At 37.0% G+C, this 72,089-nt stretch overlaps 1 protein-coding gene across 2 annotated transcripts; it reads left to right on the top strand.

The window, feature by feature from the left end:
- Positions 1 to 17,689: 17,689 nt before the first annotated feature.
- AKR1D1 (aldo-keto reductase family 1 member D1) lies at positions 17,690 to 60,648 on the top strand. 2 transcript variants are annotated; one of them, XM_032401165.1, is made up of 9 exons: positions 17,690 to 17,872; positions 29,936 to 30,103; positions 33,682 to 33,798; positions 39,608 to 39,685; positions 43,215 to 43,337; positions 48,596 to 48,705; positions 49,700 to 49,865; positions 57,653 to 57,735; positions 59,703 to 60,648. In XM_032401165.1, exons 1-9 carry the CDS (start codon positions 17,780 to 17,782, stop codon positions 59,743 to 59,745), a joined length of 981 nt encoding a protein of 326 aa, XP_032257056.1. In that variant the 5' UTR covers positions 17,690 to 17,779; the 3' UTR covers positions 59,746 to 60,648. The 2 variants fall into 2 exon arrangements, with proteins under 2 accessions (XP_032257056.1, XP_032257057.1); XM_032401166.1 differs by lacking the exon at positions 43,215 to 43,337 and having other exon boundaries at positions 17,780 to 17,872.
- The last annotated feature ends 11,441 nt before the right edge of the window (positions 60,649 to 72,089 follow it).

Here is a 72,089-nt window from a genome sequence, read left to right as displayed (position 1 = left end):
ATTTTAATCCTTTTTCACTCTATTCAATTTTATATATATATGTATATGTATATGCATATACATATATATATAAGTTTTTACTTTCCTTGCAATTTTGGGATGTAGTGTCTTCTAACATACAGACCAAAATTCACCCAGGAACAAGTGGATCACCCTACTTTGTCCACACTGCAAGATTATATTCTCTCTTCCCCTCCTCCCCCACTTTTTAAAATTTTATTCCTGTGTTTCATTTTAGCTTTGCTTGTTTTTCTGTGGTGACTTCCAACCACTCTGGATTTTTCTAGGGTGCATCTTGCTTGGATCGTGGTTGATATTTTGGACTCTGTTCATTCGCCCACCCATGTTCTCTGGGCAGAATGACTAGAAGAAGGAACTCACACACAAAAAAGAACCAGAGGCAGTGTTCTCTGCCACAGAGCTAATTGATATGAATATAAGATGTCGAAGATAGAATTCAGGATAACAATCATAAAGTTAATAGCTAGGCTTGAGAAAAGCGTAAGTGACAATATGGAATCTCTAAGGGTGGAAATGAGATCTAATCAGGCCAATCTTAAAAATGCTATGAATGAGATGCAGTCTAAACTGGATACTCTAACAGCTAGGGTCAATGAGGCAGAAGAGAGAATAAGTGATCTAGAGGATAAGCTGATAGAAAGGAAGGAAGTTGAGGAAAACAGAGTTAAACAACTAATAGCCCATGAAAAAAGGCCTGGAGAGATTAATGATGCCATGAAACGTTCCAATGTCAGAATTATTGGGATCCCCGAGGGGGTGGAAAGAGTGAGAGGGCTAGAAAGGATATTTGAGCAAATCATAGCTGAGAACTTCCCTAATATGGGGAAGGAAATAAGCATTCATGTCCAAGAGGCAGAGAGGACGCCTCCCAAGATCAATAAAAATAGACCCCGACATACAATAGTGAAGCTTGCAAATCATGAAGACAAAGAAACTATCCTGAGAGCAGCTAGGGAGAGGAGGTTCCTTACGTATGAAGGGAGGAACATCAGAGTAACATCAGACCTATCCACAGAAAACTGCCAAGCCAAAAAGGGCTGGCAAGACATATTAGGATACTAAATGAGAAGAACATGCAGCCAAGAATACTTTATTCAACAAAGCTGTCATTCAGAATGGATGGAGAGATAAAGAGCTTCCAGGAAAGGCAGAAACTGAAAGAATATGTGACTCCCAAGCCAGCCCTGCAAGAAATATTAAGGGGGATTCTGTAAGTGAAAAGAGACCCCAAGAGTAATATAGACTAGAAAGTAACAGAGACAATCTACAGAAACAGGGGCTTTACAGACAATACAATGGCACTAAATTCATCTTTCAGTAGTTACTCTGAATTTAAATGGGCTAAATGCTCCAATCAAAAGACATAGGGTAACAGATTGGATAAAAAAGCAGGACCCATCCATATGCTGTCTATAAGAGACTCATTTTGAACCTAAAGACACCTCCAGATTGAAAGTGAGGGGATGGAGAATAATTTACCACACAAATGGACCTCAAAAGAAAGCTAGGGTAGCAATTCTCATATCAGACAAATTAGATTTTAAACCAAAGACTGTAGTAAGAGATGTAGAGGGATATTATATCATACTTAAAGGGTCTATCCAACAAGAAGATCTAACAATTGTAAATATCTATGCCCCCAACATGGGAGCAGCCAATTATATAAACCAATTAATAACCAAAATAAAGAAACATATTGATAATAATACAATAATAGTAGGAGACTTCAACACTCCACTCACAGCAATGGACAAATCATCTAAGCAGAAGATCAGCAAATCAACAAGAGCTGTGAATGACACATTGGACCAAATGGACTTAGTAGATATAGAACATTCCATCCTAAATCAACAGAATACTCATTCTTCTCGAGTGCACATGGAACTTTCTTGAGCATAGATCACATACTGGATCATAAATCAGGTCTCAATCAATACCAAAAGATTGAGATTATTTCCTGCATATTTTCAGACCACAATGCTTTGAAACTGGAATTCAGTCACAAGAAGAAATTTGGAAGGAACTCAAACACCTGGAGGTTAAAGAGCATCCTGCTAAAGAATGAATGGGTCAACCAGGAAATTAAAGAACTTAAACAATTCATTAAAACCAATGAAAATGAAAACACATCGGTTCAAAACCTATGGGACACTGCAAAGGCAGTCCTAAGAGGGAAGTACATAGCCATCCAAGCCTCTCTCAAAAAATTAGAAAAATCTCAAATGCACAAGCTAAACTTACACCTAAAGGACCTGGAGAAAGAACAAAAAATAAAGCCTAAACCAAGCAGGAGAAGAGAAATAATAAAGATTAGAGCAGAAATAAATGAAATAGAAACTAGAACAGTAGAACGGATCAACAAAACTAGAAGCTGGTTCTTCGAAAGAATTAATAAGATCGATAAACCTCTGGCCAGACTTAACCAAAAGAAAAGAGAAAGGACCCAAATTAATAAAATCATTAATGAAAGGGGAAAGATCATGACTAATACCAAGGAAATAGAGACAACTGTTAGAACTTATTATCAGCAGCTATATGCCAACAAATTAGGCAGCCTGGAAGAAATGGATGTATTTCTGGAAACTTATAAACTACCAAGACTAAAACAGGAAGAAATAGACAATCTGAATAGACCAATAACCAGTAATGAAATTGAAGCATTAATCAAAAACCTCCCAAAAAATAAGAGTCCAGGGCCAGATGGCTTCCCAGGGGAATTCTACCAAACATTTAAAGAAGAAATTATACCTATTCTACTGAAGCTGTTTCAAAAAATAGAAACAGAAGGAAAACTTCCAAGTTCATTCTTTGAGATCAACATTACCCTGATCCCCAAACCAGACAAAGACCCCATCCAAAAGGAGAATTACAGACCAATATCCCTGTTGAACATGGATGCCAAAATACTCAACAAGATCCTAGCCAATAGGATCCAACAATACATTAAAAGGATTATTACCACGACCAGGTGGGATTTATTCCTGGGCTATAAGGGTGGTTCAACATTTGCAGATCAATCAATGTGATAGAGCACATTAATAAAAGAAAAGACAAGAACCATATGATCCTCTCAATTGATGCAGAAAAAGCATTGGACAAAATACAGCATCCTTTCTTGATTAAAACTCTTTAAAGTATAGGGATAGAGGGAACATAACTCAAAATCATAAAAGCCATGTATGAAAAGCCCACAGTGAATATCATTCTCAATGGGGAAAAACTGAAAGCGTTTCCTTTAAGGTTAGGAACACGACAGGGATGCCCACTCTCACCACTATTGTTCAACATAGTACTAGAAGTCCTAGACTTAGCAATCAGACAACAAAATAAATAAAAGACATTCAAATTGGCAAAGAAGTAGTCAAACTCTCTCTCTTCACAGATGACATGATACTTGATATAGAAAACCCAAAAGACTCCACCCCCAAATTACTAGAAGTCATACAACAATTCAGCAATGTGGCAGGATACAAAATCAATGCACAGAAATCAGTTGCATTTCTGTACACTAACAATGTGACTGAAGAAAGAGAAATTAAGGAATTGATTCCTTTTACAATAGCACCAAAAATCATTAGATACCTAGGAATAAACCTAACCAAAGAGGTAAAGGACCTATACTCTAGAAACTACAGAACACTTATGAAAGAAATTGAGGAAGACACAAAGAGATGGAAAAACATTCCATGCTCATGGATTGGAAGAATAAACATTGTTAAAATGTCTATGCTACCCAGAGCAATCTACACATTCAATACAATCCCTACCAAAATACCATCGACATTTTTCACAGAGCTGGAACAAACAATCCTAAAATTTGTTTGGAACCATAAAAGACCCTGAATCGCTGGGGGAATGTTGAAAAAGAAAACCAAAGTTGGTGGCATCACAATGCCTGACTTCAAGCTATATTTTAAAGCTGTAATCATCAAGACAGAATGGTATTGGCACAAAAAGAGACAAATAGATCATTGGAACAGAATAGAGAGCCCAGAAATGGACCCTCAACTCTATGGTCAACTAATCTTTGACAAAGGAAAGAATATCCAATGGAAAAAAGACAGTCTCTTCAATAAATGGTGCTGGGAAAATTGGACAGCCACATGCAGAAGAATGAAACTGGACTACTCTCTTACAGCATACACAAAGATAAACTCAAAATGAATGAAAGACCTAAATGTGAGACAGGAATCCATCAAAATCCTAGAGGAGAACGTAGGCAGTACCCTCTTCAACATCGGCCAAGCAACTTTTTGCAAGACACATCTTTAAAGGCAAGTGAAACAAAAGCAAAAATTAATTGGGACTTCTTCAAGATAAAAAGCTTCTGCATGGCAAGGGAAACAGTCAACAAAACTAAAAGGTGACCCACGGAATGGGAGAAGATATTTACAAATGACATATTAGATAAAGGGCTCGTATCCAAGTTCTAGAAAGAACTTCTCAAACTCAACACCCAAAAAACAAATAATCTAGTTAAGCAATGGGCAGAAGACATGAAAACACACTTTTCCAAAGAAGACATACAAATGGCTAACAGACATGAAAAAATGCTTCACATCAGTAGCCATCAGGGAAATACAAATCAAAACTACAATGAGATACCACCTTACACCAGTTAAAATGGCTAAAATTATCAAGACAGCGAACAACAAATGTTAGTGAGGATGTGGAGAAAGGGGAACTCTCTTACACTGTTGGTGGGATTGCAAGCTGGCACAGCCACTCTGGAAGATAGTATGGAGGTTCCTCAAGACATTAAAAATAGAGCTACCCTACAACCCAGCAATTGCACTACTAGGTATTTACCCCAAAGATACAGATGTAGTGAAGAGAAGGGGCACATGCACCCCAATGTTCATAGCAGCAATGTCCACAATAGCCAAACTGTGGAAGGAGCCAAGATGTCCTTAAACAAATGAATGGATAAAGGAGATGTGGTTCATATATACAATGGAATATTACTCAGCCATCAGAAAGGATGAATACCTACCATTTGCATTGACATGGATGGAACTAGAGGCTATTATGCTAAGTGAAGTAAGTCAAGCAGAGACAGACAATTATCATATGGTTTCACTCATATGTGGAATATAAGGAATAGCACAGAGGACCATAGGGGAAGGGAGGAAAAACTGAATGGGAAGATACCAGAGAAGGAGAAAAACCATGAGAGACTCTCGACTTTGGAAAACAAACTGAGGGTTATAGACAGGAAGGGGGTGGGGGATGGTATAACTGGGTGATGGATATTAAGGAAGGCACATGATGTGATGAGCACTGGGTGTTATACGCAACTAATGAATCATTGAACACTACATTAAAAACTAGTGGTGTTGGGCGCCTGGGTGGCTCAGTCGTTAAGCATCTGCCTTCGGCTCAGGTCATGATCCCGGGGTCCTGGGATCGAGCCCTGCATTGGGCTCCTTGCTCGGCGGAAAGCCTGCTTCTCCCTCTCTCACTCCCCCTACTTGTGTTCCCTCTTTCGCTGTGTCTCTCTCTGTCAAATAAATAAATAAAATCTTAAAAAAAAAAAAAAACTAGTGGTGTTTAGCCAACTATATGTTGGCTAATTAAACATAATAAAAAAATAATAAAATAAAAAATAAAGAGCAAATTAAATTCAAAATAAATAGAATAAAAAATAATAAAAAAATTAGAGTAGAAATCAATGAAATTGAAGATAAGAAATCAGTAGAGAAAATCAACAATTTTGAAATCAATGATTCTTTAAAAAAAAATCAATGAAAGTGATAAAACTCTGACCAGGTTTACTCAGACAAAAAAGAGAGAAGACACAAATTACCAATATCGGAAATGAAAGAGGGGGCCATCACTACTGATGCTATGGGAATAGATGCACTAGACCCAGATGATTTCAGTGGCGAATTCTATCAAACATTTAATGAACAAATTGTACCAATTCTCTACAATCTCTTACAGAAAATAGAAGCAGAGTGAATACTTCCTAACATATTCTATGAGGTCAGAATTACCTTAATACCAAAACCAAAGACATTACAAGAAAGGAAAACCACAGAGTAATATATCTCACAAATTTTAATGCAAAAATCCTCAACAAAATATTAGCAGTTTGAATCCAACAATGTGTAAGAAATTATATACCATGACCAAGTGGGATTTATTCCAGGTATGCAAGACCTGTTCAACCTTCAAAAATCAATTAATGTAATTTATCACATAAACAGGCTAAAAAGGAAAAAGTATAATAGATACAGAAATAGATACAAAATAAGTTTGCTTAAAACTAAGCAAAATAGGGGCGCCTGGGTGGCTCAGTTGGTTAAGCGACTGCCTTCGGCTCAGGTCATGATCCTGGAGTCCCTGGATCGAGTCCCGCATCGGGCTCCCTGCTTGGCAGGGAGCCTGCTTCTCCCTCTGACCCTCCCCCCTCTCATGTGCTCTCTCTCTCTCTCATTCTGTCTCAAATAAATAAATAAAATCTTAAAAAAATATATTTGAAAAAAAAAGAAAAAAAAAACTAAGCAAAATATCTGAACAGACACCTCACCAAAGAAGGTACACAGATGGCACAAAAACATACAAAAAGATGCCCAACATCATGTCATTAGGGAATTTTAAATTAAAACAACAATGAGATACCATTACACATCTATTTTACCACCCATTCATGGCAAAAAAAAAAAAAAAAAAAAACCCTCAACAAACTAATAGAGGAAACTCAAGTTGGTAAATAAGGTCTTCAAAAGCGTATAGCTAACAAATACTTAATAGTAAGAAATAGATGCTTTCCTATTTAAATCTAGAACAAGGCAAGGATGTCTTCTCTTATTACTCCTATTCAACATCTTACTGGAAGTCCTATGTAATACAATAAGACAAGAAAAGGAAATAAAAGATATACACATTGTGAAGGAAGAAATAAAACTTTCTTTGTTTGCAAATAATATAACTGTCTATGTTGAAAATCCCAAAGAATCAAATAAAAATCTCCTGGAACTAATAAGCAATTATGGCAAGGTGTAGGATAGAAGGTTAATACACAGAAGTGAAATGCTTTCTTATATACCAGCAATGAACACTTGGAATTTGATTTTTAAAACATGGTAATGTTTACATTAGCACATAAAAAATGAAATACTTAAATATATATATGTACAAGAATAAATAATAAACAAATAATATGCACAAGATCTATGTGAAGAAAATTATAAAACTGATGAATGAAATTAAAGAGCTAAATAAATGAAGAGTATTCCATGTACATACCCAGGAAAACTCAATATTATCAAGATGTCAGTTCTTCCCAACTTGATCTCTAGATTCAACACAATCCCAATCAAAATCCCAGCAAGTTATTTTGTGGATATGAACAAACTAATTCTAAAGTTTATATGGAAAGGCAAAAGACCCAGAAAAGCCAACACAATATTGAAGAAGAACAAAGTCAGGGGAAAGACCCCGAATAGCGAACATAATATTAAAGGAGAACAAAGTCAGAGGACTGATGCTATCTGACCTCAAAAGTTATTCTAAAGCTACTGTAATCATGATAGTGAGGTGTTCACAACAGAATAAACAAATATATCAGTGGATCTCTGACCTTTGACAAAGGAGCAAAGGCAAATCAATAAAGGATATATTTGTCAACAAATGGTGCTGGAACCACTAGACAGCTATTGTATAAACAAATAAATATAAACATAGATTCTACACCATTCACAAAAATGAACTCAAATGGGTCATAGACCTAAATGTAACTGCAAGACTAAAATTTCTCAGTTATTGCATAGGAGAAAACCTAGGTGGCCCAGGGTTTAGCAATGAGTTTTTTCATACAATGCCAGAAGTGCGACCCACAAATGAAAAAATGGATTAAAGGGGACTTCATGAAAATTTAAGAACTTCTGCTGCAAGAAAGAGATACAGTTAAGAGAAAGAAAAGACAAGCTATAGACTGGGAGAAAACTTTTGCACAATGCATATCAGATAAAGAACTGGTATCCAATCCAAAATAATACAAAGAACTCAAACTCATCAATAAGAAAACAAATAACCCAATTTAAAACTAAGCAAAATATCTGAACAGACACCTCACCAAAGAAGGTACACAGATGGCGCAAAAACATACAAAAAGATCCCAACATCATATGTCATTAGGGAATTTTAAATTAAAACAAGATACCATTACACATGTTAGAAGGCTAAAACACAAAACACCAACACTAAAGGCTGACAAGGCTTATAGCCACACAAAACTGCACAAGAATGTTTATAATAGCTTTATTCTTAATTACTAAAACTTAGAAGCAACCAAGATGTCCTTCACTAAGGGAATGGATAAACAAACCAATATCCATACAGTGGAATATTGTCCAATGATAAAAAGAAAAAAACTATCAAGCCACAAAAAGATGTGCACATTGCTGAAGAAGTCAATTGGAAAAGCCTACATTCTGTATGATTCCAACAATATGAAACTTTGGAAATGGAAAAACCACAGCGATAGTAAAAAAAATTAGTGAAAGATCAGTGGTTACCAGGAGTTCATGCAGAGGGTGGAAGAAGGAATGAATACAGTTGGAGCACAGAGGATTTTTAGGGCAGTGAAGCTAATCTGTGGGATACTGCAATGGTGGATACATGTCATCATGCACTTCTCAAAATCCATAGACTATACAACTCACAGTGAACCTTAACATAAACTATGGACTTTAGTTAATAATAATGTATCAATATTGGATCTGTTATAACAATTGCATTGGGAAAACTGGGGGCAGAGGCTTAACGTGGGAAATCCGTACTTCATGCTTACTTTTCTGTAAACATAAAACTGCTCTAAAAATAAAGTCTGTTAATTGAAAAAAGTTGTAGCCACTTAACCTTCATATTTCCAAATGTTTATAAAATTTATTAATTCACATTACAATTTTTTAAATTGTATTATGTTATGTTAATCACCATACATTACATCATTAGTTTTTGGTGTAGTGTTCCATGATTCATTGTTTGCGTTTTTGTCTGATCTTATAAACTACCTATATATTATAAAAATCAAAGGCAGAGTTAATCTAGGTTTATTCTGATGATTGATTCTTTCCTGAGTTATTGTTAATAAAATCCATGCTTGCAAACAAGAATAAAAATCCTTTGGTTCCACCACTACATAAACCACAAATGAAAAGATTGCTACATATAAAAAATCCATAGGTAATTAATTAATCTATGGGTAATTAAACAGTGTGATATTGATGAAACAACAGATCAGCAGAACAGAATCAAGAGCCCAGAAATACACCTGCACAGACATGGTCAGCTGATCCTTGACAAAGCAGCAAAGGTAAATCAATGGCCAAAGTCTTTTCAACAAATGATACTAAAAAACCTAGACACCACATGCATATGGAATTGGAAGGGACAATGAATAGTCACCAAAACAATCTTGGAAAAGAACAAATTAGGAAGACTCATACTTCCAGATATCAAAACTGACCATGAAATTGACATAGGACACAGGTTTGCCTTCCTTGCTCACAGCACTTCTTTCAGAAAGTGGAAATTTACAGAATACTTTATCTATTGCAATCATTTACCAAACAACAATGCCTCTGTCCAGAGATCACATTTATTGGCAAAGATAGAATGGCAGTGGGCTCATGTCCACACAAATCATGGTCTAACCTTCGAGCAGAAGCAACTGTCAAATGGGGGCACCTGGGTGGCTCAGTCGCTAAGCATCTGCCTTCGACTCAGGTCATGATCCCAGGGTCCTGGGATCGAGCCCCACATCAGGCTCCCTGCTCAATGGAGAACCTGCTTCTCCCTCTCTCACTCCCCCTGCCTGTCTTCCCTCTCTCGCTGTCTCTCTGTCAAATAAATAAATAAAATCTTAAAAATAATAAAAATAAAACATGGAATGGACTACTGAAGACTCAGCTCTAAGGCCAGCAATATAGTCTTTGTCAAGTGGTTCTTTTGCATTTTTCCTAGTATTTTGCAAATATGAATAATTTATACAGTGAATACTTGTGCACACATAATTTTATGCTTTTGCCAATGTAACTATGGATAGATTCCTAGAGCAGGGATTTCTGGATCAATGAGTAAATGCATATTTTATTTTACTAGGTGATGCCAAATTTCCCTCCATAGGGGTGTACCATCTAGCATTCCCATCATCAAAGCATGAAAATCCCTGCTTCCTCATATCTCCATAGAGCAATTTTTTTTACAGTCTAATATGTGAAAAATAATGTCTCAGTTTAGTTTTAATTTTCATCTCCCTTATTATGAGAGAGGCTAAACAACTTTTAACGTTTAAGGGTCATTTTAATTTCTTTTAATCTGAACGTTCAATTTTTTAAGTAACTGTGTTGTTACTCTTCTCCAGTTTTTAAACACTGTTCATTAATTAGAAATACTCATCCAATTTAAACGTCTTAAATGTGTGTGTGTACACATATTTTTATTATTACTGTCTTTGGATTTTGAATATAGGAGAGTTTTCTTCTATATTTGTAAGGTCACCAACTTTTTTTTAACCTTTTAAGACTAGCTCCCCTCATTCCTGTTCTTAAAGTGTTTTCTTAGCTACTCAGATATTTTCTACATGGCTTTTATAATCAATTTGTCTGGCTACAGGAAAAAAAACATACATTTTTGTTATGAGTATATTAAACATATAAAATAACTTAGGGTAAACAAGATGTAGTTGTAATTATTAGCACATTTTGTAATATTAGTTTGCAGTTTAAAAATGTTGATCACATTTTTTTTTCCGGTGTGATTTTTGTATATGCTGATATTAGGCACTTCATTTTCATCATGTTTTCCTTTTGACATCTCTCTATGTGGTTTGATTACAATCCTTTTCTGTTGTGCATATTTAAATAAGATGTTTTCTTGTACTTTTTGTCTGAGAAGGATTCTGTATTCAGTATTTTTGCAGAGGGTGGGAGTAAACCAGAATAGTTTTCCTATCTTCACTACTGGGGGAAGCCTCTGTTGTTACCATCAAGAATCCAAAAGTATGATCTCCCCATGAAGCCACTTCTCCAATTCTGAGATCTGCTTTCTCTTGATCGATCCCACCAGTAGCTGGAACACTTTTCTCCCTTGTTCTCAGTGTTTTACTCTACTCCCAGCAGTCTTTTCCTCAAAATATATTTCTGTTTTTATTGAGGTGAGTTTTTCCTAGATATTGCTGAGGTCTTTAAAGAATTACACTATCTCAAGACTTGCTGATCTTCCTGCAGCCCTTAGGGAGTATTCATGGGCTTTTTGTGTTTACCCACATACCGGATGCTCCATTTCTCAGTTTCAGTGATTATCTTTAGATTTGCTTTCTGAGGCTTCCACTCAGATGTAGGTGCTCTCTTTGATGACTCAAGAGTTTTGGGGGAATTTCTGCATTCTGGGGACACTCTCTGGACATCAGAACTTCTCTATCTTCTCCATCAACAACTTCTACATAGACTAAATCTGAGTTACACAGGATCCTACATTTTTAGGGCATAAAGCCCCACCCACTAGTGTTCTAGGTTTCATGGAGTTTACTTTGTCACCAATTTTGTTGACGTTGTCTGTTGTCTTTTTTTCTTTTTCCATCCTAATTGCTCTCTCTCTAGTCTGAGGACATTTGGAAAGATTCAAACACTATACTGCCATCATCATTTTCTCTTTCTAGAAGTCTCTCATAAAATCTCAAGCAAAATGGTGTCAACCAAGAAAGAATTCACTAAGAATTGAAGTGGGCAGGGTTTTATTTGGGCAATTAGAATTGCAATTCAGGAAACATGGATTCAGATAGAAACCTAAATTTTGTTACAAAGAAGACAAGAGAGGGCAGAGTATAAAAGTGAAAGGTTACAAGAGAAGTTCTCAGTCAGGTCCATTATACAAAATAGGAATTGAAACTAGGTTAACTGGGATGGTTGAGTTAATATGTGAATAGACTGAAATTTGTCAAATTGTGTTGGCTTCTTTCAATGGGAAGCATGGGGACAATTCAGGTGTCACGGTGAGGAGGGAGTTAAGTCCAGGCTGAGGGCTTGCAGTTGGCAAACAGTTCATGGTTCCTCTGATAAGACCATGAATAAGTTCTTTCTCCCTTATGATCTCCTGACCCTATTTTAAAAGAGATTCTTTTAACTAGGCTTGCTTATTCCATTGTGAAATCTCCTTTTAGATTTCCTCCCTCTGATCAAGATCTTTCTTGACAAGAAAGCATCAATGATCAATCTTTTGGTTTTGGTCCCATTGTGTTGCCAGAGTGGTTAGTACCTGCTCTGGGTCCATCATGTCCCTCAGAGTGGGGAGTCTCATATTCTTACATATCTTTAAGCCTGGGACTGCATTTGAGTGACAAGGAGACATTTTTGGGAAAGGAGCTTTGGGCTACATCAGTTGAAGTGTCATTTTCTATTGTCAAAGCATAGAGCAGATGAGTACTCCTCCTTGCTCAGCTAAAAGATAATCAGGGACTATCTTATTACCAAGAACTTTGGCCAGAGAGTCTAAGGATCTTTGTGGGGCTGCATTGCTTTAGCAGCAGATTCTGCAATAATTTCAAGAAATAAGAAGAAGTTATTCATTATAGCCTCAATTACATTTATACCTAACCAGGGAAGTAAGGACTTACCAAAGAAGCGAATCCTGAATCATGAACACCTCCTGCTAGGTCCTTTCTAACCTAACAATATAAATTCAGGGATGGGAGTTGACCAATGACATCTCTTATTTTGCTTTTGAAAGTGAGAGGCAAAATTAGATTTTTCTCCTAGCCTGAAATAAAAGGTTGTTCTAAATTCCAGAGGTCACCTCTGCTTCGGAATGATCTGGGAGATAAAGACTAGGGTGTTATCTTTACAGGCCAATGCCAGAGTAAAGGAAAGGAAAAGAAGGAGAAAGGCTTTCATGTTTAGTTAAAGTATGAAGTCTTGATGCCTCGTCTTGGGCAGAAGCAGTCTACCTCAGTGTCAGCTACTTCTCTTCCTGGTCAATTTGATTTAGGGATCTCCAGCACCTGTACAGGACCAGCCTTTTTCAACTGTGAGATGTGTACCCAAGGCTCAATACCTTCTAGTTTTGCAGCAGTGTCTGGTCAGGAGCACTTGATAAGTTTCCTTTCAATAGGGCTTGAAGGTTTGAAGGCTGTCTTCCTCTGATGACATTTCTAAAATACCCGGTCACCATGCTCTGTAGAACAAAGTCTTGAGCATAAGACATTAGAGACTTTACAGTAGCTGGCCATACTAGCACAAGACAACAAGGGATCAGCGGAAGGTTGTATACTGATAGAATTACAAGGAGTTTGCAAGATTTCATTACGGTTCGTATGATTTGTCCAGTGAAGTGAGAGCCTCCATCACTGGAGATTGTGGAAGGTGCATCCCAGGTGGGAAATACATTCTCTAGCAGTTTTTTTGCCACCAAAAGAACATCAGCCTTGCAGCAGGGGAAAGCTTCGACCCATCCAGAAAACAAACAAACAATAACAAGAACATCTCGATAACACACACTAAGTGACAGTTGAAGTCCAGCTGCAAGGTGTTCAAAGGGTCTAGAGGAAGGAGGTCTAAGGCTTCTGGGAACAAAAATAGCTTTTCCAGAATTATAGAATGCAGGATTCCAACAACACTGAGATCAAGAACTGAGCTGAGATCAAGAGTCAGATGCCCAACCGACTGAGCCACTCAGGCACCCCAATCCTTAGCTCTTTTTGAATAAAGATTAATTTTTCTGAGTAGTCAAAATGTGATAAAGTGTCACTGAATAGTGAAAAAACATGAAATATATATGAGAAAGTTATTTCAGGAGTTTGAAAAATAAATAGTAACAGGTAGAAGTGGAAAGAAGAGCAGACCTCATGTACCACTGAAATCTCTCAGTATCCCCCCATCAATCAGAAAGTGGGCACCAGGGTGCAGACAGAAAGAACTGTGGTACATCCAGACAATGGAATATAATTCACCATTAATACCAAATGAGCTACCAAGCCATGAAAAGACATGGAGCAACCTTATGTGCATATTACTAAGCAAAATAAACCAATTTGAAAAATCTGTACAAAATTCTGAAGAAAACCAAAACTTTGGAGACAGTAAAAAGATCAGTAGCTGCCAAGGATTAGGAGGGAGAGAGGGATGAATAAGCAGAACACAGAGGATTTTTAGGGTAGTCAAATTATTCTGTATGATACCAGTATGGTGGATACATGACATTATATATCTTTCAAAATCCATTAAGGTACAATGTGAACACTGAACCCTTATGTAAACTATGGACTTTGGTAGATAGTAATGTCAAACATGTACCTCAATTGTAATAAATGTACCACTCTTGTGGGGCATGTTGATAGTGGGAAAAGTCAGGGCAGCGGATGGGACCCTTCTGTACTTACTGCTCATATCTGCTGTGAACCTAAAACTTCCCTAAAAAATAAAGTCTATCTAAGAAAAAACTCACTGGATGGACTCAGTAGCAGAATGGAGGGAAGAAGACAGAGGAAAGAGTTAGTGAACCTGAATATAAGTCAATAGAAATAATCCAATCTCAAAACAGAAATAAAAAATATTTTTAAAAATGAAAAGAGGAGGGGTGCCTGAGTGGCTCAGCTGGTTAAGTGTCTGACTCTTGATTTCAGCTCAGGTGATGATCTCAGGGTCATGAGATGGAGCCCCATGTTGGGCACCACACTGGGGGTGGAGCCTGCCTAAAATTCTCTCTCTCTCTCTTTCTCTCTTCCTCTGCCCCCCCAAATAAATAAATAAATCTTTAAAAAAAATAAAAAGAGGAAAGTAGCAGAGTAGGGAACTCCAGGGTTCTGTCTTTTTATTAAAAAAACAACCAATGAGCTGTCAAAAGTGTCAGCCTCATTTTTTGCAGAACTTTGGAGTCTAGTCAAGAACTTAAAACAACCAGGGGTAAGCTTAGTGAAGAAAGAAGCTGCTGCTTTGCAGAAAGAGAGAGGGCTACAGTGGTTCAAATGGCCCACTGAACATCCCCCACAGCCCTGATCCATGGCAGCCATGAGGACTAAGCCAACACTCCTGGTACAGGATGCTAGTGCCACAGGAAGCGATGGAGAGGTTACTCTCAAAGAATTGTCATTGTGAGTCCCAGCCTGTCTGGTGGCTCCGTGAAGGAACATGTAAGTGTTTGCTTTTATTTTGCCTGACTCAAAGCATTCTTAGGACAAAGGTAGCTGCCCAGGAGGCTTTTGTTGTGTGCATTTAAAGACAGAAATTTTAGGGGCACCTAGCTGGCTCAGTCAGTGGAGTGGGCAGATCTTGATCTTGAGGTCATGAGTTCGAGCCCCACGTTGGGTGTAGAGATGACTTAAATAAATAAACTTAAAGAAAAAGAAAGAAATTTTGGCTCTGGCAGCCTGGGGTTAGTTGGGACAATCAACAGACTGAAAAGCCTGGGAAAGAAGAAATTGGGAAAGGAAATATGTGATGGTGGGGGGGGTGGGGGCACTTTAATCAAGAAGGCCACACATACTGTCAGGGCTAGGCATGTGGTCAAAAAGGCCTGAGAAGACCCTCAGCTTTTATCTCTGACTGGCCTTCAGGCTCCATGCAAGCTGGAAGCAAAGACTAAGGCAGCATTGTAAACAATGTGGATAAGCATTAAACTGGTGCCCCGAAAAAGCCAATCTGCAAAGACTAAGAATATATATGTATTTTTTTGCTCCAAGCATTGAAGGAAACTGTCAAAACACCAAATGACCATGACTACTAAGTTAGCTGAACATAGCTTTCACATAACAAATAGTACAGACTTGCCAAAAATAGTTTAGAGAAGTCAGTAAAAAAGGAAACAATAACAACCCACAAACAAGCAGCAGCAATAAACCCCGAGGAGGTGGGAATATCTGATTTCCAGGACTGTCACACTGTAATATTCAAAATCTCCAGTTTTCAACCAAAAAATTACATAGCATGCAAAGGAACAAGAAAATGTGGCTCATTCACAGGGGAAAAAAGGAAATTACAAGTGTCCATGAGGATGCTGGGGCATTGGACTTACTAGACAAAGACATGAAATCAACTCCCTTAAATATGCTCAAAGAGCTAAAGGAAGTCACAGGGGAAGAACTAAAGGAACCAGGAAAACACCATCTCACCAGATACAGAACATCAGTAAAGAGACAGAAATTATAAAAATGAATGAAACAGAAATCCTGGAGAAGTACAATAATTGAAATGAAAACTAACTGGGGGGTTTAACTGTAGATTCAAGCCCACAGGAGAATTAGGGAACTTGAAGATAGATCCATTGAGATCATCCAGTTTAAGAAGAAAAAAGAGAAAAGAATGAAAAAGTAAATAAACCAAACTTAAGACACCTATGTGACACTCAAGTACCAACATCTACATAATAGGAGTCCCAGAGGAAGAAACTAAAAGAATGTTTGAAGAAATAATGCCCCCCAAACTTCCCAAATTAAATGAAAATTATGAATCCAAATATCCAAGAAATTCATTGAGTTAAACACCAAAAAATTCAATAATAATAAAAATGGAGAAACATATACTAGCCAACATCTTAGCACACAAAGGTGTACAATAAGTATTTGTTGGATTGATTTACAAACGATGTTGAAGACTACTGTTGCCCATGTTCCACTCTGCCCAAACCTACTTTAAATCATTGTATCCACTAGCTGATCATGTGTGTGTAAACAAGAATACAGTCCCAGAGAGAGGGCAAGTGAATTATAGGGAAACTTCCGCACATTTTCACCACCATGAACACAGTTTTCTTTGAGGTCACCAGGTCCAAAACTCACATTTTATACACAGCACAATCCTTTGGAGGAAAATTATAATAAACATTTGTTAGTTGTTTCTCTACCCACTACTTCTTTCCTTTTCCTTAACAATCTCCAGATTCTGCCCAGATGAGATTAACCCCAACTCTAAATTTAGACATGGCTTCTAGTTGTCTGCAGGTGATCAATCTTATATTTCTGCTTTGACCATCATGATTGGCTTAGTGATGCATCCATGAAGCAAGAAAGGCAGTGGAGACCAAAAAGACCATTTCTAGGTTGCTGTGTGAGCAGTGGAGTAAATAAAAATCTCTTTTTTGTTGAGTTTGTATCTGGAACCATGTCACTCCAAGGACCGGTCACCATCCTTTAACAATAAGGGTGGAACCAGTCTGCTGAGAGAGCGAGGAGGCAGAGACATGTACTGGAAGGTAAGAAACTGGTTCCAGGCCACATCGCTTGTTCCTCTGACCCAGTATTTCTCAAACTTAACAAGGTAATAAAATCCCAGATCTCTTCTCATTTCTGCTGCATCAGAATCCCCAAGCAAGTCCTGGGAAACTGCTGTATTCTCACCTGAAACTAGCCCTTATGTCGAAGCTTTCAGAAATATGAACCAATAAATGTCCTTTATAATTTAAGAGAATTTGAGATCAGCCAGTCACTTGCCAATGAAAGCATCCTAACTGGTAGAAGCCAGCTAGATTTGTTTCTTTTTGGGTTTTCCCTCTTTCCTTTATAGAGAACTAAGCAACAGCTCTCAATGGGTTATGTTATTTACAGGCCTCTGATAAAGTTCAAAGGACAAGCTCAGGCTTTTCAAAACAACCTGGAAAAAAACAGGTTGAGAAATACATCTGCTAATCTCTCTTCCCTCCCACTGCTCCTCCCTCTGGCTCTCCTTTCTTTGATTAACGGGGCCCTAGATCTTTTCAAAAAGACTTCTCTAGAGGCATTCAGAATCACTCCTAAAAACTGGAAACCCAGACTCTCTCCAGGATGTACCTGAGCACTACAAACCACCGCATTCCTCTAAGTGATGGAAACAGCATTCCTATCATCGGTCTTGGGACCTACTCAGAACCTAAACTGGTAAATTTCTCTCTCTCTCTTTCTCTTTTATTTTAATGTTTTTGATACTTTCCTAGAGCATAATCTTTAATTCATTTTGAGTGGATTTCATTGACTTACTTTTTATAATAATGAGAGTAATCTCCAAGGACTACTATTTGGCATCCTGAGTACTGAGCCAGAGGTTAAAACTGTATCAGTTTATAATTTAAAATTATCTTGGATTAGAAGATGGGACATTTCTTCTTCCTTTGCTGAAATTTAGCTGAATGCGGATTATTAGAATGAACTGAGTTTACAACTTGTGGGGTTTTTAAACTTAGATTTGAGAATTTCCAGTTCAGTCTAACAAACATTTCGTAAAAACCTCCGAGGTATGAAGCACTAGACTAGAGAAGCTTAAATATGAAGAGAACAGTGTCTGTGCTATCTAGGGATTAAAAATCAAATAGAGGAAGCAGACTCTTTAATAGCTAATTGTAGAACAATGAAGTTAAGAGTAAATGCTCTCCTAGAACTATAACCATCTCTCTGAAAACACAGACAAGGGAATAGTTAAATTTGACCTTCAAGACTGAGTGGGTTTCCATTTAAACACAGTTTCTACTTATAAGAAAAATATCTTTCTGCTTTCCTCATTGTAATTCAAATTTAATGCTGATTACCAGAATAAACAGTGGTATGTGTAGAAATGCTAGCAGATTTGTGTGATTGCATAGGAATGACCTTTGGAAAGCTAACTGTGAGTTAGAAGGCAGAGGGGGAGAGCTGAGGCAGGACGTTTGGGGCAAAGGGGAAGTATAGAGGCACAAAGATAAATGATCTTTCTGGCAAAGGCCAAGCCCACAGTGGCTGGCACAAGGAATTAGTGGTGGAGGCAACAGCAGCTGGCTCTGGAAATGCAGGTTGAGACTAGATCATAAAGGACCTTGAATACCATGCCAAGGAGTTGGAACTTCACTCTGTATAAAAGGAGGAATTATGTGAAGTTTGGAAACAGAGGAAAAGCATCATGAGATCAGTGCTTCTGAAAGATAACTCTGGGGCAGCATAAAGAATGGAAGGCAGAAAAAAGAAAAATAAGCCAAGAGTAGTTAACTCTCATAGCACAATCCCACATTCCACTGCAACTGCCCAGTCCCCTTGTTTCTGATAATGCAAAGGAAAATCACTGTTGGAACAATTACAGGGGTCTGAGTCATTGGCCCCTTCCTCTTCTTACTTTGCCCATTGTCTGTCTATGACCTCATTCACAATCTTGGCTCCAACCACATCCATGCAGAGACACCTAAATCTCTATTTCCTTTTTTTTTTTTTTTGTTACATATCCCCATACAACTGTGGACTGGCTATATCAGAACCACTTGGAAATTTTAAAAAAAAAATACAGGTCCTTAGGCCTCACCTCTGGTCTCCTGAATCTGGATCTTTAGGTGCAGAGGCTGCATTTAACAAGCTCTTTGGATAATTCTGTTGGACAGACAGTATGTACCCTGTCTTCCACAGACACCTCTTACTCAATATGACAAAACTACACTATCCATTTCCCCTTCCCCCACCCCCCAAAATACTTCTCCTCCTAGTAAATAACACTACCATTCTGAGCCCTCCAAGCCAGAAGTCTGAGTATATTTCTTCATTCTGCCCTCTTCCTCATATCTCCCCTTGTCTACATTATATCCAAATGATCGCTGTTCAATTTATCTCAAAAATGGGTTTTCAATTCACACCCTCCTCTTTATCTCCTTTGTCACTGCCTTAGTTTAGGTTCTTAATTTATTGTTAAGCTATTCTTCCAATTTTGTCCCCTCCAATTAATGATCCAAACTGGGGCTGTCAGGATCTTCCTTGGACCCAAATCTGATCATGTCACTCCTGTGCTTAATTATTTCAATGGCTCTCTATCAATTATAGGGTAGGGTCCACATTCCTTACCTTGCACACTGAGCTTTCAAGGTTCAGTCAAGACCCATCTGTCCAGCAGAATCTACCACCACTCTTCCACCTTTCCCTCTGTGTGTAAAACATAACTGCCTAAGTTCCTTGAACAACTCTCCCATCTGCATGCTTGTGAACATGCTGCCTTCTACCTGGAACACCCTTTCTCTTGGTTTGTTCAGTTAGCCAACTTCTGCTCAACCTTCAAGACTCAGCCCAAGGACACCGCTCCTTAGAATCCCATCCCTCCAGCCACCACAACTTGCCCCTCTTGCATGTTCACATGGTCCCTTTTACTTGACTCTACTGTAGCTCTTATCACACTGTATTGTAATCCTTGTTTCTCTGTAATCTGCCCCACAAGACTGTGAAATTCATTATGAAAGAGAATGTCTTGTTCAGCTCTGTATTTCCAGGATAGTATCTAGTATGTAATGGGTATTCAGCTGATGCTTTCAAATTAATTAGTTTATAATAAGGGGATCTCTATGTTTGTGAGCATCAGAGGCTAGGGAGATGTAAATAGATACGATAATAACAGCTAACATTTTGGGGACACTTAACATGTGCCAGGAACTCCTTTAAGTGCTTCACATTACATGTATTTTCTAATTTAATCCTCAAGACATTATGAAAGATATACCATTTAACCCCATTTATAGATGATAAAACTTAAGTATAGAGAGATAAAAAATTGTCCCAAACTTATAATGCTAGAGAACAGAGCTTGGATTTGAACCAATGTACTTTGGGTCCAGATCCAATGTTGTTTTTTTTTTTTTTTGAAGATTTTATTTATTCATTTAACAGAGAGAAAGTGAGTGCACAAGCAGGGGGGGTGGCAAGCAGAGGGAGAGGGAGAAGCAGCCTCCCAGGGGAGCAGGAAACCCCAAGCAGGGCTCTCTCCCAGGACCCTGGCATCATGACCTGAGCTGAAGGCAGATGCTCAACTGACTGAGCCATCCAGATGCCCCCCAAATCCAATGTTCTAATCCCTATACTCTATTGCCTGTTGAGAATATATCTAATGTCAATGAAACTGTGTATTTCTAACTATGACTTTCTATGTGTATTTCTATTTATGAAAGAACCTAGGAATATACATCCTGAAAGTATGTAGAATGTGTGTGTGTGTGTGTGTGTGTATCCTGAAACTCAGTTAGGCTCAAAGTGCTGTGCCTAATAATAAGTACTATTAAGTACCTGCAATGTATCTAGTAATATTAAATGCTATAGGTTAGAGACATTCAAAATCAGTCATGTGTTATTTCCCCAAAAAAGAGTTATAATTCACTTCAGAAGATAAGACATACACCAATTAGACAATATGACAGAAGAATACTATGAGAAATGAAGATCACGCATACACCAACTACATTTGTGATCAGAAATATTACCAGTTGTAAAGTAATAAATGGAGTTATTGGGTATGTCTCACAAATCAGAAACTCTAATGTAAAGAAAAATATACCACATTTATCTGGAAGGTTTATTGGGCTGCAGAGGGAGATGAGGAGTGGGAAGAATGGAGTATCTCATATAAAGCAGATTCATGGCTTTCTATTCCAAGCTATGCAACTGATAACTCCTTTATCATCTTCCCAGGACTGATGAGGCATAGGCTAGAACTACCCGTGCCCAAGTCAGCCACCATGAAATAAAAGTCCTCAATTAGATTTAACTTCAGAATCAGAATCAAGGCAAAAATCTAATGCCAAAATTTAGTCTTCTCTACTTGGGTTGCCTGAGATTATTTTCAAATCTTCACTCCACAACAAGGGGTAGAAGGTGAATGCCAGGCTGAGGTAACTCTTTAACTGAAATTCATTTGTGTTTTGTGTATGTGGTCATGTCAGTCAGTATCTGTCCTGGGATCCTGTTCACTTTTTACACAGAAGTTAGAGAGCAGGAGAGTGCCAGGGAAAGATCTAGGCAAATCTTCAGGGGGAGAAGGATGGGAGCAGACATGAAAGGCCAAAGTAAGGAAGGCTAATAATACCTCCTCTGACCTCTGCCCTGTTTAGATTCCACCAGAGCATGTGGAGACAAGAACTGGGAAAGCAGGGGCGCCTGGGTGGCTCAGTCGTTAAGCATCTGCCTTCGGCTCAGGTCATGATCCCAGGGTCCTGGGATCGAGCCCCGCATCGGGCTCCCTGCTCAGCAGGAAGCCTGCTTCTCCCTCTCCCTCTGCCCCTGCTTGTGTTCCCTCTCTCACTGTGTCTCTCTCTGTCAAATAAATAAATAAAAATCTTTAAAAAAGAACTGGGAAAGCAACTTGGAGGAACAGTACTATGAAGTTGTGTGAGGGCCCCCAGCCCAGCTTCTTCTGGCTTTCAAAGATTTTTCTTTCTCTTAAGTGGGCCCAAATCTCTTATAAAGGTGTTTTATGCCTATGGACTCAGGGAATTTGAGATGGAACCAAGACTTAGTATCACCAAACACTCTGTGCATTACCCCACCTGATGATAACTAATGAAAACTAACACGTGCAAATTATCCAGGTGACTTTTTTCCTTTTGAAAGCTTCCCAGAATGTTTTCATACAGGGGTGCAATAGTCTATAATAGCTTCCCGACAGATTTCCCTACAGCTCCATCTGGGAATTTCTGACAGGTGACAGTTTGGGTCTTATTCCTTTTCTTCAGTTTTGATAGAAGTCAATTCTCTTTTTATGAACATCAGCCCATGGAGTTAATAGCCCATATTTATCAAAAACTGCAAGTAAAACTCAAAAATGTTACCAAATGTGCAAATGACACAAATCCAGGACCAATGGTAAATATTTTGGAAAATGGGCGATAATTTAGTTTGATAAATATTCATTGTGTGCCTACCATATGCAGGGCATTTTTCTAGGTAACACAGGGATTGAAACAATGGTCTAGAAACAAGGGATTTAAGTAGAGTGACGGAGGACAGAAAAAGAGACACATATAACTAAAATGTAAGGAAAAGCTCAAGTGCTTTAAGAGAGATGACACTGGTTCAAAGTTAAAGTAGTAATGAGCAAATCCAGTTATGCGGTAGATCAAGAAACATCAAGTTATGGGGAAGGAGTGGTCTAAGAAGTAAATTGGGGGTCATAAATGATCCAGTATTCCTTCCTGGGTGGTCCTCGTTGAGATTTCTGTAGCTGCAAGCAGTTTTTACAGTCTGGAGAGTGAGCCAAAGGCTTTGAATCTGGGGCAACAGAGAGGTGAAGTCCAAACCTTTGATGAGTACCAAGGGGGAGCCTGAAACATCAAGTCCATTCTGCCCCTGAGCTCAAAGGGGATGGAGAGCACAGGCTTAGGACTCCTTCTCAGGATTTTGCCATCCTTTAAATATCCCTTGCTTTCTCCTCAATGCCCATCGAATCCCCCTCCTCCTCTCAGCCCAAGGAACCTTGTTTCGCCTTGTTTTTATACCAGGCATGTTTATTACACAATGGGGACAGCAGGTTAAAGGAAAAGAATAATGCAATGACCCTTGTTAAAGCATGATAAGGGGAACTTTATTCACGGGCAAGTGCTGTTGTGAAAGGTCTAGGAACCACTGCGTTGGGATTTTGCAGGGGGTGGGGGGCAGAGAGGTTGAGCTCCCACTCTAAATACAGCATGGGCAAGTGAGAATTTATAGCCAAGGTCAGTGGATGGAAAATTACTGAGAGGAAACATCAGGGATAAGGGGGGATTCTTGCTAGCCAACTAGACATCGCCTGGGCGATGGTGGCAGATGAGGAACCTGATTAGACAGGGAGGGGGATCAGATATGGAGGGTGGGGGGTTGTTGCTAAACTGACTTATTAGGATTCTTGCTGAAGTTGGATGAGGCAAAGGCAAAAAATCTTTGTCAGAGGTGATGGTGGTTCTATAGCCTCTCTTTAAGAGAGACCAGGAACCAGGCAGGAAGCACAATTAAGTGTCCTGGGGAGCTAAGTCTATTTCTCCATTTTGTCCTGCTTTCCCATTCTGATAGCAGGCATGAGTGCAAGAATAAGCAGAACCAGAGATCCCACTGACCAGTCCAAGGATAGCAACTTTCTCCATTACAGCCGATTGTATGCATAAGCCAGAGTCCAGCATGGCCTGATTTTCTAACAGTTTTCAGAAAATATTATAAGTAATTATTAATTTCCAGTAATAGCAACTCATTTATAGTTTTGTAAAATGCTCTGTGGGCTAATATTCTGAAGGTCAAGAATTCAGTTGGTGTTTATTTTTACTATTAGTATAGTATATATCCTGAGTTCCTTCCAGTACCTGTGATCCCCTCACCCTCACACACCTGCCACAGAAGCCTTGGCTTTCAAAAATCAAACACAAAGAAATGACCTCTGCATTTTGTTTTATATATATATATATATATATATATATATATACACACACACATATATATATATAGCACTCCTTCCATATATATATGGAATATGGTGTATATATGCATACCATTGTATATATATATATAGCATATATATATATACCATATATAAATACATATATATATATTGCACCCCTTCCATATATATATATATATATATTGCACCCCATTCCTCTCCAGAAGCAATTAGTGCTGCACATCAACCTGCAAAAAAATGGTGTGAGGAGGGAGGGCAGTTGGGGGTAAAAAAAAATACCAGGGAGTAAAACATAGGTTTATTTTCAAAAATATTAACCTGCCCAAATTACAATGAATTAAAATGAGAAGAGACAACACATATAGATCAGGTGAGAAGGCTTCTACAAATAAATCAGGCAAAAAAGAACAAAGACTTGAATGCGGTTGATAGCTGTGAGGAAACTAATTTGGCTGGAGCCTAGGAAGGAAGTAACTTGGCTGAAGGCCACACATCATTGAGGGAAGCTCTACAAAGCTGGCAACCAATTGGATCTAGGCTAAGGAGAGCAGATGGTCGATCCAAGGCCAAAAATGAGGCTTTAGTCCCAAGTTCTTCAAATCTAAGGCTTTGAAACTTATTGAGTCACATACCTCTTATTTTTGATCTACCTCCTTTTCTTTTTTTTAACAGTTAAAATTTTGGAAGACAGGGGACTTAAGGAGGGACAAATACTTTTATAGTGAACATCTGTTAGCTATAAGATCCAAAATTAGAACATACCAAACCCCAGAAACTCTGTGTGTGCCTTTCTCAACCTGAAAGCCTTCCTCCCTCAAGAGGGGATTGCTCTTCTAACTTTATGGTGATGATTTTCTTGCTCTTTTCTAAGAGTTATACAACTCTAACATACATTTCTATACAATTATTGAACTTTATATGAATAGAAACACTGGATGCATTTTTTCTGCTTCTTTTTCTAAATATAATGTTGTAAAATTCACCCATGTTATTAATCATGGTCTTTGACCATTTTTATTACTCTGTGATTGCTTAATTATAAGAACATGCCGGTAACCATTTTACTGTTGATGGGCATTTGAATTGCTTCTAGTTTGGGACTTTGCAGACACTATTGCTCAAAGTCCTACATAGGTCTTATTGTACATATGTATGAGTTTCTCTAAGATATACACATAGGAGTGGGACTGTTCTCCCATCCAGTACAGTATCTTCAATTTTAGGACATGATGTCAATATAAATAATTTCCAAGGTATTCATATAATTTGCACTCCTTCCAACAATGTATGAGAGTACCCCTGCTCCACATTCTCACCAACACTTGGTGTCTTTTTAATTTATGCAGTTCTAGTAAGTGTGGAATAATCTCTTATTGTGGTTAAATTTCCATTTCCTTTACTCTAGATAAAATTGGCCAGTTTTTCATATTTTTATTAAACATTTTGATATCTTTTGCGAAGTGACTATGCCATCTGTGCATTTTTCTTTATTGGATTTCTCTTATCGATAGTGGATTTGTAAAAGATCTGGGATGAGTCCTCTGTCAGTTATATCTATGTGAAAATATCTCCTCCTATTTGTCTTTTTACACTTTTAATGGTGTCTTGATGAATGGAGTTTCTTGATTTTAACGTGGTCACGTTTATCACTCTTAATGTATCATTAGATTAGTACTTCTGTAGCTTAAGAAATCCTTCTTTACCCTAGTGTCTTAGGTTGGCCACTCTGGAGAACAGCCTCTGAGAACAAGATTTGCATGCAGGAGGCTTAGTGGGGAGTACTCCCAGGAATCAGACCTTTAGGGAAGTAAGAAAAGTAGGTTTGTTCAGTGTGGAGAATTGCACTGTGATCCAGGTGCTCATTAGTCCCACAGGGAGCTCTGGAATGGTGCTACAGAGTTGTGCTGAGTTGAGGTGAGGGAGCCAGGCTGTTATGCCCTGTATCATTCATAGAGGGGATCAGATGTGAGTAACCAGCAGCCAATACTGGTGGCAGCTGAGCAAATGAGTGCCTCTATCCTGTGGTACATCATGACAGCCACTACAGTTTACCCCTGGTGCCAACTGAACCTACTGGCTTTGTATTCTAAGTTCACCCCTGGGAAAACTCTTCCAGAATTTTGTTTGGTCTCTCTCCTGGTAAAGTTTTTAAACGGGTAGGTTAACAGGATGAAATAGCTCCTGCCACTAAAGCTATATTCAAGTTGCAACTTATCTCCCTCCTGGACTACCCATTCTAGATTTCTTTCACCCTTAACCAACATCTCTTCTGATCTAGATGGCTTATGAAATATTATAACCTAGATCCTCATCTCTCAAGTTGTCTGAGTCTCTGGTCCACTTATCCTTCTCAGATCATGGCTGCTACTCTTATCCATTAACTAGCAAAAGTGGGAAGGGGTATATCATTGGATGGCCTAGGTGCCCAATGTTTTCCTCCCTGGCTCATCATGTAACAGTGAAGGAACCCTATCTCCTCCTGGGATAAAGTCACTTACCCCTGACAGTATGGCAACATCTTTCTTCAAATACTGAACTCTTGAAATAAGGAGTCTGGGTTCCCCTGGGAACTAAGGCTAGGAACCAGGATCCACAGAGCCTCAAATTCAGGGATGAGAAGTACTCATTTTCTAAGTGAGTCAAAGGGAGTAATGCTAAGCTGAACCACTCCTACTGCGTTTTCAGACTTGTGTATTCGACTTATTGGGGACACAACACCATATAATGGATGTTGACCTAGGGTATGTGTTACATCCTGGAAGATGGCACCACATCCTCATAGGACTCTCCCCTTTCTTAAGTAGAGGAAGGGTGCTGTTGACTATTTTTGGAAACAAAATTCTTTATTTCACTGATATCATCCTTAATGGTGGAGTCAAAATTTTGCATTTAAGATTCTACTATCATATCATTTATTTAAGTCTCCAGATATGGTATTTTTTTTATCTTTCTGAGTTTTCCTTAAAGAATCTGAATTTTCTTAAAGAATCTGTCAGAATGTACATACAGTTCTCTTATGCTACATTTAAGAATTATAAAGAAGCATTTTTCTCACATCCACATTTCCAGCTAGTTCCTCCATATTGATTAGAATTAAGTCCAAAATAGTAATTCACCTCATTGCTGCTTCTGCCATCTGAGGGAAAATATTTTTAGCAAGCAAAGACTGTATCAGATATTCAGCTTTTAGAAAAGGCTCTTTAATGGTAGCTGAATAATAGAAGACTCACTGCTATAACTTGCTTCTGTGCCATGTCTTTATGAAATAAAGCATCATTCATATGTTACTTCAGGCTAAGGGTCAGTACCACGCTCCTAATTTAGTGTTTGTCTTTCTCATCTTCTTTATCCTAAATGCTCTCTCCTGTGTCTCTTGTCTTGGGTTGATCTTTGAAAATATAAGTATATACTTTAATATGCATTGTTTTGGGGTTTTCCCCTTGTATTAAACCTATTTGAGTTCTATACTTACATTTATCAATTCCAGATTCACAAAATCTCAGTGCTATTTCTGAGGTTATGTTTTACCATTTCATATGAAGCTTTATTTTTTTCATTAATACTATGTATATACCTGATAATGGAAGTAATATTTTTATTTTTTTCCCTTAAATTTCTGGATTCTACCCCAAGCCTCCTCTTCCAGTATACCTTTGTTGTCACACTTGCTGTCGTCCGTAACATCTCATTTTACAGGGTCTTTTGTGGGGCTTTTTGGCCTCAATTTCTATTCAAGCTCTATTAATCATGTTGTCAATTAAGAAACCAAAGAGGTATTTCTGACATTCCTGGAATGTGTGTCTCTTTTCCTAGCTATTTGATATTTGTGACTATGAATCCTATTTTCTAATAACATCTGTGTAGCCAATTTGTTCATTTTTCATATCCTCTTCTCAATAGTGATGACTTTCAACTGAAGTAGGGAAAGAAAATATAATTTATGCTTCTAGTGCTTTTTATTTCCAGCCCTGGACTATAAAGTCACTAGAAATGCAAGAGATTTCTTGTCTCACTCATTCTCAATAAATCAATTTCTATGGGCCAGAATTCACAGGTCTGTTGAGATTTGTCAAGCATTTGGTTAGAACACCGAAGATATAGAAGCAAGCACAAGTAGTTCTCAACATTTGTGAACAAGATCAGAATGGTCACCATCTGAATATGAGGTCAATTAAAATCTACAAATAAGATTAATCCTCTCCTCCACACACAACCTAAAAGATAATTTGCACATTTTATTCAGCGAGACTAGATGCTTGTCTTGATGGAAATATCCATCAAGGCTTCCATTCTCCTTAAGAAAAAATGTAACTAAAGTGAGACACACTCATGTGTATTTAAAATGTCATCATAACTAAAGAGCAGCAATTTATGTGCAATCTGAAGAATGGATAACTTATACTTCCAGTGTCAAGAGTTTGTCAGGTCTTTTGGTTCTGTCAATGTCCAGGGGAGATGTTATTCTTATGCTTCAGGTAAGTTAATAAAACAAAGATTTGGCTAACAAATTTGATAAAAATATACCTTGAAAATCTAACACGCCCCCCCAACACTCTTCTTTCCCAATTTATTGAGGAATAGTTGACATACAATAAACTGTACATATTTAAAGTATTCATTTTGGTTGAGTTTGACTCATATGTACACCCATGAAGCCATCACTATAATCAAGATGGTGAACATATCCATCACTGCAGAAGTTTCCTTGTGTTCTTTCGTAATCCCTGCCTCCATGCCCGTTCTGTCCCCCACCCCAGGTAATCACTGACCTGCATCTGGACTATACATTAGTTTCCATTTTCTGGCATTTTATATAAATGGAATCATAATATATTTTTCATCTGGCTTTTTTCACTTAGTATAATTGTCTTGATATTCACCCATGTGGCTATAGCAGTACTTCATGTATTTTTTACATTTACATTTACATAACAAAAAAGTTACAGTTTTTACATCTTTTTATTACTGAATGATATTCCATTCTGTGGATGTATCTCTGTTTTTCCAAAACTTTGATTTATAATGGAGTCTTCTTCAATGAACTTGTGCCTTCCTATAACATAGCTGTTATGAAATCTCTTGTCACTGGTAAAACTGATCAAGTTATGTTTCTGAGGCCACAAAGCTAGGGCAGACTTGGTATGCAAGGAGTCCCCCACTGAGGGTGTGAAGGAAACTCTCTGTGAGGTCAGTGTCCTCAGCCTTCAGACATCATCTTCCAATCACAACAGCATGTAATTGGGAATTTGTCATTTTTGTTGCAAAACAATGTCTATGTGCAGAGTATCCTGATGAATAATGATTAAAGGAGGGGTGCCTGGGGGTGCCTGGGTGGCTCAGTTGCTTAAACGACTGCCTTCAGCTCAGGTCATGATCCTGGGGTCCCAGGATCGAGTCCCGCACCGGGCTCCCTGCTCAGCAGGGAGTCTGCTTCTCCCTCTGACCCTCCCCCCTCTCATGTGCTCTCTCTCTCTTGTTCTCTCTCTCTCAAATAAATAAATAAAATCTTTAAAAAAAAAAAAAAAGTAAAGGAGGGGTGCCTGGGTGGTTCAGTTGGTTAAGCATCTGCCTTCAGCTCAGGTCATGATCCCAGGGTCCTAGGATCAAGCCCCACATCGGGCTCCCTGCTCCGCGGGAAGCCTGCTTCTCCCTCTCCCACTCCCCCTGCTTGTGTTCCCTCTCTCGCTGTGTCTCTCTCTGTCAAATAAATAAATAAAATCTTTTAAAAAATTAAAAACATAAAAATAAAAGAATGATTAAGGAAAGATCCACTTCTTCTCTTCCCTACAACAACCCCTTTGCCATTTCAGACCCCTAAGGGGACCTGTGCGAAGTCAGTGAAGATCGCCATTGATTCAGGGTACCGGCACATTGACGGGGCCTACATCTACCAGAATGAGCACGAAGTGGGGGAGGCCATCAGGGAGAAGATAGCAGAAGGAAAGGTGCGGAGGGAGGATATTTTCTACTGTGGAAAGGTAAGATCATCCCTTCACCCTCCAACTCCTTATATTAATAATGGATCTTATATCACTTTGTTAAAGAATGTTGGGCTCACCAAGAGTTCTCACCAAGCGAGTTCTCAACTCCCAAATTCCTCATTCTTGCCCAGAATTCAGGGACTGATTAATTAGCCTGTTGAAAGTTAGGGCAAAGCTCCTTCTTCATACATGGGCATTGATTTAAGACAATATGGGAAGTTCATATGACCTCACTGATATGAGGAATTCTTAATCTCAGGAAACAAACTGAGGGTTGCTGGAGTGGGGGGTGGGGTGGGAGGGATGGGGTGACTGGGTGATGGACACTGGGGAGGGTATGTGATCTGGTAAGCGCTGTGAATTGTGCAAGACTGTTGAATCTCAGATCTGTACCTCTGAAACAAATAATGCAATATATGTTAAGAAAGAAAAAAAGAAGAAGAAGAATGTAGCAGGAGGGGAAGAATGAAGGGGGGGAAATCGGAGGGGGAGAAGAACCATGAGAGACGATGGACTCTGAAAAACAAACTGAGGGTTCTAGAGGGGAGGGGGGTGGGAGGATGGGTTAGCCTGGTGATGGGTATTGAGGAGGGCACGTTCTGCATGGAGCACTGGGTGTTATGCACAAACAATGAATCATGGAACACTATATCTAAAACTAATGATGTAATGTATGGGGATTAACATAACAATAAAAAAATTAAAAAAAAAAAAGACAATATGGGAAGAGCCAAATCTACAAAGCAGAAAAATTGGGGAGTAGAGGCAAGAGAGGGTGGATGGAGGTGGTTCATATTACATAAGCATTTGCCAAAGCTTTCTTTAAAAGGGCAGCCTTCTTTTTTTTTTCTATGCCTATTTGTCCACAGATCGCTAATTTTTTTATTGAGCTGCAGTTCACATACCATAAAATTCATCAGTTTAAATCAGTGGCTTTTCATGTATCCACAAAGTGGCACAACCATCACTACCACCTAATTCCAGAATATTTCCATCACTCCAATTTTTCCCATTTTTCCTTCTCTCCCCCCACCCCCATCACTGGCAACTACTGATCTGCTTTCTGTCTTTATAGTTTTTTATTTTGGACATTTCAGAAAAATCGAATCATATGACATGTGGCCTTTTGTATCTAGCTCCTTTCACTTAGTATAACATTTTCTTGGTTCATTAATGTTATAGCATATATGAGAATTTCATTTCTTTTTTTATGGCCAAATAATACTCTATTGTGTGGATATATGACATTTTGTTTATATCTCTACTTTTGAGCATATGAAATTTCCAACATTAGAAATCACTATCCACTAAAGAGCAATCAGAAAGATAAAGCATCATGATTAAAATGCAAGCCAGTGGAAATACAGGATGCATATTTATAGACAGCTTTGCAGAAATAAAGCTGTACAACTTTGGAAAACATGTAATACAATTCTCCTGAGTGTTCTAAAAGAGACCAAGATACTGTTTCTGACTTCATTCACTCCCCCAGGCACCCCCCTCCTCCCAGCTCCCCACTCAGGCTCCTTGCCAAGCTCCCTAGGAGTTTGTGGTTCCCCAGGTCTCCAGCCACTTATGGATTATGATTCCAAGGGGCCACATATAACCACTACCCCAAAATATCAGCCTGAAGATTTTTACTTTATTATAGCTTTACAATTTTTATTCCTTAAGATTTTATTATTACAGTCTCTCCTTAGAGTAAACACCAAACCTTAACCTGGTGCTCCCAAAATGTTTCTGGTGAAGAATAATCTTGAACTCAGATCCTGAGAACGTAGGCCAAAGCAGCCTGCCTGAAGCGAGAAATATTTTTAAAGATTTATGTCTTATCCTAAAATTTTTTCAGACTTTTACATTTCCCCCCCATAATATATTCTCATTTGTTTCATTTTGTTTCAATGTAAAAATTGGGTTTTTAAGTTACCACGAAGAAAAACAAACCAAAAAACTTTTCTTATCTCCCCTGGTAAACAGTTAACACTGTTGCAATATCTATCATATTGGAAAAATGGAACCAAATTAAGTCATCTATTTCATAAAGTTGCTATGAGTTAACATTTACAAAGCACTTAAACATAGTACCTGGCACAGAGCCAGGACTATATGTGTTTGTTGAATAAAAATAAATTAAAATGTATAAAACAGAATTTTCAGCTAGATGGGATGGCAGCAATAACACACCAAAGGGTCCCACAGTAATGACAAAAACACATTTTTCCACACTCTTTCCACATTGTTGTCTATTCTTTTTGAATTTAAGGCAAGAAAAAAAATTATTGTCCAACATAGAGAAAAATCAAATTTTACCAATTTTGCTTGCCCTTGTGACAAAAAGGGTACAGAAATGTAAACTTTTTCCCCAAAAACACTTTGAACAAATTTGATGCTCCAAGAAGATGTATTAACTTATCCCAAAGTTCTGAGGATCCTTCAGTACCCTATGCTTTAGAGACCTTGAGGGTACACATGCTCTAGTCCGACAACCTAAGCCTTAATTTTTCATTACCTAACACTTTACAGATTGAGTAATTTCATTTTCTTTCTGTTTTTTTTTTTTGTTAAGCCAAGTTTATTTTATTTTTTCCAGCTTCATTGAGGTATAATTGACATATAACATTTTGTAAACTTAAGGTGTGCACCATGTTGATTTGATACACTTATGGATTGCAAAATGATCACCACCATAGTGTTAGCTAACACCTCCATCATATCACATAATTACCATTTCCTTTTTGTGGTGAGGACATTTAAGATCTATTCTCTTAGCAACTTTCAAATATATGATATAGTAGTGTTAACTATAATCACCATGTTTTATATTAGATCCCCAGAATTTATTCATCTTATCACTGAAAGTTTGTACTGTTTGACCATCTCCCCATTTTCATCTGTGGATAGCTGTCAAATTATTGACCTTTATTGGAGAGGACCAGACTGTGTCTTCCACACCACTATTTTGGTGACATTACCAGTTTAGCCAGATAGCCAGTAATTTCTTAGTAAAAACTGACAGAATTTCCCTGGGGTCTGAGTAGGACCAAATGAGAACAAAGGAACAGAAAATCTAAACATTTGCAATAATTTAAAGTTTCACCAACTTCTGCACCCCCTGTCACAAGGTGAAGGATCCAGTGAATTCACTCCCACAACCATATTTCTTGTTCCACTAACGCACATCTTTTATCAGAGTGTCATGAAAATAAAGCACTAAGCCCAACCAGCTAGTCAGATACATGTTCCCTATCTACACAATGAGGAGAAGTGAAAGTGCTGAGGGTCAGTTCAGAAGTTATCAGGGAGCAGGGCAAAACTTTGTCACCGACCTAGGTACTCTGTGCTTCAAGTGGATCTGCAAGTCTCTGGTACTATTTTTGGATAAAGTATACTCCAGGTGTCAAGAGTTATATGAGCTCATCCTATACCCAGATGACACTGCAGCATAAAGATATTTTTGTAAAATGAAATGAGTGAATAATGTATATGAGTGCTTTGTTAAGAATAAAGGGCTTCATTATTATAAAAAAAAAAAAAAGTGTAGATGTTAGTTAACTATCACCTTTTTATTCTTTCAGCTGTGGGCTACAAGGCATGACCCAGAGATGGTCCGTCCAACCCTGGAGAAGACACTTAATACCCTTCAGCTAGATTATGTGGATCTTTACATCATTGAAATACCCATGGCTTTCAAGGTCAGTTCAGATGCCTAAAGGTTAGGTCTCTGCTCTTTGTCAACCATGAGCCTGTAGCTGTGCATGTGAAGCTATGAAGCTAGTTTATTACTTATCACCATAGAGTGTTAAGGTGTTTTGTTGCTATAAATCAGATAGTACTGACCAACCCCAACAAATGTCTATAAAGATTATGTGTAACAGACTCAGGCCTGGAACCCTAGCTTCTTGATTCATAATCCAATGCACCTGCTATTATGTCTGGTCTTTACAATTATAGTTGTCTCTCCATCAAACCGCCATGTAGTTCCCTACCTGTACTCTACATTTTAGTTACCTGGCATTCAGACAAACCCTTCTTCCTGTTCACACAGTCATGAAAATGTCCCTGCAGAACATAATGCAACATAATATATACAACTGAAAACTTACTCACCCTCCACCTCCTCCAAAAAGAAATAACCCAAAGAATAGTCGGGTTTTTGGAGCCAGATCCAAGATCAGGGCATCTATGTGATATCTATTCCTCTAGTTCAAATTCACTCCTTCTTTGAACTTTCTCAGTCTATGGACTTGTTAATTTAACCACCCACAACACACCTGTATATACACTGCTAAAGAACAGTCACTGTTTTAAAATTTCATTGAGGGTAGGAGAGACTGAAAAATAAAATTGGCCACTTGTCCACAAGGTAAATCAGATCCCGCTGCTAGTCATGAAGAACAAAGACTCTGCCATTGTACAGTGGCCAGAATTCTTTTATGCAGCCAACCTGGCTTCCCCTGTTCTGTTCTCTGGAAACACTTTCCTTGTTGGCTCTCCTCTGTGGTCACATCCAAGATGGACTTTGGGAAAGATTGCCCTTTTGCCTCCTACTTCATGTAGATATAGGTTTGGGGGCTTCACAATGGCCTTGGTAATCATAGGCTTTTATGGTCAGATTGAGATTTCATGGATAAGGCAATATCCCTTAAAATGTAATAGGCTTTCAGTAAATTCACGTTCAGTCAGGTCCATGAATGAGTAATTAAAACTAGAAATCTAATAGGGTCACATTTCCTATATCTAACCTGTGGCCTATGGTTTCTGTCTCTTAGTAAAGAACTTCCTTGTTTTACTCATCTGCTCCATCTTCAGCTTACTGACCTCCATCTGACTTGAAATAATATCAAACAGGCAGGCACAGCTAATGTGTTCCTTGTACCCAGTCTGCATCTCATTGGATGGTGCACCTTTGTCCAGTAGGGCATCTGTGGTCTGAGATCTTGTCTTCAGACACAACCAGAATTCTCCTAAAGTCCAATATTACTTCCTTCTAGGATTTTTACCTTCTTGCCTTGGCTATCACTAACTTTTCTATCTCCAGAAGGCTTAGATCTGAACTTCTGTCATCTTGGATGACATCCAAAAGTACAGAGTACCCATTTTAGCAAAATAGCATCTTATCTCTCATCTTACAAGCGCAGTAGCAACAAACACATCTTTCTTCAAGACCTACCTGATGACTGCAAAAATGGCCAACAAATTCTAATACCCGGTGGTTTTCTACTAAGTCCCCTAAAGCTCCAACATTAGTAGGCCCATTTGTCTGAGTCTCAAGACAGAACAAAGCAAAAATTCTATGCTATTCTATTCTATGCTATTGCAGACCAAGGATTGCCAATTCTCAGCTGGAGGCAGGATACTTCTCACTGTCCACAATCCCATATTGACCTAACCAATTTCCCATTTTTGACCCATTACTCGCCATACCCCAACATCTTTGTATTAGTCAGAACTTGTTATAAATGGCAGAAATCCAACTCAAATTGTTGTTAGCTAGAAAGGGAGTTAAGAATTCCAAGGGCTATCTAATTCAGGCACAGCTGGATCCAGAAGGTCAAACAATGAAACTGGCCCTTTATCTCTGTTTTGGTTGGCTTCCTTCTCAAAAATCCTTCTCTATATGATGGCAAAATGGCCATTGACATGCCAAGCCTACACTGTCAACACAACATGAGAATTCAAAGAGAGACCATGTATTAAACCTCTGGAGAAATACTGACTAGCCTTCCTTTGGTCTTGTACCTATTCCCGACTAATCTTTGCTCAGGGCCAAATGGGTGACTGACTGACATCTATGACCAAGAATAAGAGCTGGGTCAGCCCACCCAAACAACATGGAAAGAGCTCCTCCAGAGGAGACAGCATAGGTATGATAGAAAACAAAATAACAGATTTCTACTGTAATTGATTAGAGGCCACTAAGCATAGTGGTAAGGAGCATGGGCTCCAGAGGCAAGCTGCCTAGTTTGAGTCCCAGCTGTGTCACATACAAGCCAGATGACCTGGTCAGGTTATTACCTGATCTCTTTCCATATCACCTAAACATGGTGCAGTGGAAAAAGTCTGTATGGGCTTTGGAGTCACACAGAAGAGGAACTGACTTTCAGCTTTATTGCTTACTAGCAATAGTCACTTTGATCTTTCTTTTCTTTTCTTTTTCTTTTTTTTTTTTGGTTCTTTCTGGACTTCAATTTCATGATCAGTAAAATGGAGACAATAGCAACTACCTTGTTGTGAGGACTCATAAAATTACATATGTGACATTACTGGCACAGTCTAACATTTTATAGATAATAAATGAAAGATAATATTCTGAAATGTTTAGGTGGAAGGGAACCTTAGTAATAAGATATCCCAATAACCTAATTTCACAGAAGAGAAAGTTGAGGACCCAAACAAGGAAGTAACTCACTCAGATTTAAATTCCATTAGAATGGGACCAGATGGTGGGTTCCCAGATGCCAACCCCCATACTTGTCCTCCCAAATCTAGCAATCCCAATACCCTGTAAACTATAGTGATTTTTTATATTTCAGGTTCTTGGGAGTTATAACCTCAGCCCTCATCCTCACACAACTAACTTCACTCGTGTTCCAATGGTAGATTTCTAAGCTAAGTCTTAAAGATTTGGAAAGAGCCTATATCTAAAAGTGAGAAAATGAAATTTACTTCTCTGTGACTGACCAATGATTTGTAAAATCTTTTTGGGAAAGGTAAACAGAGAATTTCCACTCCTATTCTTGGGTGGAATCAAGGCTCAAGGATGCAGAGAGACAGTAAAACTTTTAACGGTGAGAAATGACACACTCTAATGACATTACTTCACACATGAACCTATAATTCCTATAATTGAGAAATCAATCTTTGAAGCCAAAATATCACATGCTTTTTGAATCTCATGATTTTTTTTAACAAGAAATCTTTCTTGCTAAAATATTTTAGCACTGAAATATTTTTTTAAATGTCAAGTTAACAAGCAGACACAATTTTAGAACAACAAAATACAAAAAATCACAATAAAACATCTTTAAGGAATTTTTTAAAAGATTTATTTATTTGAGAGAGACAGAGAGCATGAGTTGTGGGGGGGAACAGAGGGGGAAGGAGAGAGAATCTCAAGCAGACTCCATGTGGAACTGGACTCGGGGCTCCATCCCAGGACCCTGTGATCATGACCTGAGCTGAAACCAAGAGTCTGACATTTGACCGATTCCACCACCCAAGCGCCCCACAATAAGACATTTTTAAAAGATGAATGAAGTTACTGCTGAGCAGGAATGAGAGTCAATAGCATGGGTTTCTAGAGGGTTGGATTATTTTTCTAGCAAGGTATTACAGTAAGGAGCAGGAATAGAGGACAAAGACAATGGGTTTATCAGAATGAATGGATTAGTAAAGTAGACACAGCAGAAGCTTAAGGGAGGCATCATAGAAATATTTAACATGGGTGCAGACTTGATAAGGACTTAATTAAAATCTGGAGAAGTAAAAATTATTTAACAGAGTTCATAATGGAGGCATAAAGGCACTTCAGAACAGAAGTAAAACTAGGAAATACAAAAGGTAAGAAATATAGAGAAAGACTGGAGTGAAAATGTGGGTCATAAGTGTTGAGAAGGTCAAAGAGCTTAGAAATCAGAGATAGAAAGGGTAATTAACATGAATGATTATGGGGCATTGAGGAGAAAGGAGCCCTTTTCCTGTTCTCAGTGAGATAGGAGGAATTGAGAAGAAATTGTTTGCACTAAAAAGGACAATGGAGAAAATATTATCACCAGGAAGAAGTTTCATTCAAGTGAGATGACAGAAGGAAAAATTTTTTAAATTTTTAAGAGTATAAGTGATTTTGTCCAGTTGCTTAATTTTCAACAAAGAATTCCTATTATCAAGGCCTACAGACTTCCATCCTGTCATCCAAATCTAAAAGACACTTTGTCCCCATATTATTTGATCTCTTTCAATACAGGTGACTACTACCTTTTTCTTTAAACATTTTCAGCTCATGGTTCTATGATATCACCCTCTCAAGATCTTTGACAGCTTCTTCCCTGTCAACCTCCAAATGTCATAATGCCCAGTACTCTATCCTCAATATTGTCTTACTGGGCCGCACCTTCTCTAAATGTGATCAGTTGCATGGATTGAATACCACTTTATATGCTGAGGACTCCCAAATTTGTCTGCAGTCAAGCTCTCCGAGCCTCTCTCAGACTTCTCTGTTAATTGCCTCCTCACATACCCAGTGAATGTCTAATTGCCATTTCAGTCTCAAAATATTCAAAACAAAACTCTTGATGGCTAGCCTAAACTCAGGGAATGATCACCACCAGCCAACCAAGGAGCCTAGAAATCATCTTTATTTCTCTCTATCCCGCCATCTCCAAGCCCGTAACAGATGGGTCCCATTTTTAGATATAGTGAGAAAGGAAAAATCTGAAAACCAATGGTCAGTCTTAGTTGGAAAAGGATCACCCAAAAACTAGGTTTGATACTGAAACAATTTGTGAAGTAGAAAAACAGATGCTAAACTCCTGGAGGGCTGGAAAGGGAAAGAAGAGAACCACAGAGCAGATTAGTCAGAACTAAGAAGTAATGTGCTGAGTTTTCCCTTATACTTAGGAAGTGTTCCATTCATTAGCTACACTTTTCTTAGCTGGAGAACTTCCTCTCACCCTTAATGATGATCTTTGGTTTCTTATCAGAGTAAGAAATTTGCTGTTCTCAACTTTGGCAAGGGTTAGGGTTAGGTCAAAACACTGAACCTAAAAGTCCTAATTCTCAACTTCTACTGTTTATTTATGAGTGATTTTGTTATTGTTAGAGTGGCTGGTGATGAGGGTGGCAAAGAATTGTGCAAAGAGTAGAGCAATAAACAGGACAGTGTTTATTCAATCTCCAATGGAGGAGAGGGGCCAGATATCCAGAGAAGTGTCAGCCCCGAGTTTCTGTTAGGCTGGGCCTTTTAAGGGGTTTTGAAGGATGTGAGAGGGTTATAGCTGTACCCATGGGTGGGGGTGGGAGGGTGGGGAGGGGGTCAACTCTTGGCCAGGTAGAACAAGAGATGGCAGGTTTTTCAAGGGGCTCTGTCCAGGGCTCTTCCAGGATGTGGGTTGTGGTCAGGCTAGAGAAGAATATGTTTTGTAGTTGGGGTCTACTTTCCAAAAATGACCTAGAAAAACAGAGTTAGGGCAAAGTACAGACACCTGTGAGTTTTGTGTCTAAGTATGGCTGGGGTCAGGGTGGGGGGCTGTTGAACAGATTCCTTTCATTATGACAGAACTTCATGGTTTAAGAACAATAATAATCTGTCAATAAATAAAGGAAAATGAATGCCAGGATGAGATAATGAAATTAATGTGTCATATTTATTATATGTAAATATATAAATAATTAAAATTGAATTGCTTTCCCAGGGCCAGGATATATGGCATAATGACAACTCAAATTCCATAATTTTAATTCCCAGATATAAATAAAATAAGTTATGTTCATTTTCTTTTGTAGCCTGGAGATGAAATCTATCCTAAAGATGAGAATGGCAAATGGTTATATCACAAGTCAAATCTGTGTGCCACTTGGGAGGTAAGTTTAAATGGGCCTCTTTTCTTGAAGACTGTATTTTTAAACTGTTTTTCCTGTTCAGTTTATGGAAAGATGCGGCCTTTACTCCTAATGGAAAGGTATTTCGAAACAGGTATTTTTAACCATAACCAAAGATGTGTAAAATTCCGACTTCTCTGCACTGAAAAATTCTTGATTTTGTTTTGATGGAAAAGAAGAATGCCAAAGGAGAAAGAAGTGTAGAAAGAAAAAGAAAGGAAATAAATTCTAATGTAACTGTAAATAAAAATATATAAATGTGACAAATTCACAAATTTTTGAAGTTTCTCAAATTGAATTTATAAAAATCATTAATATGATGTTTAAAAGAAACAAAATGATACGTGAAAAACTGAAACAATAATTCTGGTTCCAATTTTGAGCAAGCTGTTGGCTCCTTCCCCAAGATCATAAGATTAGGAAAGTGATGGGGAAGTAATGAGAAAACCTGTATGGATTCATGTTGGGGGTGAGGGGTACAGATATTTTGAACTGGTTTCTTTATGAGGTAATATGGCCGCTTTTACCTAGAGTAGAAGGCAGCCTAATAAGTTATAAGAGGATAACATAGGAGAGGACCTTAGAGTTCTTTTGGCTTTTTCTTCTCTCCTGCTATAGCCTTGGAACAAATATTGTCTGCTCCACACATGCAGAAATGTAAGACTCATGTTCAGATGTCTTCAGGAATCAAATCAGAGTAGCACTGAAATCCTGCACTTGTGAGAGGCTGAGAAAAACATGAGTTACTATCTGACCTCTGGCAGTTGTTTCCCTCCCTCTCCCATTCCAAACTCCAAAGGCTGGGAAATTACATTCTAACAAGTACCTCTTTCTAATGGACATCCCCCTTGTAGTTATAGCTGATTATCTGAATTGTGGAGTTGTTTTGAGGGGTGAGGAAGCATTGATTGGGTTTTCTGATGCCTGGGGCTCTCCACCCAAGAGACCATACACTCATTCCTGACCTCATTGTAGATGACTAGGTTTGGAGTCTGGGGTTCCTTTCCAAGGGACTGCCCTATAGCATAGCCTGTATCCCCAGGGAAAAAAATGTGTTCACAGCCCCAAATTACAAGGCATTTATTTTACAAAGAAACATCATATCTTAATTAGAGATCCAAGCATAAACAGAATAGAGGACCAAGAATTTTTAACTTTTTTAGCCAATTAATATATTCAAGGAGATAAGGTGTTAGTGATATGAAACAAGAACAAGAGTACATTATTTAAAAAACAAGCAAAAATAATAATTAGAAAAATGTAAAACAGTGAAATCAATGGGATAAAAATAGAATGGAAATAGACAAAGAAAAACTATCAGACTGAAAGATCAGGATGAGCAACCCCACCACCCAATATGAAGAAGGAAAGGACAAGAAAATTTTTTAAATATGAAAGAAAAGCTAAGAGATGTAAAGGATAAAATTAGAATTTCTAGTATTCATACAATAGGAGTCTCAGAAAAAAAAAGAAAAAGAGGTAATATTTGAAGAAAAAAAAAGAGATAAAGGGCATGGATTACCAAAGAGAAAAGAAAACCCTTATCTAGATACATTACAGTGAAATTTCAGAATATCAAACTACAGAGAAAATGTTAAAACTTCCTGAGTATAGCAAACAAGACAATAAAGAAAAAAAATTGAAGAAACAATAATAAATCAGGAAAAAGACAGGAAAAGAAGAGGGAAAATGAATAGATGGGAAAAATAGAAAACAAAGAGCAAGATAAGAGATTTAAACTCAGTTATATTAATAATCACAATATATGTAAATAGTCTAAACAACTCAGTTAAAAGGCAGAGGTTATGAGAATAGATAAAAAGCAAAATGCCACTATATATATTAAAGAAATCCATTTTAAATAAAAAGACACAAATAGGCTAGAAGTAAAAGGTTAAGAAAAAAAATTTAAAGGATAAAAAAGATATACTAGGCTGATGGTAATCAAAAGAAAGCTGGAGTAGCTATTTTAATATCAGCAAAGATTTCAGAGCAAAATTTTATAATAATGAAGAGATCAATCCTAAACATCTATGCACTTAATAACAGAACTCCAAAATACATGAAGCTTAAATGAAGAGAACTGAAAAGAGAAAGAGATACAATTATAGTCAAAGATTTCAAAACCTCTCTCTCAATAATTGAGATAAGTAGATGGAAATCTATAGAAGAGATATGAACATTATCAACCAGCTTGATAACTGACATTTATAGATACTTCACAAACTATAACAAAATGCTATTTTTCAAGTGCACATAGAACATTTAACAAAATAGTCCATTGCCTGAGACATGAAAAAAAACTCAATACATTTAATAATATTCTTTATGCAAAGTCTGTCTGATAAAATTAGAATTAAATTTGAAGTCAATAACAAAAATCAATCTGATAAACCATCAAATATTTGGAAACTAAAAAGCATACATGTAAATAACCCATAGGACAAGAAATAAAAATTGTATTTATATATAAAGTATATGTTAGCAACACACAATTGGAAATTGAATTTTTTAAAAATGATATTAAGTATTTAGAGATAAATTTAACAAAATCAGTGCAAGATTTAAACAGTAAAAACTATGTGATACATTACTGAGAACAATTTATTTTTAAGTAATCTCTATGCTCAATGTGGGGCTTGAACTCACAGCCCCAAGATCAAGAGTTACATGCTCTACCAAGCCAGCCAGGTACCACTACTGAGAGCAATTTTTCAAACTTTAAATAAGTTGAGAGATATATCATGTTCTTTGATAGAAAGACTGAATACATTAAGTTGTTAATTTTCCCCAAACTGATTGAAAGACTCAATGGAATCCCAGTCAAAATACCAAAAGAAATTGAAAAGCTGATTCTAAAATTTATAGGGAAGAATAAATAGCATAATGATAAAAGATTCAAATTACCAAGAAAATACACCAATTTTAAACACATATGTACCATATAAAATATCTTCAAAATATATAAAGCAAAAGTCAATAAACTATAAGAAGACATTGATAAAGTCTTCTAATATAGTGGGAAATTTCTGACATAGTCCTTTAAATTATTGAGAAGCCAGGAAAAGCTAGACCTAATTTTGCATATAATGTGTGTGTGTTTATATATGTATGTACATATATATACATATATATATGCATGAGAGAGAGGTACAGAGCAAGAGGAGAGATTTATATCTAATAAAAGGAAATATACATATTCACACACCCCAGACATTTATAAAAATGGATCAGGTACCATGCTATAAAGCAAATCTCAACAGATTTCAAGAAATAAGATCATTCTTAAGGGACTGGTATACATTGTGAAAATGCTAGGGGAAGATACGCTGTACAATATTTCCCACACTAATTCAATTATAGAATTCTTGCCTCTCTCACTTTTTTTTTCTTCACAGAATGCCTATTAATATACCAAGGACTTTCCTTCTTAAAGATTCATAGTCACCCTCATAAACATTATCATTTGTTTTGAGGCTTTTTTCTTAACCCCTTGACCTTTCCTCAACAGGCTTTAGAAGCTTGCAAAGATGCTGGCTTGGTGAAATCTCTTGGAGTATCCAATTTTAACCGCAGGCAGCTAGAGCTCATCTTGAACAAACCAGGACTCAAATATAAGCCAGTCAGCAACCAGGTACAGTTTGATGGGAGGTGGGAGGTGAGAGGGGGATTGTGAGGGGAGGGGGAGATTCCAATATTTACTTAACAGGAGAACCCTGGACTAGGAGTCAGAAATCTTGTGGTCACTCTACATATATCTCATTATAAGACCCTGAGAACAAGTCTTTTGACACCTCTCAATTTATGTCTCTTAAAAAAAGATTTGCAAGTTCAAATCCAAGCAAAAATAATCCAAAAAATTTTTTGAAGAAAAATAATGAGGAGGAACTAGATCTGCCAGATATTAAGATATACAGAGCACTTAAAATTATGTAAGATTAGTGTAAGAACCAACATACAAATTAATAGAAAATAAGAAATATCTTAGAAACAGGCCCAAGTGTAATAAAAACTTAATGTAGAAACAATAACACAAACTAATGGCAAAGGGATGAATTTTTCAGTAAATAGTGTGGAGGAAATGGCTAGTTATGTAGAAACAAATACAGATCTTTGCCTCATGTCCTACTCCTAGTATCTCTTCAATCAGGGGTTAAAGAAGAAAGAGGAAGTCCCTTGTGCATACTACAAAACGATTTTAGTTTTCTAGAGCTATAGATAGAAAATGAAGCCATGGGAAAATTACAAAAGAAATTGACATATTTAATAGCATAAAAACATTAAATTCTAAAATATTAGAAACAAAGAGCAAAAAATGGATAATTATAGTTTAAATATAATAGAAGAGGGGGATCATATCCTTATGAATTAAAACCCTAATAAAAATTAATGAAAAATTCAAAGATAAAACACTAAGGCTCAACAGAAAAGTGAGCAAAAGAACTGTGAACAGAAATTCGAGAAGACAAATTGCAAGACTAGTAAACATATGAAAAATGTTCAACTGCACTAGTAATTACAGAAATTTAAATTTAAGTATTATTTCGCACTGTATATCAAATTAGCAAAGCTTTTGTTTTATTTTTTAATATAATGTTCCATATAAGCAAGTGATAAAGTGCTGGAAAGTACAAATTTGTTCAGCCTTACTGGAAAGCAATTTGGCAATAAGTGTCAAGAGCCTTAAAAAATGTTCACAGTCTTATATTCCTAAGAATTTATCCTTGTGAAAAAAAAAAAAATCTGAAAGCCTTTATGTGTATTTATCACAGTACTGTTTATAAAGGCCAAAAAAAATGGAAAGGAAACAACACAAATATGAAAAATTGGGGGAATATTTAAATAAATTATAAAACTCATGTAATGTAAAATCTTAATAAAAGATGTTCTTGTATCATTTTTGAGCAAAAGAGCAATGGCCATGATATTAAGGGGAAAAACCAGGATACAAAATGTAATTCAGTATTGATGTGAATGTATTATTTTAAAACATGCATAGAAAAAATATTAGAAAGAAATATATCAAAATACTAACTGTGGCTATCTCTGGCTATGAATGACAAGTGAATTTTGTTTTCTTCTTTATGCTTTCCTGTATTTTCCAAATCTTCTGTAACGAGCATATGTTACTTTTATAATCACAACAAAATACTGTTACCCACCTTGTTAAATGGGGATAATGATACTCTCTTCACCCTACTTCATAAAACACTAAGAAGCTACATTAAAAAAATATTCTTAGGGTAAATATTCACGTATTGGAGTTATGGTTGATTTGTTTGCTTGATTCATTGTTTTTAGTAACTCAAAACTGTCTTGAGTTCATAACAGAAAGAATGAATTATTACCTATCATGACAATAGCCAGCTAAAATAAACGTGTTGCTATATATTTGAAGTATTACTTCCTAATTGACACCTAAGCCAACACTATACCATATGCTCTAAGGAGCAGATAGCAACAACCCTTGACTTCCTAACTGATCTCAATCTATCCCTTTATTCCTACTCTAACCTCACCAGCACGTCCTTCTCCTGCACCCCCAAGAATAATATTTTGTTATAAAAAGTTAAAATGACACATGTTTCTTCTTTCAAATATACAAAGGAGGATGGAGATTTTTGACCTCAGAATGAAAAATGGAATACGAATTTGACAGTGTGTCTCCTCATGCCAAGGAGGAAATACCCTGATATGTTGGCACAAGAATCATGAATAGCTTCACAAATGTACCCTGCAAGGGAAACAAGACATATCGGAAAATCATATCCCAAGCTTGTTCATTTACTTCATGGTGAATATACCAATATTCTAGAGATGGTACAGATCCAAGTGCAGGTCTACTGGCCACCAGCCATTACCCTGTGCCCTGGGTAGGACTACCTCTACTCCAGAGACACAAAATGAGCAGCTTTCCGTGCCCACATTCAAACAGCTTTCAGTCCAGGAACATGATGACATATTGTGGGCCTTATAGAGGGTGGGCATATTTTATATATAAGGAGTACATACCTGAAGACCTTGCAAAATTCAAAATTCACATATTTAAAAACTAATTTTCCCATTAGAATAAATCTAAAGTATAATTTGCAGATTTTTATATTTTTTCATAGACTTTATGAACAAGGGCACATAAACTTTATGAACAAGGGCACATAGACTTTATGAACAAGGGCACTCTATACTCATTCTCAGAGCCTGAGCATTCCAAGCTTCCTTAGTACTACCCATGATGTCTATCTAAACAAATGTGTCTCCAGGCTCCATCCCTGGCTTAATCTCTCTGAAAGCCTTCCTGGTGGGCAATTTGTCAAGCAGTGTTTTCCATTCCTAATTCAAAGGAGACTGTGGATCTACCTCAGGCTATTTAATCTCACACACCTAACTCTACTAACAAATGAAGGGAGGGAGGTGGGGAGAAAGGAAAGATTTTCAAATTCTTCAGTTTTTCCTAACCCTATTCACTATGCCTAAATCCCAGGTGTCCTGATTTAGGAATCAAAACATATTTTTTGAGTTTGATTTAATGCAGTGAAAATTCAACACGTTTTTTACAGAAAGACACAGGATGGGGTTAATGTCTTCCTTCACAGGTTCTGTCCAGCTTAACTTCACCTTGTGAGATTTTGATATCTGAAGTTCTGCACTACCAAATAGTGTTGTAAAAGCCCCAGACATGTCAAGACACTGTCAATGATGTCAATTTTACATAGTAAACAAGAAAAAGTAAAGACTACATCTCCACTGGCCCATCCACAAAGGGCTATAACCAGTCCCTAGCAAAAAAGGAAGCAAGCGTGCTTAGATATGCTTCTCCTGGGAAATTAGCAAGTTCCTGGGCAAGATGACATCAAGGTACTGTGACAACAGAAACCATCGCTACCTTCCACCTTAAACTGAGCATCCGGTGCCAGCATACCAAACAAAGATCATTCACTAGCCTGAAATGACCCCACCAGGCTGCAGTCCTTATAAAACCCCTCCTGTAACAGTCTGCAGCATCAGTAATGCTTCCTAAGATGCTGACTTTGTCCTCTCTGTATCATTATGTTTTCATTCAACAGTCATTGAGCACCTGTCTTATGCCAGGCACTTTGCTAGGTTCTAGGCATGCATACGTGACTAAAGACAGACACAACCCTTCCTCTTGGAGCACTAGCTGTCTAGTGGGGAGCACACATTAATCAAACAATCACAAAATCTATTGATAATTAGAAACTGAGATAAATGCTCTGAAAAGAAGGAATATGGTTCTCTGTGAGTTCATATGCATTTGGATCTTATTAGCTTATCCACTCCCACCCCCAGAATTTCCCTCACTGGTTGTCCCTTTAGTGATATGCCCTGGAATTTTTACCCAACAACTGTCTAAGCAAAGATTTATATTATATTATTTTAAGTTATGTTGTTGAGTTTATATGTTAACTCAAAAGCTTTTGTCGAGCAGATGTTTCTAGTATGTTGCCCAGGGCAACTCTCTATATAGTCCTAAATTTCAGTCACAGATATGTGCATATCTATTTGTTTTATTTCTAATTGTAATAGCCTTATTACTCATACCTTTTGTCACAAGCCATATGAAGTCCTTTTTCAAAGGGTAGGTTATAAAACTGTTTGATGTGTATATAAACACGCACATATATACATACAGATATATACATACATACTTCTACATATTTAATAGGCCAGAGACAAGCAACAGCACGCCAATCTGATTAGAAAGGAGCCCTTGTGGGAAAATGAAATGTTGTGTTTGGAATGAACAGGAGGGCATTAAAGTAAGGAATTCATACTTAGTTTCTAAGCAGTGGAATGACGTGATAAAATACATGTTTTGGAGAGACTCGTCTACCAATAATAGACAAGATTGGAATTGAAAAAGTAGAGAGCGATGTTGGAAGTTGGAGAGGGTAAAGGAAGGAAACACTAAGAAGTGTGATTCCTGCCTTATTTTAGTCTGTGTGTTACTTTCTAGAATTATTTAAGAAATGTTCCAAGGGGAAGAAATCCCACAAGTGTTTCTTAGGGTAAGGGAACAAGATTATATCAGGGAAAAAAAAGTATGTCAAATTAGAGAACAGAAAGAAGACCCACCATGAAGAGGCTCAGTTTACCTTCGCCACTTCATCAGTAGCATATCCTTGTGCCTTCTAGAAACAAAACTCATCAAATACTCACTATTCCAGACAATGGGATAATAAATATATGTTTCAATTATTTTAATTCAGCCTTGGTTGATTTTAATTTAAAAAGGTAAGAAAAGCATAGGTCAAAAATTACCATAGTGATTAAGAAGAAACTTTGAGAAGAACTTTGTGACACAAGTATTTTTAGTGCAGGAATCTTGCCAGTTATAAGATACTAAAGATGAACGTAGGCCTGCACCGGGTGGTGTAAAGAACTCTCGGCCAAAACGACAAAATTCATCTTTAGATTTCATGTTATACATGCTCTACCCCTTGTGAAATTATTCTTAGATACTTGATAGCTACAGAGAGAGAGCTTCTGCAACATGTCATTTCTATTTACGAAGACTGTAATCTGAACCTTGAGACTTTTTTTGTTATAGAAAATTGTATTCGCTGGAATGGTGACTGTAAATAATTAAGTTTGTTCCCTCGAAGTTTTAAACTATGATAACTTTACGAAATTGAATTTGCTCCCACTTATTTTAGAATTACTCCACAGATGGTGACCTCACTAACCTTGTTTTAATTAATCTCACCAATAAACAATGAAAACTTCCTTGTTAGGAACAATATTTAGCATTTGCCTCATTATCCATAATACTTGTAAATGGGTTTTATCAAAAAACTTTTTAAAATCTGTGTAAAAACTGCATTCCCTACAAGGCTTTAATTTTGTGCTCTGCTCTCCAATGCAACCATGTAGGTTGAGTGCCATCCATATTTCACCCAGCCAAAACTCTTGAAATTTTGCCAACAACATGACATTGTCATTATTGCATACAGCCCTTTGGGGACCTCTAGGAATCCAAACTGGTAAGCAATGCTGTATGTCTCTTCAGCAGTGTTTCCTTTGGTATAGAGTATGAGACTAATGTGAGTTACTTGATTGGCATGACTACATGGCTCTGTGATTTTAAGAAAGTAACAATCTTTTCGAGCCATTCTCTATATATACAAGTTGGAGCTAATGAAACCTTCCTCACAAAGGTGGTATAAGAATTGATTATACTGTATGTATAAATTACCTAACAGTGCCTGAAACATAGGAAATGCTCAATAAATGTTAGTTTAGGTATATTTGACAAAGAGTCTCCATGACCATATCCTGAAAATTTAGAATTTTTTTATCTCTGTATTCACTTCTGCTGTGATGTGTTCCACAGACTTAGGTAGAAATTTTTCTACATGAAGATGACTCTAAGAGTTGTGCCTCTGTTTCTTCCACTTTGGTTTTCCTGCCTTCCCCTGCATGCCTACTTCCAACTCAGTTCTCTCTCTGAAACCCGCAAAGAAATATTATTTACCCTCTGAAAGAGGAAGCTCTATCAATTTGCCTCTCTTTTTTTTTTTTAAAGATTTTATTTATTTGACAGAGAGAGACACAGTGAGAGAGGGAACACAAGCAAGGGGAGTGGGAGAGGGAGAAGCAGGCTTCCCGCTGAGCAGGGAGCCCGATGCGGGGCTCGATCCCAGGACTCTGGGATCATGACCTGAGCCAAAGGCAGACGCTTAACAACTGAGCCACCCAGGCACCCCTTCAATTTGCCTCTCTTGATCTTTTCTTTTTATTTATCCATTTATTCATTTTATTGAAATGTAACTGACATATAAAATCTTGATCTTTTCATGCTAAAAGCAATTCTTCACTGAGTGCTCTGCACTCTGAGAAATTGGTTACAGGGGACCTCAAGTGTCCTGGTAGGTGACCAGGTGGATGGGGAGACAGAGGAGGAGGGTGATTGACTAACCATCTGTTCTTATTTGAGCTAAATATGATGCAGGTTTTGATTTTTTTTTTTTTTTTAAGGGTGAGTCTATCTTCCCCACCTTTGCTAAGGGATGAACTTCTAAACGCACTGGGGGAAAAGTACAAGAAGACAGCAGCTCAAGTTGTTTTGCGTTTCAACATCCAGAGAGGAGTGGTTGTTATTCCTAAAAGCTTTAACCCTGAAAGGATCAAAGAAAACTTTCAAGTAAGAGAACTGCTTCTGGAAATGTAAAAAGTAGAGTTGTTTTGTTTGTTTGTTTGTTTGTTTGTTTGGAGAACTTCCGGTTCAGATTAATAAGAAACTTGCAATGCCTTCATATTTTATTTTATACCTGCTTCCCAACCCACACTCTGTATATCTGAATGTAAATCTGAATTTTCTGTATATCTGAATTTGAGACAGTTCCCAGCATTTGGGGGATTGCCTTACTGCTTGTACCTAACCCAGCTCCCTTATTTCTTCTGTTTCCTTACCTGTTGACTCTTGGCACCACCTACTCACTTCTCCAACAGAACAGCAGGAATGGAAGGTATAAAATTTGAAATTGATAATAGCAAACTTTCTGCCTCCTTAATGTCTCTGGTAAAAGTTAGGAACAAATTTGGAAATTATTGAAGAGGATCATTAGACTTCATGAATGCTAATTGCCTTTATTTCCCCTGTAAATAATTTGTGATCAGCATCATAACTTACAGGTGAGAAGAGTGATTAGTTTACTCTGCTACTACTCAAGGCTAAACTGCTAGGTAAATACAGCCATAGAAAAGTACCATGCAAAATTAATTAATTACTCATCAGCTAATAATCTCAAAAAGTAAGTTGTCTCAATAATTTTATTTAAGAAAATATATAAATAAGTAGTTTAATAAGTTTAATAATCTCAAAAAGTAAGTTAATAAAAATGAGACAGGATTTATCCCCTGAGATAGGAAAATAATCAGAATATTGAATATGTACAAGAACAGGCACTTTCATATACTCCTGTTAGAAACATTAATTGGTATAAGATTTGAAGGAGCGGATGTCACTTTTCCAGATCCATCAAAATTCAAGCCCACATATCCATTTGACCCAACAATCTTGATACTATATTTACACATACATGCACACATATATGGATATTTACTAGAGCATGATTTATCATTTTTGAAAAAACCTGGAAACAATCTTCAGTAGAATCTTGTAAAACAAATTATAATATATTTGTACAATGAAATATTATATAGCCTTTTAAAATAATAGGGTGAAAATATAAGTACTGCCACAGGAAGATATTCATGATATTAGACAATTTATCTTCAGAGCTTTTTTGCTACCACGTGACAGAATGCAACTCAAACTTACCAAAGAGAGACATGATTTATTGGGCCATATAACTGGAACATCCATGGATAAATCAGGCATGACCAGGCAGGGGTATTCAAATGATTTATAAAAGGACTGAGTTCCCTTCCTCCCTCCACACTCCCCCCTCCCCCCTCAACTTTCTCTGTCTCTACATGGTGACACAAACAGTCCCTGACAGCTCCAGGCTAATCTATTACTCATACTCAGTGAAGATGATCACAGGTAAAGGCTTCTGTGAGGATCTCTATCAATCCCTGATTGTCCCTTTGTGGGTCATGCACCACTCCCATATTAATCACCGTATCCAGTAAGATACTTTGATTGGCCCCCTGGGCTACAACCCTATTCCTGTGCTGGAAATGAATTCATGTGACAAACAGCCCTCCTAGATGGTGGAAGATAAGTTCATAAAAGGAAAAAGGGGATTCTGTTATTAGCAAAAAGAGGAAAGAATGATAAACAGTTATACCACTACGGACAGCATTTTAACATTTAACAAAATACCTCTTATTTTGTTCACACTGTTTTCAGCCATCTTAAAAGAATAAGCTATCTAGACGGCTAATGTGTTAGTTCATCAAAATTTAAGGCAAGTTTTGATGCACCTGAGATAAATATTTTTATGGATTCAAAATTTTACTGTTCAGAAAATGAGAGTGGTTACTAGTAGTCTGTGCAATGGAAGGTTAAAGCCTTTGGACTTTGTTATTTAGTGAATCACAATTTTGTAGTAAAGGTACTATCATTCTCCTTAAAAATTTTATTGCAACTATTTCTGTTATAGTCAATATATTTCCATAGTCCTGATAATAAGGAAATGGAATTCAGAGGTTCACATACCACAAGAAAATATGAAAGAGATATAAATCTATAAGGAAAATGGCAGTGGAAATCACAGCTAATTTCCACTCTATAGGGTTTAGACTTGCCCTGTAGCCACAAATTTTGTTGGGTATTAAAACCAAGAATTGACAAAATAGAAAATTATTCTCTTTTAGAACTAAGGTAAAGTAAACCTTTAAAAGTATTTTAAAAGAATGGGAAATGTCCACAAAACATAAAGGGTAAAGGGAAAATTAAATATGTTTACAATAAAAGAAGAAAAAGTCATAGAAATAAAAATCATGTAATAAAAAGTTAAATCATAAATTAAAAACAACTATATAAAATTAAAGGTAAGAATGAAGAAAATTAAAAAGCAGGATATTTTTAACATTAAAACAACAAAAAATCAAATTTTACCACCCACTATCTGCCTTGTTGCCATCATCCACTGACCCCCATTCCTTGAAGGTTACTCACTTTCCCTCTCTCCAAAACTATTCCCGTCACAATTCTTAGTGAATTCAACATACATATGGACAGTCCTTCCAATAACCTGGCCTGATATTTCTTTAACCTCCTCCCCCACAATGATCTTGTCCTATATATTTCATCCACTAATTCCCATTATTATTCCTTGGAAACTGCAGTTACTAATACCTAATAACTCCTTCATACCCCTCAAAAATCCCTCTCTCTCTCCTGCATTATCTCTCTACTACATAACTCCCATCAACATACAAATATGCCGTAACCTCCAGTCTTAAAAGGTAAAATCCAATCTAGACTCACGTTCCTCTCCAGCTATTATCCAGTTCTTTCTTTCTGTTTACCACAGACCCTTAAAAGAGAATTCTGTTCTCACTACCTCCAAGTCCCTTGCCCCCACTGTCCCTTAAACCCATTGAAACTAAGCTTTCACCCTGACACAGCTCTTGTCAAGTTCACCAATGACCTCCACCTTGCTAGATCCAATAATCACTTCTTTGTCCTTGTCCTAGTAGATCTTTCAACAGCATTTAATACAGTTAACACTTTCTCTTTCTTGAAATCTTTACTATAAGAGAAGCAGATTGGGGTGGGGGGCGGGGGGGGCAGAATATCAGGTACTTAGTTATGTGAGATCCTGAATAAGTGAATAACTTAGGATAATTTGTGTCATAAAAAATGAAAATCAATCCACATAAAATAAAGAAAAACATTGCATAGAAAGAATGGAGGGAGGGAGGAAGAATTTGGAAGTTTACCTTAAAATTAAAACTGAAGGGGTGCCTGGGTGGCTCTGTCAGTTGAGCATCCAACTCTTGATCTCAGCTCAGGTCTTGATCTCAGGGTCATGAATTCAAGCCCTATATTGGGCTCTATGCTGGGTGTGGAGCCTACTTAAAAAAAATTAGAAAATTATGAAATAATTTTAGTTATTTTATAGTCAACAAAATTTAGGTTACAGTTGTATATGTGTACTAAATCTTAGAAGAAACTTAAAAATACGCTTGACAAAATTGCATGATAACAGAATGTGATGTTCTCTACTTCACAAAAGTTTTTGCTAAGTGATCATAAAAAGAATAATTCTGGTAAAATTTCACAGAACTTCATCTGAAGATTATAAATCCTTTGATTTTTTTTCCAAATCACACTCTTTTGATATATCTACTGAAGTAGACTTTAACTGCATCAGATTCCTGTTTGAAAAACATTTTGCCTATAATTAAAGCAAACCAAGATCACTCTCATTGACCTCATGAAATCCTGCATTTTTGGCAAGATTTACAACTTCACTTTACATTATGTATTCACTGGAGTAAGAAAATGAATCACCAATACTTAAAAAGTGGACCTAATGTTAAGCAAAAAGAAAGTTTGAGTAAGGATTTATTTTATAAGTGATTGGTCATTCATGACTGTTTCTATGTAATGCAAAGTTTTGATTCACAATCTCATAAACTCAATACTTGAATAATAATCAAAGAAAAGCATTCCCTGAAAAGAGTACTTGGACAAAATCCATGGGGGAATGATTAGGTAAATAGTGTTACAGCTATACTATGAATGCAGTGATTAAATTAAAGTCAGTATTTTGTCAGAAAAGATCACCGAGACATATTATATGAATGAAAGAAAGTTGCAGAATAATAAAAATATGATACATTGCATTTTGCTCTTAGTGTGTTGGATGTTTGGAAGGAATGTTTGGGAAGAAGAATAGGACTGTAGTGGTGGGTAACAAGAGGGCCTTTCATTTATTATTCTATGCAAGTCCATATACTTCTGTAGTGTTTTAATTCTCACAAAAAAGCATATATTTATGTATCACTTATATAATTAAAATTTATAAATATAAATTACTAAAATAAAAGTTAAGGGATAACAAGTTAAAACAATACAGTAAAAGAAGATCATTATAAATAAACCAAATGTTAAAAATGTAAATAAGCTAAAATAAAATATTAAAATGTTAATAAAGGACAATTATAAAACCAGAGTATAAAATGTACAAGCTAAGAAAAAATAATGAAATTGTAATAGATTTAAAAGGTAGAAGACATTAAATATGATGAGAGAAATGTTTAAGAGGATAAAACAAAGCAAATTAAAAGTTAAAAAAATACATAAGCAAATTTAGAGACTAGGGAATATTTTTAAAAACAAACGCACAAAGGCCATAGTCCAAAATCAGAGGTTTAGCATCTCATCCAGACACAATAAAAAATTCTTCACTCTTGGAATTTTAGGTGTCCTGAACATATGTTGTTGCAGTGCATTTGGAATGTCCTGCAAGATGGCCCCAGCAGGAGTGTCTCAAAGTCAAAGACCAGAAGAACCCCAACTCCGCATGGGGATGTGACCCCCAGCACCAGCCCAACTTCTCTCACATTTGCAGATATTCATAATTTTATTTTTTAATTTTTTTTTATTTTTAATTAATTTATGTATTTAAATTCAATTAACCAACATATAGTACATCATTAATATTCATAAATTTTTGACATAAAAATCTTTTATGTGTATGTCACTAATAATGGAGCTTCAACATAAAGAACTAAAAGGAAATATCTGACAGAACTGAAAGAAACTAACAATTATTTTTTGTATCAATTTTTTATTTACATTCTAGTTAGTTAACATACGGTGTAATATTGGTTTCAGGAGTAGAATTTAGGGATTCATCACTCATAACACTCAGTGTTCATTACAACAAGTGCGCTCCTTAATGCCCATCACCCATTTAGCCCATCCCCCACCCATCTCCCCTCCAACAACCCTCAGTTTGTTCCTATGGAAAAGAGTCTCTTATGGTTTACTTCCCTCTCTCTTTTTCTTTTCCATCCCCTATACTCATCTATTTTGTTTCTTAAATTCCACATATGAGTAAGTCACTTGGTATTTGTCTTTCTCTGACTGACTTATTTCGCTCAGCATAATACTCTCTAGCTCCATACACGTTATAGCAAAAGAAGAGATTTCGTTGTTTCTTATGGCTGAGTAATATTCCATTGTATATATATACCACATCTTTTTTTTCCATTCATCAGTTGATGGACATTTGGGCTCCTTCCATATCTTGGCTATTGTTGATAATGCTGCTATAAACATCGGGATGCATGTATCCCTTCAAATCAGTATTTTTGTATCCTTTAGGTAAGTATCTAGTAGTGTAATTGCTGGATCATAGGGTAATTCTATTTTCAACTTTTTGAGGAACCTCCATACTGTTTTCCAGAGTGGCTGCACCAGCTTGCATTCCCACCAACAGTGTAGGAGGGTTCCCCTTTCTCCACATCCTCGCCAACACCTGTTGTTTCCTGACTCATTAATTTTAGCCATTCTGACTGGTGTGAGGTGGTATCACATTGTGGTTTTGATTTGTATTTCCCTGATGATGAGTGATGTTGAGCATCTTTTCATGTGTCTGTTGGCTATCTCTATGTCTTCTTTGGAAAAATGTCTGTTCTTGTCTTCTGCCCATTTTTTAACTGGATTATTTGTTTAGGTGTTGAGGCCTTTATATATTTTGGATACTAACCCTTTATCAGATATGTCATTTGCAAATATCTTCTCCCATTTTATAGGCTGCCTTTTAGTTACATTGATTGTTTCCTTCAATGTGCAGAAGTTTTTATCTTGATAAAGTTCCAATAGTTCATTTTTGCTTTTGTTTCCCTTGCCTCTGGCAACATATCTAGAAAGAAGTTGTTATGGCCAATGTCAGAAAGGTTACTGCCTGTGTTCTAAGATTTTGATGGTTTCCTGTCTCACACAGGTCTTTCATCCATTTTGAATTTATTTTGTGTATGGTGTAAGAAAGTGGTCCAACAAATCACCATTTTTGGAAGAGATGATCTTTTTTCCATCGGATATTCTTTCCTGCTTTGTTGAAGATTAGTTGACCATATAGTTGTGGGCTCATTTCTGGGTTTTCTATTCTGTTCCATTGATCTATGTGTCTGTTTTTGTGTCAGTACCATACTGTTTTGATCACTATAGTTTTGTAATATATCTTGAATTCCTGAATTGTGATGACCACAGCTTTTCTTTTCTTTTTCAGGATTGCTTTGGTTATTCAGGATCTTTTTTTTTTTTTAATTTGGGGTCTTTTGTGTTTCCATACAAATTTAAGTATTATTTGTTCTAGTTCTGTGGAAAATTATATATTAATAGGGATTGCATTGAATGTATAGATTGCTTTGGGTGGATTAAACATTTTAATAATATTTGTTCTTCCAATCCATGAGCACAGAATGTTTTCCCATTTCTTTGTGTCATCTTCAATTTCTTTCTTAAGTGTTCTCTAGTTTTCAGACTACAGGTCTTTTCCCTCTTTGGTTAGGTTTATTCCTAGGTATCTTATGGTTTTGGGTGCAATTGTAAATGGGATTGATTCCTTGATTTCTCTTTCTGCTGCTTCATTATTGGTGTATAAAAATGCAACAGATTTCTGGGGCGCCTGGATGGCTCAGTTGGTTAAGCGCCTGACTCTTAGTTTTGGCTTAGGTCGTAATCTCAGGGTTCTGAGATCAAGCCGGCATTAGGCTCCTCACTCAGCGCAGTCTGCTTGTCCCTCTCCCTCTGTTCCTCCCCCCACACTCTTGCGTTCTCTCTCAAATAAATAAAATCTTAAAAATAAAATAAAATCAAAAGAAAAAAGAAATATAACAGATTTCTGTACATTGATTTTGTATCCTGTGACTTTGCTGAATTCATGTATCAGTTCTAGCAATTTTTTGGTGGAGTCTTTCAGGTTTTCTACATAGAGTGTCATGTTGTCTGTAAATGGTGAAAGTTTGAGATCTTCCTTGCCAGTCTGGGTGCCTTTTATCTGATTGCTGAGGCTAGGACATCCACTACCATGTTAAATAACAATGATGAGAGTGGACATCCCTATCTTGTTCCTGACTGTAGAGGAAAAGCTCTCAGTTTTTCCTCATTGAGGATGATATTAGCTGTGGGTTTTTTGTATATGGCCTTTATGATATTGAGGTATGTTCCCTCTATCCCTATTTTGTTGAGGGTTTTTATCAAGAATGGATGCTGTACTTTGTCAAATGCTTTTTCTGCATCTATTGAAAGGATCATATGGTTCTTATCCTTTCTTTTATTAATGTGGTACATCACATTGATTGATTTGTGAATACTGAACTGCCCTTGCAGCCCAGGAATAAATCCCACTTGGTCACGGTGAATAATTCTTTTAAACATGTTCATAAAAAAAAAGAATGCTCATAAATTTTTGAAGGGTTCCTGCTGCTGGTCCCATTCCCTGATCCCAGGCTTGACCCATTTTCTACCTTCAATAATGTCTTTTATTTCTGTTATTTCAGATCTTTGACTTCTCTCTCACTGAAGAAGAAATGAAGGACATTGAGGCCTTGAATAAAAATGTCCGCTTTGTGGAGATGCTCATGTGAGTATGGGGGGACCATTCACCAAGTACTGCCCAGGGGTATTGGATTACACTAGGTCCATAGAAATCACAAGGGTAAAGGCCAGTAGGCAGCATGTTCTGAGTATTAAACAGGTCTGGGTAAATTACATTTATTCCAGGAACTTCCTACAAGCTACAGTTTTATTAAAAATATTTCTGGCATTTATGACATCTCATGACTTAGGTTAGAGAATGGAAGGCTAAATACCTGATGAGAATTAAGTCATAGTGTATATATGTTAATACAACAGCAACACAAATATTCTAACCTATTTATTTTTTCCTAAAAATCAAAGTGCTGCACAATTTCGAGCAAAGTTATTAACAAAAAAGAAAGAGACATGGGGACATAGTAGAAAGAGTACCACATTAGAAGCTAAGAACCTAGGGTTATAGGCAAATGCTTGCCTGTAAGATGTGGAGCTTCTAACTTCACCCATTAGCTGACTTCCCACAAGCAAAATTCCTTACACTCCTTCAAAATGTTGCTAAATTCGGCTAATCAATTGAAGTAGCCCTTTATTCTCTAAATAGTATGGGGCCTTTAAAATAACAAAAGACTACAGTTCATATATATATGGTTCTCATATATATATATATATATATATATATATATATATATAAAATGTATATATACACATTTTTTCTTTTTATTCATTACTATTTCCAGTTCTTGAAATCACCTGGATAGTAATCTGTTTGCAATCTCTCTAAGAGAGCATTTGGAAAATGCTCATTAGGGTAGTTAATATAGTTTGAACACTTATTTTATTGTTCCCACTATTTCTCATGAGTCAAAAAGCACACTGACTATGCTAATATTGAATTACTAAATCAATTTCTGAATTAATACAACAGCCTCCTTATGTGAATTTTCCAGGGCAAAACATTATTTGATATCAAAAGGTATTACCCAGCCTTGGAAACAAAAAGGTAAACACAAACACAGACCTAAGCAACACTTACTGGTTAATTAATAGCTCTTGAAGATGAACTATTACTATTGAATAAATATCATTAAATTAAGAAGAGATAGTAAGAGACAGTCAAACCACTAATGTACTGATTTTTTTTTACAGTTAGTTGGTGACAATATTTAGTTTGAAATTTGACATATTTAATACCTAATTCCCCCAACACTGGGAAAATAACTCATAGGAAATAACTAGAAAAATCAGCAAGGAGAAACAAACAGTAGGCTTCATTTATCCAAAAAAAAAAAAAATGTACCATTCTCTGTTTTTCATCCAGTTGATCTTTGACATTGAAGAGCCTTTATTTATTTTGTATTTTAATTTAAAGCTCATTAATACTTGCAGAGAACTGAATCTTAGACATGGTCCATGGCAGGTACAAGACACACCAATCCTTTCTTATTGACTGTTCCATCACTGTTGTTTAAGGGATAGGTTCATTATCATCATCATTATTGTGGAAACTTACTTCACTGATCACCTTTCTAGATCTCAAACTTTCAATTCACAGGAGGTCCAGTGAGAAGGGCAGGTAAAAACTCTGAGAAGAGAGTGATAATGATGGGTAATAGAAATGTGAAGAGAAATGCTTATGTGGATCGTTGACATGGAAGGCAGCCTTTGTCAAAACAGCAGAGGGGAGGAAGGAATTGAGACGGGGCATGAAAAACCACACAGGCATTGCTCTCACCTCATGTGCTTTTGTTCTGAGCAAAATGTTGGCAGAGAGACCTTCCAATACACACACACACACACACACACACACACACACACTTACCCGAGGGTGCTGTCCAGGGCTTCAGTAAAAGATGCTGGCTTGAGGGAAAACAGAAGAGATTGGGTGAGAAACAGAGAGGGAATGAATAAGGGAGGGAGGGAGGGATCAGTGAAATTGTTGAAGGAGGCTAGTAATACGTACAGCTGGGCAACATTTGCAGTGAAATTTTTCCCTTTGGGGAATTGTTTTCACAGGTGGTGTGATCATCCCGAATACCCATTTCATGATGAATACTGACTTCATAATGCTCCTGAACTGATTTTTCCCTCCCATGCATGCCAGAACCTTGGGCTGGGTGGTTCCCCCAGAGGAAGAAATTTAAAAAGTTTTACTATCTTTAGATAAATTGGTGATGTTAACACGCTTAAGTTTTGTGCAGTATAAATGACTTTGGCTTAGGTATATGAAGAAAAAAAAATATGTTTAAATCTGTTGAAATAATTGTTTGGAAACTATAAGCTAATATTTTATTGGATCAAGGTCTTTTGGATCCCAGACAGACAAACATTAGGCTTTAGAAAAGACTGCAAAGGCAATATATGAAGATAAATAACTCACTGCCATTGGTAGTCTGAGTTCCTTACTTTAGCAGTTAACAGGGCAACAAAGAGGGTGGTGAGCTAGTGCATGCCAGTGTTGGCAGTGACTTTGATGATTTGGACCATTGACTGTAACACAGACACAGCCAAGATAAGATCCACACATGCATTATTAATAAGGAAGTGATTTGCTGCACCTTGTGTAAAGAGAAAGGGCTAAGCATAGAAAAGTCTTAAAATAGAGCTAATTAAACACCACAGTGGTCAGCAAAGACATAATGATTTGGTTGTTGTTTGTTTCTATCCAATGTGGGTTCATTTAGCTTTTACCTAGTTTGAGGGATGGCTAATTGCTGGTTCTCTCTTGCATGCTTTCAAGGGCCTGAGAATGAACATAACTGGTGATCCATTCTTACACTGCCTATCACTCTTGCCCTACTCATCATACATCCACCATTATGTGAAGTAGCTTGACACAATCAACAGACACAAAACCCTGAATCATAAAATAATCCAAAAATGACTATTTTTTTAAGTAGGCTCCATGCTAGGAAACCAGAACTCATGACCCTAAGATCAAGAACTGAGCTGAAATCAAGTCAGATGTTTAACTGACTGAGCCACCCAGGTGCCCCCAAAGATGACTATTTTAAAAGAAGGCATTTAAAAAGGAGGCTTTAGGGGTCCCTAGTTGGCTAACTTGGTGGAGCATGTGACTCTTAATCTCGGGATTGTGAGTTCAAGCCTCATGCGGGGTGTAGAGATTACTTAAAAATAAAATCTTTAAAAAAAAATTAAATTAAAATTAAAAAGAGGCTTCATAAAATTATTATACTTAGGACTTTGAAAGTGTTATTGGGATAACTATGTGAATTTCAAGAAAGTAGCAAGTTTGAAAGAACACTGGTAATATTACTATATGTAAATTTTTAATTTTTAAGTAAGAACATTATTAGAATTATTCAGTAGAGATATACCAATTGTCAATTCAACTGGAGCAATGTATTTTTTTTCATTCATATTAAGTCATTTTCATTGGGCAAGAGAGTTCTTCAAAAATTATGTCTTTCCAAGACCAATTGCTTACAGATAATCTTCAATGACCTGAAAACATACATTTCTGAGAAATGAGCACTTTAAGAAAATTTGATCTCACTGTATCCACTGATGCTAATGTAATGCTGTTCTCTGGAAAATATTTTGTTTACAAGAAATAATAAAATGTGATGATTTATTGAACCACTTGAATCTCCATTTTGTTGCTAAAGGTAGGGGGAGGGGAAGAATAATCTGAATTCAATTCAATTAAAAGACTTTTGATTAAGTTCTTACTGTACATTTAGCACTGGTAAAAGGGAAGAAAAGGGGGTATCATAGTACAAGAACAGAAACTTAAGCCCTGTTCCTGTTATCAAACTTCTTCAATGTATTTCAGGGGGCTGGTGTGGAGGAGGGACCATACATTTCAAACCATTTTTAAAAGACAGTCATTGGGAAAGAGTCCTACCATTTTTAAGGGGAAGAATATTTCTAAAGATTAGAGGAGGGGAACCCTATCTTAGTTATACAGAGATGAGGGGGAAAGAGTTGAAGACAGAAAACAGGAAGTCCAGGAAAGAGTGACAGTCTGATATGAGCTTCTGCATTTCACCTCTCCCTCTGCTCACACCCCTCACAAGCTTCCCATCTATTTTGGGATGAATTATGTCCTCCCTCCCCCAAATTCAAACCTTAAAGTCCTAGCCCCTAGCACCTCAGAATGTGACCTTATTTGGAAATAGGGTCATTGCAGGTCATTGCATATATAATTCGTTAAGATGAGGTCATAATGGAGTAGGGTGGTTCCTAATCCAGTAAGACTGGTGCCTTATAAAAAGGGGAAATTTGGACACTAACAACATATAGGGAGAACACCATGTACAGATCAAGACAGAGATCAGAGTGATGCTTTAAATTATTTGTTCCTTATATAAAACAATAACAAACATAAAAGAACTCATTGATAATAATACAATAACAGTAGGAGACTTTAACACACCATTTACATCAATGGACAGATCATCTAAGCAGACAATCAGCAAGGAAACAATGGCTTTGAATGACACACTGGACCAAATAGGCTTAACAGATATATTTAGAACACTCTCTCCTAAAGCAGCAAAATACACATTCTTTTCACGTGCACATGGGACATTCTCCAGAATAGGTCATGTACTAGGTCACAAATCAGGTCTTAACAAGTACAAAAAGATTAAGATCATACCACGCAACTTTTCTGACCACAACACTATGAAATTTGAAGTCAACCACAAGAAAAAATTTGGAAAGACCACAAATACTTGGAGGTTAAAGAACATCCTACCAAGAATGAATGAGTCAACTAGGAAATTAAAGAAAATTTAAAAAAAAATACATGGAAACAAATGAAAACAGGAACATGATGGTCCAAAACCTTTGGAAAGCAGCAAAAGCAGTCCTAAGAGGGAAGTATATGGCAATACAGGCCTACCTCAAGAAGCAAGAAAAATCTCATATAAACAACCTAACTTTACACCTAAAGAAGCTAGAAAAAGAAAAGCAAACTAAGACTAAAGCCAGCAGAAGGGAAATAATAAAGATTCGAGCAGGGAAAAAAAATGATACAGAAGCAAACAAATAAAAAACCAGTAGAACAGATCAATGAAACCAAGAGCTGGTTCTTTGGAAAAATTAGTAAAATTTATATACTCCTAGCCAGACTAATCAATAAAAAAGAGAAGGTACCCAAATAAATAAAACCACAAATGAGAGAGGAGAAATAACAACCAACACCACAAAAGTACAAATAATTATAAGATAACATTATGAAAACTGGGGCATGTGGGTGGCTCAATAGGAGCCCCAAGACAAGCTCCCTGCTCAGCCAGGAGGCTGCTTCTACCTCTACCTCTCCCTCTGCCTGTATCTCCACCTGTTTGTGCATGCTCTCTCTCTCTAATAAATAAAATCTTTAAAAAAAAGAAAATGTTATGAAAACTATCTGCCAACAAATTAAACAACCTGGAAGAAATGGATAAATTCCTAGAAACATATAAACTACCAAAACTGAAACAGGAAGAAATAGAAAACTTGAACGGATTGATAACCAGCAAAGAAATTGAATCAGTAATCAAAAATCTTGCAACAGGGGCGCCTGGGTGGCTCAGTCATTAAGCGTCTGCCTTCGGCTCAGGTCATGATCCCAGAGTCCTGGGATCGAGCCCCGCATTGGGCTCCCTGCTCCGCGGAGGCCTGCTTCTCCCTCTCCCACTCCCCCTGCTTGTGTTCCCTCTCTCGCGATCTCTCTGTCAAATAAATAAATAAAATCTTAAAAAAAAAAAAAAAAAAATCTCACAACAAACCGAAGTCCAGTATCAGATGGCTTCACAGGGGAATTCTATCAAACATGTAAAGAAGAGTTAATACCTATCATTCTCAAACCATTCCAAAATATAGAAATGGAAGGAAAACTTCCAAATTCATTCTATGAGGCCAGCATTATCCTGATTCCAAAACCAAAGACTCCACTAAAAAAGAGAACTACAGGCCAATATCCCTGATGAACATGAATGCAAAAATTCTCAATAAAATACTAGCAAATTGAATCCAACAGTACATTAAAAGAATCATTCACCACAGTTGAGTGGGATTTATTCCTGGGCTGCAAGTGTAGTTGAATATTCGCAAATCAATCAAAATGATACACCACATTAATAAAAGGAAGGATAAGAACCATACGATCCTCTTAATAGATGCAGAAAAAGCATGTGATAAAGTACAGCATCCATTCTGGATAAAAACCCTCAACAAAGTAGGGCTAGAGGGAACACACCTCAATATCATAAAGGCCATATTTATTGCAGCATTATCAACAATAGCCAACCCCCCCCAAAAAAAAAGCAATAACCAAATTATGGAGAGCCCGAACGTCCATCAACTGATGAATGGTAAAAGAAGATGTGGTGTGTGTGTGTATATATATATACATACATACAATGGAATATTTCTCAGCCATAAAAAGGAATGAAATCTTGCCATTTGCAACAACATAGATTGAACTAGAAAGTATTCTAAGAGAAATAAGTCAGTCAGAGAAAACAAGTACTATATGATTTCACTTATATGTGGAATTTAAGAAACAAAACAAATGAACATGGCAGGGTGGGGGGGGGGGAGAGAAAGGCAAACCAGGAAACACTTTTAACTATAGAGAACAAATAGGGTTAATGGAGGGGAGATGGTAGGGGGATGGGTTAAATGGGTGATGGGTATTAAGGAGGGCACTTGTTGTGATGAGCACTGGGTGTTGTATGTAAGTGATGAATCACTAAATTCTATACCTGAAACTAATGTGACACCGTGTATTAACTAATTGGAATTTAAATAAATACAAATTGGGACAGCCACTGTGGAAAATAGTATGGAGTTTCCTCAGAAAGTTAAAAATAGAACTACCCTACAATCCAGCAATCCCACTACTGGGTATTTACCCAAAGAACACAAAAACACTAATTCAAACGGATACATGCACCCCTATGTTTATAGAAGCATTATTACAATAGCCAAGATATGGAAGCAGTTGTAGTGTCCATCAATTGATGAACAGATAGAGATGTGGTATACATATACAACGGACTATTATTCAAAGAATGAAATCTTGCCACTTGCCAAAACATGGATGGAGCTAGAGAGTATAATGCTAAGTGAAATAAGTTAGAGAAATACAAATACCATGTGATTTCACTCATGTGGAATTTAAGAAACAAAACAAATGAGCAAAGGGAAAAAGAGAGACAAACCAAGAAACAGACTCTTAATTATAGAGAACAACCTGATGGTTACCAGAGGGGAGGTGAGTGGGGGGATGGGTGAAAAAGGTGATGGGGATGAAGGAGGGCCCTTGTTGTGATGAGCACTAGGTGTTGTATGGAAGTGTTGAATCACTTATATTGTACACCTGAAACTAAGATAACACTATGTTAACTAACTAGGATTTAAATAAAACTTTAAAAAATAAATAAAAATAGAAATAAAAAAATTATTTGTTCCTCAAGTGTTGGTGGAATTTACCTGAGAATTTCAGCTCTGTCAATAAAGAGACTGAACATTTTCTATTTCTTCTAGGATCAACTGCAAATTCGTCTTCTCAAAATTTATCAGTGTCATATAATTTAGCAAGTGTAAATATATGTGTTCATTTAGTCAACAAAGGTTTTTGTGTGCCACTCTTTGGGCTCCATCCTAGGCAGCTGGGATACATCAGTAAACAAAAGTCCCTGAACTCTCTGCCTTTACACTCTTGGATTCTTCCAATCCCTTTAACTTTCCAAAACCTGTGCTTACTTCCCCCTTTCCATTCTTATTTTGTATGTCTATCTTTTTTTACTTTTCCTATTACCTAATTAGTAGTCTATCAAGTCATTTCTGCTTTCTTCTGGATTTCACTTAGAGCAAATCTCCCAAAGGAAAAGAAAATTCATTAATTAGTTCTGCTGTTTTTCAGTTTCTTAATTCATTAATCTCTTATTTTTTTTTTTACTGATCTCTTGTCTATTTTTCTTACCTTGTCCATACACTTCTAACTTCTTAAGTTGAATACCTATTTCATTGATTTTTTTTTTTAGTTTATCTTGGTTAGTAATATAAACATTAAATATAACGAATTTTACTCTGAGCAACTGCCTTAGTTAAAATTTGATAAATCAATTTTGCTATTTTTCTAGACGTTCTAAATTTTGGTTTTGCTTTCTTCTTTGATTTATCCTGGTTTATAAGAGTTCCTGTCTTATTTTAATTTCTAGTGTTAGAGCTTTTTTCCCCTAGCTTTTATATTCCACTTTTAATCGTGCTGAGCTCAGTTATCATCAATCAATGTTTTAAATATTTCATGGGATTGTGACAAGATACATTCTATTTTAATGTACTGAGTTGGCTATAATGGACATACAATTCTGTATTACACATTTTTATCACCTGGTATTAGAAAATGTATTTTGAATAGTAGTTCTTTCTTTTAACACAGAGGTTCATAACTGGAGGCAGTTTCATCCCATCCTCCCCCTAGGGAGCATCTGGAGACATTTATAGTTCTCACAACTAGTAGGAGGTGAATGGAGGTGATAACTATTTAGTAGGTGGAGGCTAAGGATGCTGCTAAAAATCCTACAATGGGTAGGACAACCCCACAACAAAGAATTACTTGAGCTAAAATGTCAGTAGTGCCAAGGTTGAGGAACCCTGCTAATACAAGAGTCTTTCTTGCTAGATGTTACGATGTGCTTATTCCTAATGCCATAATTTCAGCTCATTGTACATGAATTAAAACTAATCCATTTAGGCTCATTTTTCATAGCACTTAAAGTAAACCACCCATCTTGACAGTTCATCCATACTTTTTCTTTTGCATTTTATCTTCCCTCAGATTGTTAAACTGGTAACAGGTTTCATGCTTTTAGTATTTTAGTTTAGGGCACATGGGGGAAATGAATCCCAATGAAAATGAGTTAATGCAGGAAACAGAAATTTTAAATTATTTCCACAGCATGAGTCAAGAGAAATTTGTTCTGATAAATAACAGACTGCTATTAAGAAATAGAAGCAAACTGAAAGATTAGATTAAACCAGTAATCTAATTTCCTTCCTGCCCCAAATTTATTGAAATAACTAAGCAGAGAGCCAGTTAGATAGACCAAATCCACAGCATCCCTAGAATAAAGACACAGTACCATCAGTAAAGGAAAAATCCTTAAGGAGAGAAAGCAAAAGTAGTTGGATTGACAAAGAAATAAGAACAGAAAACTGTAGCCCAAAGTACTTGCACAAAGCAACTGCTGCAAAAAATAACAGCAATTTCAGATATGCTTCAAACTTAGAGTCAATAAAACAAAACAAAACAACAATCTGGAGGTTCCAATGACCTCACATTCCATTAGAGCCATTCCCTCCAAACACATGGTTCTGAGGGGCAGACAATAGCTATGTTTGTTCTTCACGCTGAAACCCCCTTCTTTCTAATCAAAGTGAATACTATTCCAGGAAAGGGCAGATAGTAACACAATATTGAGACCAGAGAGAGAAACCCGATCACAGCCTGGGGTAACTTCAAAGAACCACACAATAGATAGGATTAAAAAGAAAGAAAGAAAGAAAAGCACAAAGCCAATTCCGGCATTTACTTCCAGGATAAAACTATGGAGTGGGGCAGGGGAGGAGAAGTTGACAATAGAAGGAGTAAATAGGAGGACATATCAAGATTAAAGGGGTTCCATGGCTCTATAAGGACCAGTGTATTATGACTCTAGGACACCAGAATTTGTTACTCCAAAGGATGCCACTTTGACTAAGAATTATTTTGAGCTGAAGGCAACTGAGAAGAAACAGATACAAGGAAAACTCTCTGCCCTCCCGCTCCCTAAAGGGAGACATCAATTTAGGAATGTGTCCTCCCTCTCTACCAAAAAAAACCCAGAGTTAATCACTAGAGACAACTTTAGACCCTTATCGGCCTGGAGATGGCACCAGAGGAATCCACATAACACTTACTAACTAGCCTTTACCTTCCATTAGTCTCCCATATATTTGCCGTTCCACAATTTGCTGCCCCCCAGAGACTCAAGATTCTTTCCCTTTGTCATGTCACTTCTCTAAAAATGTATTGTTCCTTTGCAAAGAAGCAATAAAAGCCCCAATTCTAACCAAGCCTTTGCGTTGCTTATCTCTGGGTACTCCCATGTGTTACTTGCACAATACACATGAATAAACTTCTGTTCATTTTTTTCTTGTTATTCTGTCCTTTGTCCAGTTTGCATGCCCTGGCCAGAGAATCTAAGGTGGGTAGAGGAAGAGATTTTTCTTCCCATATACGACTATGTCATGTATAAACTAATATTATCCTCTAACATCTCCCTGGGAGAGACAAAGAAGCCAAATATGTGAATGTCATCATCGAAACCATAAACCACATCTCTTGCCAACTCTGGACCATCTGGGCAAGGAGCTCTGAAAGGAAATTTAAACACCAGGACCAACTATAGAAGGCTAAGAAACAAGAACAGCACATAGATTCTACCAGCCAACTGTAAGGAAGACAGCAACAATGGCCTTGGGTGCTTGAGAGTCTAAGAGGCAGAACCAAAGGAATAGAGACTCCAAATGCACAGATGACATCCAGAATTCTAGGAGCATCCTTCAGAAGTTTGTGGAATGAAGAGGTCTGCCCTTATGCACAGATGTCACGGCTGTATCTGAGTATATTAGCACCATCACTTTCCACCTCTATTCCCAGACTCTTTTAACAGGAAACTGCATTCTAACCTGGTAGTAGATCCCTTTGGAATACTTCATATATCCCTCAGAAGAAGTCCCCGAAGACAGTTTTTTTACTATGTAATGTAAAAGAACAGCTGAGTGCTGATACCCATTGACCTTGCATGTATCCACATAGGCCACAGAGACAAAGCCTGAACCGCAGCTGATCCAAGTCTTGGCTGAACATCCGGGATCCTCCTAAAACGTGAGTGCATAGGAGGCTTGTGAGGAACTGCTATAAGGCCATTTGTCACTCACCTCCCTATCTACCAAGGAGGCTGAAATGAGGCAGTGTCTTATCTCCTCCCAGGTTCTGATGAGGCATGAGGCTGTCTCATCTCATCAAGGCACAGCTGCAGGCTAAAGAGCGGCTTAGCAGAAGCAGAGCAGCAGCTCCACAGTAGCAGGAAGGACCATTATTCCTGCTGTAATTACCTGGACCCTTTTGTTGTGGTGCTGTCCTACACAAGACACGAAAGAAAGGAGATTGTTATTGTAAGGGCCATAAAGACTGAAAAAAGGACAGATTATGCTGCTATATTCAGAAGAAACTCATAAAATTACTTACATGTCAAGAATAATTTTTCCCTGAGGGTCCTGATGATCTATAATCACATGTCTTTGTTTCTTCAATGGATCAATATTCTTATAAATACCAACATCTCTGTTTCTATTCTGCTGCTTTATCACCATCGCAACTTGCACAAGAGTTGATAAAATTTCCCGTTTTATAAATGCAATTTTTTTTTCAGGCAAATACATATCTTAACTACCTCTAGGAAAAATAAATCAAATTATAAGATTTATTAAAATTTAATGGAGCAAGTTCTTATTCTAGTTATCCAATAGAAACAATATTAATATATGAAATATTTATATAAACATCAAGAGAAACTCAAAGATTTCCAGGGATTTTTTTTTTCTTTTTTATGCTTTAAATGAACTGAGTCTAAGAAACAAATATTTTGATAAAGCAATAACAGGAAAAGTTTTTTAAAAAGTCTAACTATGAGAGGGGCACCTGGGTGGCTCAGATGGTTAAGCGTCTGCCTTCGGCTCAGGTCATGATCCCGGGGTCCTGGGATCGAGTCCCGCATCGGGCTCCCTGCTAGGCGGGGAGCCTGCTTCTCCCTCTGCCTCTGCCTCTCTCTCTCTCTCTCTGACTCTCACGAATAAATAAATTAAAAAAAACATTAAAAAAAAAAAAAGTCTAACTATGAGTTCAACAGTTAACTAGTTGGTTACTTGGAAACATGTCAAAAGCAAAAATTATTCTTAAGCAACTTAAAAATTTTAATATCTGACACATAGTTATATAAGGAAAAGTTTTATATAATAATCAAGATGATTCCTTGGATAAATTAGACTGGTTTAATACTTTTGGCTCAGAAATACCTATCTTTTTTCTGATTTTACTAGTACAAAATTAATTTAGCATATTTTCTTGGATTTATTTTCTAATAAAAAGGATAATTAATTTGAGCTTTCTAAATTTCCTCTACTGATTTTAATGGTCAAATAAGCTAATTCATATAAGATTATAAAATATTAAAAATTATGTGTCAAACTAGATTAAACTATAATAGATAATTCCTTATAAGAAGGATCCTTACAATGCTATAAATCATACAGAATATGCCAGCATAAGTTGTAATACCCAAATGCTTACTTGTAAAACCTTAAACTAATATTAAATTGAGTTAATTATTGAATTATCTTTGAATACCCAGACATTTTCCAAGTAAGTGTTAAAATCAAGACAACCGGCCCAAAATGGAGTCTCTGATGCCAAGACTCACCTCACTAAAACAAAACTTAATTATAGTTTTAGCTCTCTCAGAAATGAAATCTTAAACTGGTCAATCAAGAATCATCTGATCAGGGACGACACCTGGGTGGCTCAGTCAGTTAAGCGGCTGCCTTCAGCTCAGGTCATGATCCCAGGGTCCTGGGACCGAGTCCCCCATAGGGCTCCTTGCTCAGCAGGGAGCCTGCCTCTCCCTCTGCCTGCAGCTCCCCCTGCTTGTACTCTCGCTCACTCTCTCTTGCCTATGCTCTCTCTAGCAAATAAATAAATAAAATCTAAAAAAAAAGAAAATCATCTGATCAGCACTAGTTAGGTAATCAGCCTCACACACCCCTGCCATCCCCAACCAATCCACTTTTTTGCCTAGTACAACTTTCCTGTTCCTGTTCCCTCCTGCCTATAAAAGTTTTTTCATCTTGTGCAGCTACTCGGCTCTCTGCTAGATTGGATGCTGCCTGACTCAAGAATAGTTGAATAAAGCCAATAAAATCTTTAAAATTTCAAATTTTGTGTTTTGTAACCTAAGATAAAGTGTAACACATGGGTCACTAAACATCATTTTAATTTCCCCTTCTTTTTTTACAAAAACTATAGAATGGTCATCAATTAGCAGATTAAAGGATGAAAATGCCTTTAAATGATAATGAGGTCTATTTTTGCCGAGATAAATTTGGTAAGATGACAGATAATTAGTACTCATGGACAAACATAACTAGATAGGTCTCACTTCTCTGCCTTTTAATCTTCTCTCTCTCAGAAGGATACAGAAGTTGGTTGCTATAAATGAAGATTTCAAAAGCCCTCTCTTGGAAGTCAGATCCTAAATAGATCTTTCCCTTCCGCAACCCCCAACCTCTGACAATTTGTAACGATGCTAAACCTCTTTCACTATTCATAAACACTTCTGTTCAGATACAGTTATCCGATACTCATGCATGCCACATGATCAGAGTCTTAAGAATTAACATCTATACTTAATAGTAGATATTGTGCCTTCAAAGTTGTATATGAAGTTGCCATGCTATGAAAATCAAGGATTTTCCCAATTTCTTTGTGAAATCAAATAAAATTATTGAAGATAATCCACCATCGCCAAAAAATCTCATTTTTAAGCTTAAAACCAATGAAGAAAATGCATTATCTCCTACTAGTTTGTACCAAACAGAAACTAAAGCTTTATAGTCAATAGAAAGGCAGTTACTTAATCTAGATTCTGTAAGAAGAAAAAAAAAAACCTTAATTATTGTCAGAATCTTGCCTTATTCATAATTTTTATAAACCCCTAAAAAACAGAAGCTGTAAGCAAGAACTGAAACCTACCTAAAGAATCACTTGAACATTCACAAATTTCATTTTATTATTTCAAACTTTGATATATCTTTTAATCATTATTTATCAATAAATATTCTGGTTGAATTGAAGTAGTCTCTTACCAAAAGACTTAAATGCTGATACAAAAACTTAATGGATTTTGTTTTCCTGCCCAGAAATATCTTTAATATATCAATAATGGTGAAAACTTACTTTATAGATAATTTTTTTAATGTATGCAAAGGACTCATTAAACTGAAAAGCCCACATCATTCCTAAAGCTCTAAGAAGAAAAAGGCACCTTGAGATATCTTGATCTCATTGAGTATTATTATTTAACTTATTTATGTAGTTCATTATATACAGCAAGTGCCAGCCACATATCCAAAAGGGACACCAGCAATACACCTCTACAGACTAGCTAGTCTAGAAGTACTACAGCTTGGATGAACCTTGAGGACATTCTGCTAAGTGAAATAAGCTAGTCACAAAAGACAAATACTATATGATTCCATTTATAGGAGGTTCCTAGTGTAGTCAAATTCACAGAAGCAGAAAGTAGAATGGTGGTTGCAAGGCACTGGGGAGGAATGAGAGGA

The sequence above is a fragment of the Phoca vitulina genome, unplaced genomic scaffold, assembly GCF_004348235.1.
Source record: "Phoca vitulina isolate PV1807 unplaced genomic scaffold, GSC_HSeal_1.0 scaffold4, whole genome shotgun sequence".
NCBI lineage: Eukaryota > Metazoa > Chordata > Mammalia > Carnivora > Phocidae > Phoca > Phoca vitulina.
Note: the sequence above shows the minus strand (reverse complement) of the source record. Positions and strands in the feature narration are given on the sequence as shown.

Bases quoted from the DNA above. Each gene is read 5' to 3' on its own strand.
- AKR1D1 (XM_032401165.1), top strand. From the start codon at position 17,780: ATGTACCTGAGCACTACAAACCACCGCATTCCTCTAAGTGATGGAAAC. The intron at 33,799-39,607 runs GTCAGTTCAGAT...TTTCTTTTGTAG, and splicing joins AAATACCCATGGCTTTCAAG to CCTGGAGATGAAATCTATCC. The intron at 43,338-48,595 runs GTACAGTTTGAT...GCAACCATGTAG, and splicing joins ATAAGCCAGTCAGCAACCAG to GTTGAGTGCCATCCATATTT.